Source organism: Periophthalmus magnuspinnatus, chromosome 24 (genome assembly GCF_009829125.3).
Source record: "Periophthalmus magnuspinnatus isolate fPerMag1 chromosome 24, fPerMag1.2.pri, whole genome shotgun sequence".
NCBI lineage: Eukaryota > Metazoa > Chordata > Actinopteri > Gobiiformes > Gobiidae > Periophthalmus > Periophthalmus magnuspinnatus.
Window position 1 is genome coordinate 17,074,522 of NC_047149.1, and position 71,937 is coordinate 17,146,458.

Here is a 71,937-nt window from a genome sequence, read left to right on the forward strand (position 1 = left end):
CTTCACTAATGCAGGTGAATGGTGGAACGGTAAAATGTATGGTGATTCAAAACTACACAACTAACAGGCCTTGTTTCTTCAATGATAGAATTTCACTGAAATAATCAGAATATCTATGTCTATGTGTGTAATTATGTATTTACTTAAAGAGGGGTATTATACAAAATCGACTTTTTTGGAGTTTTCTTGTTATAATGTTGTTCCCTCATCAAAAACATGCCTCAAGTGGTTTTAAATGTCATCCATGCTTGAGTCCGTTCAAACCCTCCTTACAGTTAGCTGAACGATTCTGTCCAATGCTCCATCCACAAATATACAAAAACATGATACCAAACAGTACACAATAACTTGACAAACCTGATGTGATGTGTAGTTTCATAGCGGGGTGCACACTGATTGTGCTGTGATAGTGCTCTGAAGGGGGAATGACTTGACGCAGAGAGCAAAGAGAGGGGAGACTCTGAGCGTCACAAACAAAACTGAAACTTATTTAACATGTTAATACATTGTTTTCTGTGAATATAGCATTTTCAAAACAATAAAAGGTAACATTGTGATCTAAACATGTCATCTGTTAGCAGTTAATACTCTCCAGAAGTAAAATACCCCCTCTTTAACATCTGCACCAGTGACAGAACATTCCCTTGTTGTAGATAGATTGTTTCTAAATGATAAACTAAATGTAATCTTGGTTTGCTTAAAAAAAACAAAAACTGCTAAATCGTTATAGATCATATTTTACAGGCTGTTATAGATGACGCAATAGCACAACTCACTAATGAGCTGCATCTAAAATTTAATTTTATTCTGTTGCTATTTTTTTTAATCACCCTTGCGTTTATATAGATTTCAAAATGACAATATCTTAAACATATGTTCATTGTACGTGAAGTTTAGATAAGTTAAGGTGAACTTTGACCTACTCACTTCAAAGGTCAGTATTGTGCGCGTGAGAAAACCAGTGCTCCGCTCGCGAGCGCTGTGAGGATGCGCTGAATGCAGTTTCTTTGCAGGTACTGGGTACCTCTGTGCATAAAAGCACTGTAACATGTCTTCACTCTGCAAATCTAGTTGACCTAAAACATGACAAATTCACTATATTAGTTCAGGGTAATACATTAGAGTTAGATAAATAATCAAAATACTGTTGATCAAAATCACTGTTGATCTAGTACTGCAGACATGTTAGACACTGAGAGGCCAGAATAACTGGGTTAAGCCAACTACCAATGTATTATTTCAAAACATTCACATGCATTTGGGTTTATTAAAACATAACAAAACAGTATCTTCTAATTTAACATGTATGCAAAGAGCTCAACAATTGCTGTTTTGCCATGTGCGTTCAGCTTTTGGCATAAACTGAAATTTTAGAAACCAACATGAGAAGCGTTTTGGTCTCTACAGTTTTGTCATTTTGGTTCCTTCTGTTGGGTTTGCTGTATTCTTGTATGTGAGCCCTGTTTGTAGCATGTGTCTGACACAAATGTTTCTCTCCACAGATCTGTGTGAGACAAAGCCCAGCTCTGCTCCGGGCGTCCAGACCTCCTGCACACGTCCTCACATCAGGAGCTAAGTCCTCACACACTCTTGCACATACAGACATACACATTTACACAAATACACACACACGCCTCCGCCTTACCTACCCCCGCCGTGTCCCTCCTTGCTACCCTCGCTATGCCCCTACCCGCCACTTCCGCTATGACCCTCCCCGCTACCCCCGCCATGCCCACCTCTGCTGCCCCCGCCATGCCCCTTCCCACCGCTACGGCTACGCCCCTCCGTGCTGCTCGTGCTATGCGCCTCTCTACTCATGCTAAGCTGCGCCGTATACGTCTTGCTGAGGCCCGCGTTGCTCCACATGCTAAGATCCACCCTGCTCCTTCTGCGATGCCCCTCCCTGCTCATCTTGCTAAGCTGCTCCGTATTCGTCTTGCTAAGGCCCCCGTTGCTCCTCCTGCTAAGGTCCTCCTTGCTCATCATGCTAAGATCTTCTCTGCTCATTGTGCTAAGGTCCTCTCTGCTCATCGTGATATGGTCCTCTCTGCTCATTGTGCTATGCCCCTCCCTGCTGCTCAGGTGATCCGTATTCATGTTGCTAAACCCTGTGTTGCTCCCCCTCCTGAGGTCTTCCCTGTTAGTCCTGCTATGCTCCTCCCCGCCGCTCCCGCCATGCCCACCTCTGCTGCGCCCGCCATGCCCCTTCCCACCGCTACGGCTACGCCCCTCCGTGCTGCTCGTGCTATGCGCCTCTCTACTCGTGCTAAGCTGCGCCGTATACGTCTTGCTGAGGCCCGCGTTGCTCCAATGCTAAGATCCACCCTGCTCCTTCTGCGATGCCCCTCCCTGCTCATCTTGCTAAGCTGCTCCGTATTCGTCTTGCTAAGGCCCCCGTTGCTCCTCCTGCTAAGGTCCTCCCTGCTCATCGTGCTAAGATCTTCTCTGCTCATTGTGCTAAGGTCCTCTCTGCTCATCGTGATATGGTCCTCTCTGCTCATTGTGCTATGCCCCTCCCTGCTGCTCAGGTGATCCGTATTCATGTTGCTAAACCCCGTGTTGCTCCCCCTCCTGAGGTCTTCCCTGTTAGTCCTGCTATGCTCCTCCCCGCCGCTCCCGCCACGCCCCTCCCCGCTGCTCCCGCCATGCCTACCCCGTCCGCTCCCGCCATGCCCACCCCGTCCGCTCCCGCCATACCCACCCCGTCTGCTCCCGCCATGCCCACCCCCATTGCCCCTGCCATGCCCTTCCCTGCTGCCCCCTCCATTCCCCTCCCTGCTCCTCCCTCTAAGCCCCTCCGTATTCGTCTTTGTAAGGCCCGCCCTGTTCCTTATGCTAAACCCCATGTTGCTGCTCCTGCTAAAGTCCTCCTTGCACCTCCCGCTATGTCCCTTCCTGGTGCTCGTGCCATGCCCCTCCCCGCTACTCATGCTATGCCCCTCCCCGCCACCACCGCCTTGCCCACCCCCTCTGCCCCCACCATGCCCCTCCCTGCTGCCCCCTCCATGCCCCTCCATCCTCCTCCCGCTAAGCGACTCCGTATTCGTGTTGCTAAGGCCCGCCCTGTTCCTTATGCTAAACCTCGCGTTGCTCCTCCTGCTAAGGCCCTCTCTGCTCCTCCTGCTAAGGCTCTCCTTGCTCCCTTTGCTACGCTTGCGGCTGCTATTGCAGGGGCCCTCAGATCATCCATGTCCCGTTTTCTGTCATTTCTGACTCCACAGATGCCAACTAACTATGACATATGACTGACTAACTATGACACTGTATCATAATATACATAAGTGTTTTGTTGTAAATAGTGTGATTCTTGTGTTTTAGTGTGAAATAAAAAATAAAAAAAAAAAAATTAAGAAATCTGCCAAAATATGCCTGATGTTAAGTATAGTGCTGTGTGTATTAGTGATCATTCTGTGATTTCTGTTGTAAATAGCATGTAAATAGTGTGGTTCTTGTGTTTTAGTGTGAAATAAAAAAAAAACAAAAAAAACAAAAAAAAAAAAAAAATTAAGAAATCTGCCAAAATATGCCTGATGTTAAGTATAGTGCTGTGTGTATTAGTGATCATTCTGTGATTTCTGTTGTAAATAGCATGTAAATAGTGTGGTTTTTGTGTTTTAGTGTGAAGCAATCAAACAAAAAAACATATATAAAATGTTAGGGATCAGATATTGTGTTTTCTGCTCCCCCTCTTCTTGTGTCTTGTTTGTTCCCACAGAGCGGGTGGTGACGAGGGCTCCTCCTGCAGCAGACCAGACCAACCCCTCTTCTCTGTTTTTGTGTTTGGGCAGCACGGTGGCAACACTCATGCCTCACAGCAAGGCCTGTGTGGAGTTTTCATGTTTCTCCCCGTGTCTGGATGGGTTTCCTCCGGGTACTCCGGTTTCCCCCATCAACTAAAACATGATTCAAATCTTTCAAATAATATAATATTTTCTTAAAGCATACATGTTGTTTTTGTGATTCTTGTGAAATGCCAATTGAGTGTTTTTGTCCTTTGTGTTCAATGCACTTTGTTCAGTGGAATAGTTCTTGTGAAATATATATAACAGTTACAAACTAATAACACATTAACTTCCAGTACCTGGTTTTCATGATTAAGAGGTCACTATTGTAGCATTTGTGTACACTGCACTGCTTTTATGTGTGGAGTTTGCATGTTTCTGCCTGTGTCTCAGTGGGTTTCAATGAGCAACACACTAAACTTTGAGGTGAGAGAATTTTCCTTGTGTTCAAATTGATAGGTGACAGCACGGCCTGACAAACTGTAGTGTGTCATGGTGGCTGAGTGGCTCACACTCATGCCTCACAACAAGAAGGTTATGGGTTTGATTCTGGTTTCCACTATAAACACAGAGCACACACATGCACAGCTAAGGCCCTGACGAAAACTAACTCTGCACTCATCGTTGCGGAAGCAATAGGCCCTACGCCCTGTAGGGGCTCAGGCCTAATGAACAAATGGCATGAACAAATGACAATCCAGCAACACAAACTGAACAGAGAGCGAACATATAGGCTACCCCCCAATTAGTAATGAACGGCAGGTGCAGAGAAAACAAGTGGGCAGCAAACAAAGGACTGGAACAGGATGGGACACGAAGTTGGACTGGGGATAAACAAGAAAATGTGCCAAACTGTGACATTTTAGTCTTGAGAAACCATTTGATCTCCTGCATTATTGAGTTATTTGAACAGACTGTGTGGTATTATTCATAATTTTAAAGCTACCTGTATATTTCTTAGCCTTGTTACATGTAAAATGTGTCAAATGCTTGTAAGCTAAATCAGATTTCACTTGGATCTTTATTTATCTTCTGATCTTTGTTTAAGTTTTGGCCTCCTACATCTGACACATATATTCAACAAAATGAACAGCCAATGACAAATGTTTCTTATGGGCTGATATCATGAGATGAGAGCACAGTTTACATCATTATACTTATATATAGTCTATAACTGCACTTTATTCTCATAGATGAGGCAAATCTCTATGTGGAGCCATTGGACTGTGCAGCTGACCAGGCCAGTAGTATCACATTATAGTGACTCACGACACTAGAGCTCCTGTGTGAATGCCGCATGGTTCTACCTGTGACTCAGCTCAGGGGAGAGAAAAACAGAAAAATAAACCCAGTCTGTCAGTGCAGGGCCTAGAAATAAAATATTACATTTGCTACCTGCTTTTTTTTTTTTTTCAAACCAAATAAAAACGTGTTTCTTTCTGTTGTTTCTCTGTTTTGCGGCCACCATTACAAAACACTGTAATCCAAAAACAGTTAGATGAGACATAGAGATTTTTGGGAGGTCTGTCACTCACTTTCCATAGAGATGTTTTTCTTTGGTATGTTCCACAGTATAGCATTAAAAGTATCTATTTTACATTTATCTCAATGCAGATGTTTTAAAGCCTCAAAAATAGACAGTTAAAAATACACATTTTCACTGGGCTTGCTGCTACCTCACCTCTCCGCAGATCTGACCTGTCACTTGACTTGGCTTGGTCACTTCACCTTCTTGTCTCGTGGAAGATAGATAGGTGTAATGCCATACTGCGGGACATTCTAGGCCACCACAAAGTTATGCACACAACTTTAATAAAGCCCTATTTATTTATTCAATCAATATGCAAACTGTAACCTTATTTTGTCCTTTATCATCTTTGACAGTCGGCCATCTGGACGCACAGTAGAAGGTCAATTTAAAACTGCTGACCATTTCGTAGGTGGCACATTTCTTTATTACATATTCCTGAGTAAGCAACAGTACACTTAGACACCGTTAAGGCGCTATCCCATCTTTATCGGATAGAAGTAGGTCAGTGCATTGAAAAACTTGTATTCAGTTTGATAAAATGGGACTTTTGAGAGTGCTGTGGAGCGACAAGTACAATTGCCCGGGCTGACGTTTGCGCTGATTGAATCATTTGGAGACATGCTGCTAGCAATCACAGCACAAAGGGCCCTCAGCTGTATGGGGCTCTTGTATGGAAATGGATGGTGGATATGGCTTCACACCAGTCTGTTTATTTCAAATGCAAACTCTTTAGTATGGTGCTGGGTCTGGTTGAAAAGTGTCTTAATGAAATGTATGAGATTTATTGTCAACAGACACAGCTGCTCTGCGTTGGATGGCAGTAATGAGTACAGTGCAAAATCAATACTGTTTAATGTTTAAATGCAGTTAGTATTGGATTGGTTTTGTCCAGCAAGTCCATTTAAAAAAAAGCTTTTAGGTTTCAGCTTATCAAAAGTATTTATAAAAGCACAAAAACACAAGTCCATTTAAAAAAAGCTCTTACAAGGTTTCAGCTCGTAACCCATTGTTAACCTAATTTATATTCTGCTCATATACAGGGCCACTCTAACCAAATATATTCCTTGCCCAGAATGCCCATGCACCAGATAAAACCTTACTCAAACACACCTGAATGATTCTAATGTTGCGCACCCACAGTCAGCTGTCTGAAATTAAATATTACCAGAATTTTTTAGACAAGAATATGCCCGATGAATGAACTGTGACATGCATTTCCACAGTAACTCAACTGGTCGAGTGTTTGTCCACAGATCTGAAGGTTCACCACATCCACTGACAGATAGGTTGGCAGTGCAATTCCAGCTCCCCCAGATGACCTGCGTACACTGCTCTATGAATGTGTGAATGTGTGAGTTCATGGGTTCCTTGATGTAAAGTGCTCTGAGTTCCTTCAAAGTGGAAAAGCGCTGTATAAAAATGTGACTATTTACCATTTAATGTCAAGGTCTGAATCTAGAGAGCGTGCGAATATGCAATGAGAAATGCATTTAAATTATCCACTTCACATGTCTGTATATTGATGCTTTTCAGATACTAGAAATCCACGTTCTCAGATGAGGGGCAAGATACCGTTTTCCTCCTGATTATTGAGTATTTTCCTGTGAAGAACCTGCTGTATATCAACAAATATTCCAACAGTCATCCACCTTACCTACCCCCCTCTGTGTTAGATATTGATCTATGGAATATTGTGATGTCCTCTGAAACCCAACAATGAAGAAAACACATTTTAGAGAGAATTTTGTCACACAGTTTTTGCCTGTTCATTTCTCCAGACAGAGCAGTTTGTAAATATTGTATAGCAACGACCTGCTGCTCTTTTGTCCCTGTCCTTCTCATTATTGTGCTGTTAATGGCGGTTAATTGCTTCCTCTCTGGCGTCATTATCCAGCACAGGCTTTCTGCTTTTCTACTTTGGATTCATGTAAGAAAAATAAACAAATCATTTCTACCATTTCTTAATTTTTTTCTGCATTTCTTTATACTAATTTCTATGGAGAATTTGGATAATTTTGGGTGTAATAGGGTTAAGAGCTGAACTGAATGAACCGAGGTCGCGCACAAATATCCCCTGGTTCTCAGTTTAATGGTTGCCATGGAAACTCGGGCTGCAGTAAAGCGTGTAGCTCCTGGCTCAGAGTGCTTCCTATTTGGCAGTAATTGAAAGTGATGGACTTTTTGAATGTGCATATGTGTTGCTATCTGTGCGCTGTAGGAACTTTCTCACGGCTGGTTATGCAAGAAAAAGCTTAACAAGTGGTTTCAAAGGCCAAAAAAAGCAGTTTGAGTAGACTGCAATAAAGATCATCCAGGGTGGTAACTTTACTTGTTTTATAGTAGACCTACGGGGGTAAATGTTTCGGCAGTTGATCCATATATTGCAAAAGTCTTTTACATTTCTAAAGAGATGTTTGTAAAGAATCCAGACAAAAATGTTTTCCTACATCTCTTGTGGTTGGTCTTTTCGTAGTACTTAATTAAGGATTTAGGACTTAGTGTTTGGGGCATTAATAAAGTAGCAGTTATTAATCGTTCTTCAAATATTGGAATTAAGTCTTTCTTCATGTTTTATTAACTCTAAATAAGGTACAGTCATTAAGTTACCAAAAAAGGAAAAAAAGGCCTGTTTCTTTTTTTGCCCAGCTACAAAAAATTCCAACAATTACTTACTGGACTCACTTGGACAACACACATATAAACAAATCTTTTCTCATCCTTACAACTGCTCCTTTTTCAGAGACCACCATTCCCTCTATCCCATCCCTCTGCCTCATAACTTCATGTTTCAGTTCACTAGCTCCCTTAATAGTTCTTTCCTGTTTGTCAGTGTTCTCACTCATCCACACTTGCCCCACATACCACCCCTTCCACCCCTTCCACCCCTTTGAGTGACGTTTTCAAGTCAAGTGGACTGAAACTAGGGCTGGCTGAAAAAAACTGGACAATCATGTGCGTGAAACCCTAATTTCATGAACACAAACAAGACAGACTTTTAATCCGTGTCATTTAACATAAAAATAGTCCAATCTATTTGTTTAAAGTCTGAATCCTGCTCCAAAACTACACACTACAGAGCATTGGCTTTAGACCTCTCAATCATCAATCATTAATGGACCTCAGTTTGATTAAAATTGTATTAATTGCTCAGCTTTAACTGTAACTCAGATTGGACAGGCTTGTTTTTTGTTTGTTTTTTTGTTTTTTTTATGTGTGTGTTATTGTCTCACTTCTGATTTCAGGCAGACTGACTCAAATTACTGGCTTTTTGTCTTTCCATGTTTTCACCCTGGCAAATCAAACCAATATCGATAGGAATAATTATCATAGAATAGAAATGACCTTGTAAGGCACGACTGACCACAAAACCAGACGAAATGAAACAGGAAATCCATAACACGCATTCATAAAATACGACTCCAGCCTCAAACACTTTCACATTAGCACATAGAGGCCTTCTTTTTAAGCAGCATTCTAGCACTGTTCCATTTTTGATATATAAATTGCTTCCGTTGCTGTCAGTGCTAAGCCTAAACAATCAGCCTCTGTTTTAACCATTCTGTCAATCAAATAGCATTTTATTTTGTGTTATTTTTTCAGCCCCCTGGAAATCAAATTCAAATCAACCAATTCTCTCAGAACAGAAAAAACACCTACGGCAGCACACCAGGGTATAACACTGTAGAAGACCTTATTGATCGAATGCACGCACCTCCATCCCATCATAAATATACCCCTATAACAGCAGTATATATAGCCCTGCTGTAGTGAGGTGTAGGCCCTGACCCACATCTCTATGAGTCACAGACACATAGAGAAGAATGGGATTACACAGGGCAGCAGTGATGGAGACATGATTAAGCCACAGCTGACCTGCTGTGCATGAAACTTTAATGAGGGCCAATAATTATATCAGAATTTATAAGTAAGCACCAAGTCGTGATTCTCAAGAGGGACTGCAGCAGCTGTCAGTGAAAAATGAAGTGCTCTAAATGCAATGCTGGGTGAAGTACTACTCAAGTAAAAGTACAGATACAGAGGCAAAAATATCACTCAAGTAAAAGTAAAAGTATCACATGGAACAAAAAAAGTAAAAGTATTTATGTGCCTGTTTTAAAATGTACTTCATTTACTTCAAAGTATTTCACAGATTTTGATTAAGTGTTAATTTCTTAAAATGTAAATGTAGTGATATTAATTTAAAAATATACATATTTTGATCAACAGTAGCAATACTGTTTTCCTGTATTTCCTAATTTTTCTTATGAATTTTTTGTCTTAATTTTTGTTTGCTGAGAGCCAAAGCTTGAACTCAAAATCTTTTGTCAGGTGTTACCACAAATATGGTAAAAAATAACCCCTCAATTCATATCAAAAATACTTTTCAGTCCAGTTAAAAATGTACTGGAGTAGAAAGTACAGATACATCCTCTCAAATGTTGTAAAGGAAGGGTAAAACGCATCCACTGTAATATGTACCTAGGCTAAATATTTACTACTTGTCCTATATTACCGTCCACCGCTGTCTAAATGTGACAGAGGAATGTGTGACGTAACACTGATGAAGGACATACGGGTGATAAGAACAAACAATGGAATGACATGTGACTTTATGAAGCAAATATAAAATGTATTGTAAAAACAAATCATGGGTGTAGCAGCACTACACTGATACATTTTCAAGTTTAACAAAGTTAAGTTGGTCCAATTACTTCAACTCAAATAATTAAGCTATAGGACGAGAAGTATAACTAGGGCCCATTTCCTCATAATAACAGGCACCGTGAACAAAGTGTCAACACAGCAAGTCTGCAGTGGTTGGAGCTGGAAAGTTCTAGTGACTGCTCTGCTCAAGGCTAATTTTAAAATTCATAACTGTTATCTAAAATGTGCCAAACTGTTGACACTATGTAATTCTCTGATTAAATTGCATAGAATGGAAATTAAGGTTGGTAAATAGACAACATATTCCTCCTCTATATATTAGAGTACTATATTATTAGACTACATTTGATCTGCTCAGGTGGTTGGACTGTTCAAAATGAATTAGTTATACATTACCCAAGCATTTAGCCTTATAAATTACTTACTGAATACTATCCCCATGGAGACAAGCAGGTGGTAGACCCTCCACCATAAAAGTTACACAGTGCACTTTAAACATTCAATTTATAGGCTACTTCTATGTGCATCAGTTTTTATTACGAGACTTGTCTCTGAAATAAGACTTAATCATCACAACAAATAAGGTCTGCACTGAAGCACTTCTTCTAAATTGTTACGAATAAACTATTTCTGTACACACAGTTTAATATGCTCCATTTATATTAGCCTGCAACTTTTTCTCTGCATGATACTCCCAGAGGCCTCATTTCAATTACAATTTGATTTAGTAACTCAACAAATTCACTGCTCTCAAAGGGATTTACAGTCGTCCAGCACACTGGTTTCTTTGCCAACAATACACTAGTCCCAGATCTGACTCAGCCTGTTAAACCGCTCTGGGCTCAGTACCAATTGTAATGGTCATGAGTTTGGATGTTTAAGTGATAGGCCTCTGACAGTTCACAGGGGGAATTAAGCTTTAAGAGGAAAATTACCCCCCCTAGTGGCCATAATGTATAGATTTAATTTTGTAAAGCGTGATCGCATCCACGCTGAAAAGGTACAGGTACAATCCCTGTTCTTGTGTCAGCTTAACAGGATAAAAACAGTCTTAAGTGGGATAACTCACTAAGATACTCTCTTCATCAATTAAACAACTGAAAACCTCAACTAAGACTATATGCTGACACAAACAGAGCTCAACAGTCCTGCCCACTTCGAAGCCAGCTGTGGTTCAGTAGTACCCATTTACTTCCTAGACTTTTTGGAAATTTCAAAAGGCATAACTGAGGTTAAATGTTACACTAAAATTAGGGGAAATGCTTTAATCACTTAGCAATTTATTTTATACAGCTTCAGAAACGGAATAAAGCGGATTAACCAGAGCAAGCTTTCAATAGCTTTTAATATTATTATTTTTGCTTTATTTTTGGACAAATTCACTTCCTTGTGGTGGGCAATCACTGTTGAACCACTGTTAAGGCATTTTCAAAAGCAACCATGTCCAATGTGGTACTATCCAGACTAAAATTGATAATGACAACATATACGCAGTTAAATAAAAAAGAAGATCCCATAATCTTTTTTAATTAAGTACACAAAGTACACCATAAAACGCTACTATAAACAAAAGGTATAAAAACTTGATAATACAAAGGAAGTTTTGTGTGAGTCTTACAGTCTCAGAAAAATTGAATTCCATGGCATTCAATTATGTTTATTAACCACTACAAAATCCATGGTACTTCAAATCGCCCTGTATTGTCTTTAGTGTCCACATTCTGGACCTACATGGCAGTGTGTGTATGCTGTGAGGCAGGTGAAGGAGACCCGGTTGTGGGGGTAGATGTGAGTCCGGAGGGGGTGGGTTGCGTTGGGGCAGAGGAGGTGGGGGTAGGGGTGGAGGAGGGGGCCGGAGGGGCAGAGCTGGTGGCCACGGGGGCAGCAGGGGCAGGAGCAGAGGCCGAGGGTTCCACTTTACTGCTGTGGGTGATGAAGCGAAGGCGAAGTTTCATGGCTGGCCGGAGAGTCATGATGATCTGATCCACCTGCACAGATAAGAACCTGGAATATTAGAGCTCAGGGAGCAGGTGGGCTATGGCTGTAGGCCAATAATATTTAATACATATGGGGAGGATAGTTCAGGTTCATTGTTAACATGCTGATTTGAGTTGAAATACAGTGTGTTCTTCAGTCTAGTCATGAAAAGAAATGATCAGGTTCAACATTTGTGAATTTATCTTTTGGATATCATAGGAAAATAAACGACATCAATGGGAAAAGTGGCTCTTGTCCTCCATCTGGGACAATGACACTGTCACAGTCTAGAACATGAAAATCATAAATATATTTTCCTTTCCACAGACTCCCACTGCATTGGTATTACATCTCATTTCTGTCTTCAGTTTTCCCATTGTCTGCGTCGGATTATGTGAGCACTCGCGGTAGTATGAAAACTGGCAATGAATGCATAACAATCTCACTCTCTCAATGTTGTAGTTTGAGTGTCTGGAGTAATTACGGATGTTGTAGCTGTCCTAGTTCAGCCAAATAATAATCAATAATGGAATATATGGATTACTCGCTTAAGTATTATTTAGCCTTTTGAATGAAATAAGTGTTAGTATTGTCACCTGCTCCTTCACACTGTCTCCTGTGTACATGTATTTAATGTGATAGAGGAAGTCACAGATCGGGTCCATGTAGCTGAGATGCTGGCAGTGCTGGTCCACAGCCTGAAGCATCTCATAGAAGGCCACACCAATCTAACACAGAAATGTAATAAGACAAACATACAAGTAAACATTATGTACAACAATAATTGCATTGAATATGAGGCAAAGGTTTACCTCCAGCATGCAGCGTGTCCTCTCCTGTTGGAAGCGCTGCAGAAATGGACCCACCAAATGGTACACATAGAGTAGCTGGAACTCAGTTTTAACGATGGGCTTTAGAGTCTCAGACAGGAACCTATAACAGCATTTAAGAGCTTCATCAGATAAATAAAATGACCGTAAATCCAAAAATAAACCCAGACTAGACCAGAACAAAACCACTCTTCATCACAAGACTGAAAATAAACCCAGACTATAACAGAGCAAAACCAGTCTTTATCACAAGACTGAAAATAAACCCAGACTAGAAAAGAGCAAAACCAGTCTTCATCACAAGACTGAATTTGGCTGAACCAACTCAGATAAAGTGTGAACACAACACACCCCAATTTGCAGAAAATTTGATTTTAAGGGCCCACCATAGTCTACTCTCTTAACAGTAAACGCCAAACTACCCCATACAGAGCTGGGAGATAAACAAAACTTTACATATCAACATGTACTTGATAGTAAAAGTGATTTCAAAAGACTGCAAAAAGAGCTGAAAAATAAAATATAATGAACTTGCAGAGTAATTTTTAAAATAAGAATATATACTTTTAAGGATGTTTTATGGTCCATTGAATTTTTAAGTCATGCTTGAACAACATTTAGAAGCACATTTCTGATAAGACTGATATAATACCATCCAAATATTGTTATTGGGTTAACACAACAAAATATTGTTAATTTTGACACTATCGTCTGGCCCTAGCCTCCTCCAAAACTGTAAGTAAACTGTGGTACATACTTGGGAATCAGCGACAACTGTCCAATAGATGAGTGGTGCCATACTGCGTGTGCCAAGGCCAGCACATAACTGCAGTTCATCTCACTGTAGCTCTGGTGGCAGGCTGTGAAGTCTAGCAGCGCGAAGGGATAGCCCGCCCACTCTGTCTCCGAAGTCAGCACGGGCGAGCTAATTACAGACACAATACGGTCGTGAAGAACAATCCAGTAGGGCTCCTAGGGACAGATCAGGACATGACGAAAATTAACTGTGTTCAAGGGCGTCATTTGTCAAAATGTCCAGGGTCCTCTCACAGGCAGCGCAGTGATGACAAGGCCAATGGCGTTCATCCAGGCTGTGATGTTCTCCCTGGGCACAGAGGGTTGACTGCAAAACAAAAATCATAAAAATGTACATATTCTATTTACAATAGAAAATATGGCTACACTTTACACTCTACTATATTACTTATTGCATTAAGAACAATGTAATGCACAACCTATTACTATTACCAGAAGTTAAATGTGCAGTATATAACTTTCTATTGAGGTCTGCCACCTGCTTGTCTCCATGGAGATGTTATTGTTTTGCCAAGAATGTGGCACAGCATGGTTAATTTATTCAATGTAGATGTTTTATTGCTCAAATACCTTGAAAAACTCATGCATCTGTAATGTTATCTCAGTCACGTTTTCACAGATCTGATGTGTAACTTCAGATCTGATGCGCTATCTGCTTGTTTCTTTGCAAATGATGCCATACAGTGGAACATTCTAAAAGCAACATCTTGATGGAGACAAGTATGCTACATAGTACACCTTTATTGCAGGTTGTTGGTAGGTTCAATGTTGGTATTATAAAATAAGTGAGGTTGAAAACGTACAAAAGTAAAAGAATAAAGTATTATCCAGTTTCTAACCTTTTCAGGACGACATTGAGCAGCGCGTTCCCCACATCTTTCCCGGGCACCGCCAAAGCCATCAGCTCCACACAGGTGACGTGCAGCGCGTGGGCCGCGGGGTTCGGGAACTCATTGAACCTCCAGTCACAGTTTGGAAAGGGCCCTGGGGATTTGCCCGCCATCGGTACAAAGGAGTTAGGGATTTTAAAAGCAGAGTAAAAGCTATGCACTAGGCTCAATATTGGAGTTGAAGATGCCCATAAAACCTAAAAATGTGGGAAGTTGTATTTTTGCATTCAAACTCCTCTTATCCAAAGAAAAGTTGTTTTTGTTGTTGATGGTTAGAGTACATAACATTATTCAACTTAAGTGTGTAACTACATTCAAAAGAGGCATTATCAAGACTATAAAACCATTCTGCTATTTTACATAACCTTATATTGGCACAAAGAACTTAAGAATTTCAAAGGCAGAAAAAAAGCTTAATCCATAACAGGCCTTGTCATAAGGGATTTTTTGGCCTTAAAGACTTAATAAAGACTAGACTATTCCATTAGGGTGTAATTAAGTATTTTAAATGCCTAATAAAGGATATTGTCCACCAGGCGCCCTATGAGTTTGCAGTAGTAAGTGTCGTCTGGGATCCACACATTGTCCTCTCTGGGGTTCATACCAAACTTCAGGTAGGTCTCACTTAAGCACCAACCAGGGGTGCGGTTATCCTATTAGAAAAAAGACAAAAATAATGCAATATCAATTTATGAAAGAAAACTTCCTTTGGAGAATTAGGGGAATGCCAACAATTATTTTTGGTTAGGGGTCTGTTTTTCAGTATATCTTTTCCTCATACTTTTAGAGAAGACATAATCGCATGAACCAGCTTTCTCTTCAGGTTTGTCCGGTCTCGCAGATGCCGCTCATAGTAGTGAAGGGTGTTGTACAAGTATGTCACAGGACGATCTGTAAGCAAACACATGACCTAATGGAATTGCTTCCTTGTTTGTATTCAGGTATCATCCAAGGTTAGTTTTTGTTAATGGTGCACTATGTAACTTTTCAGATGGATCAACCATCTGCTCGCCTCCATTGGAATTTTAATGGCTAGCTGGGAATGTTCCACAGTATGGCATTTAACTTATGCATATTGAATTTATTCCAATTATTTCTCAAAAATTATCTGAAAAATATGCATTCTTTTTGTAAGCATATTCGCCTCCCCACAGATCTGACCTTTAAATAACTTGGCTCCTCCCATACAGTAAAACCACCGTAAAACATTCAAGCCAGAGCAAACAACGAAGTTAAATCTGTCAACTGGACAGAGTGAGTGAAGACGTTTCGCTGCTCATCCAAGCCGCTTCTTCAGTTCTCCAGAACTTTGTCCAGTTGACAGATTTAACTTCGTTGTTTGCTATGGATCAGACCTGGATGACTGAGGGTCTACACAGACATTCAAGTCAGAGGAATATCATCTCCATAGACACAAGAAGGTAGCAGAAAAGCCATGTAGTGCAACTTTAGTGTTCGTCTGCCTAATACAGACTTTGATCTCACCATGAAACTTGTACAAGCCTCCCAGATGATCAAGTAGAGTTTCCAGAGACTTTGAAACAGGAAGAAGCTCCAAGAAACGGTGGATGACGATGTCAAAAACAGGCAAGAAGCGCAGGCACACATTTCCAAAGTAGATCGGGAGGTACTGAGGCTGCAGCTGCATGGGAGGGTTCACCTGTTCTGCAAGGCCCTCAAAGTACAACTTCTCAGGGTATTTCTGGAAAAAAAAGAAACATCAAACAACATGCACATAATGCACACAGTTGTACAAATGAATAAACTTTATGAGATGTATAGACCTCAATGTCAACTCTAAAGCAAATTTGGGAATTTTGCGGCCTGTTTAATGCTTGTGAGCATGCCTGGATTTGGATATGGCTTTTGGGAAAAAATAGTTTCCCACAGCTGCTCTGAAGGAAGATGGTTTTATTTGATACTGTATATTGCCTTTGCATTATTAAGGGTGTCTTAGTTTAGAGAATTGTGTTTGAACTAAAATATAGTATACTCAATAAGTCATAAGAGATACATATTTCATAAAGTAACCTACTTTGGAGAGACAGGTTCATGTCTCAACTACATCCTCAGCACATCCAACCCACTCCACACTGCTCCAAAACCTCAAATATTTTTCCAGTAGCCCCATTGTAATCATCTTACCCAGTATCTTAGCAATTTTTTTTTTTTTTTTCTTCCTTTCTAGTCACTTACAGATATGATACATAAAATACATGCTGTTACTTATAGCATATGTCACCCGTATTGTGATGAACCAGTGCAGACCTTGTGGTAGCTCATGTGTTTGGTGTGCCAGTCACTCTGCAGCCAGTGCTCTGGAGCGTTCTCTTTGACAAAGTCGCTCACTCGGTTCCTGAAGTCGTTGGGCTTGAGCAGGAGCAGCTGTATAATGAAGTAACAGACCTGGGCTTCATTTCCTTCATGGCTGCGCATCGCCTGGAGACATAGACAAATTACATGTCAACCAGACCTTGACACGAGGCAGGATTGAAGGAAATGACAAAAGTGCTAGGTGTTGTAGGGCTCTTATAATAGCTACTATATAAACACATTTTGAGCTTTATATTTATTGTTTGCTCCCATTATTTCACAAGCAGAGTGGTAAACCTTTTCTTAATTTTGTGTAGAACATTCATATTTGAGCTGTGGAATATTGAATATGTAAGATATTTCTGACACAGATAAAAACTTCTAATTGTGTTTTTTACTGTGATTGCCATGCCTAAGGGTTAAAGCAAAACCAAGTCTGTTAACATAAAAAGGTCAGTTAAAAATGCTATCTTTTATTATTTTCCATTTTAGTAATAACAACCAAGGGACAGCAAATGGAAATTGCTATAATCTGGCATATTTATTGTGTAACTGTTACAGATGTTATAAATAAAGTGATCTTCAATATTATCATTTATTATATTTTCTGCAGCAATATGTCATGCTTCAAATTGTGTTATTACATCGACTTAAGCAAAAGACTAACTTTATTCAAACTAACACACCTAGTTATTTACAGTATCTGTTGTTAGTTAAGTCTATTGAACTACACCAAGTGTGAACTGTCCCCGAGTCATATTTAGCATGATCATTCAAGCCCTCAGACTGGCTGTCGCCCTCATTTCTGTTCAGAGATGGATTGTCTTTCCTAACAATAGAATCTGTACTTCACAATCTTGAGAGCAGCATCTTGTCGCTTTGAGATGCTGCTTATTGTGTCAAGCCTATATACAGTAAGAGTGTGTATTTACCAAGCAGAGGATGAGTCTATCCAGGGTGACGATGTTGTACTTCCACACCATGTCGTTGAGGATTTCAATGCACTTGTTCAGTTGCTGTCCTCCAGCCGAAGTGGAAAACTCATAAACCAGAAAGTCTGCAAAGGTGCGCACATGAGCCACCAGTGCACGTGCTCCAATTCGCTCCAGAACCCTGAAGATGGATAGATAAACTTTAAAAATCCTGAAGGAAATTCAAGGTAGTGATGCGATCCCATAATCATCATCATACATTCAACAAGACAAGAACAACAAGCAGCATTCAGCCAAAACACACGATAACATCACCACAGCTCCCTCCCCCCGGATCAATTAACTAAACAGATGTTATTTAGAGACCAAAGAGACATCCCCTCCGGGCCAATTACAGTCATTTAGAGATGCCATAACATCAGATGTGAAATTCATCATCACTTCAACGTACTGTAGAATCTGTGCACTTTTTATGACATGGTCCCCAACATAAAGTAATCATACCGTTATTTATGTGCAAATATCAAAATAATTGCCACAACAATTCATTTGAATTTTGTACACATTTGTACAAGTTTAGATTGTAATAATCTTAATTAGAATAATAAATAAATGCTTAAAATATCTGACACTGTGTTTCATAATTTTTTTGTTTGGCTTTTGATTCGGGTCTCTACCCAAATTTACTGTCCTAAAAAATATGTAAAACAGAACTAGTTCATTTGTAACAGTTTGCAGCAGTACAAACTTTCCTAAGGCATTCCTAGCATCCTAAATGTATGTTGTGCTCAGTTAATAAACACGGTTTGCAACTTTCATGAGTCAAAGCCATTACATCATTGTTAACAACAACTAGTCTGCTAACAGTGCATCAGCATTATTTCCTGGTTTGCAGTACAAGACAACTTTTACTTAACATGAAATAAAAATTAGGTACAGTTCCTTTAACTGAAGTACTGAAAATTGTTACATTTGTTGATCTATGCTTGTGTTTACCATTCATTTCAGAACAATTATGTCCTAGCAGAGAGCATTCACAAACCTGAAGCCTATCTGGTTGATGTGGTCCGTCTCGAGCAGCATCTTCCACAGCAGACACAGGAACAGCGGAGGGGACCCCTGCATTGAGAAGTGTGTGATGATGTCATTCTCATTAGCCATGGACTTCCACTTCCTGTACTCCTCCTCCACATTTTTCTTCAAGTTGAAACGGGACTCCTGGGGCACGTTGTTTTGTTTGAAGAAAGCCTGAAAGAATAAAATAAATACCGGAGAATGAAAGAACAGCTTGAGTTGAATTTGCTGAGCTTTTTTGTTTTACCTGTAGTGGAGCAGGGAAGCAGGACAAAGTATGAGAGGCCCAGTTGTGAGGAGTGAAGTCCATTATGGTTTTCAGAATGTCTTTACACCAGGTTCCATGAATAGAATCGGACCCTGTGAAAAAGTCTATGAAATACAAACGGATGAACTTTCTATTGCAGTTTAAACTAAAGCAAAATATAAAAAGTATTAAACATGTATAAAATTATTTTATTTAACATTTTACCAGGAAATCCCTTGAGATAAAATCTCTTTTTCGAGGGAGACCTGGCCAAGAGGCACCTCGGCAGACACAGTAAAAAATATTAGCTACAATTTGAAACATTAAAATGTATTAGAGCATTTCTGTTTTTATTTAGTGCTCCTGTCTGTAACCTCAGCTTTCACAACATGAATACATATCTAACATGCAGATTTCACCACTGGCATTTTTTTTGGATTTAGTTGTGAAGTATGCAGTTAGTTTTGTATGTACGTCTGCCTTGATCCTCCAGCAAATTGTACTTCCATGTTGTTGAATTATAGAGTGCAGTACAAAACAACTCATCAACTACATATATATTTCTATTGGCCTAGATAGTGGATTCAGTTGTTTGGTTGTGGTTATAAATCAATACAATAATACAAGTTTGTAGCAGTTACCAGTGACATGAGTCGCCCGGGCCAGAGTGAGGATAAGGGCTCGGTTCAGCTCCTCGGACTCAGCGGACAAGACAGTTTTTGGGTCATTGAGGAAGCGTGTGAACTGGGGCTGCACCTCTGAACTGCCCAGAGCTGTGATCAACCTCAAAGCTGTGCTCTCAACACTGTAAAAAACATGTAGTTCAGGTATTAATAAGGTTGCTCCCCCAAGATCATTGTAGGATAAGGGCTTGGTTAATAAATTAGTAGGGATGGGACAAGCCCTCCTGCCACAACATCTCACAAGACAAATTTGTCCACATGAGAAACATGATCTTTCTTACATGTGTTTACATAAAAAAATGGTTAAGTGGTGGTTAAGAGGTGGTTATGAGAAACTGTAGTTTCAAAAAGTAGTGATACAATGATAGTAAAAAATGTATTATGATAAATAATGTCAAAAATTACATGTCTTGTCCCATCCCTAAATGTCAGTATTGGCATTACCATAGATGCAGTTGGTTCTGGTTAGTCTGTGGTACTGCAGCCAAACTGTGGAGGTGGCTCAGCAACTGGACTCTATAGTGTGGTTGGATGTGATGCATTCTGTAGCTGAACATCTCCAGTAAAGTGTGAAGGATGCCCCAGGCGTGAGACTTGAATACATTAGGAAGTAACTGGCCTGCACAGATAGAATTCAATTACATGCTTTATACCCCAAATAAACTAAAGTGTGATAAAATGTTACAAATAACAATTTAAATCACTGTTAATTTGCTATTGTAAAGATTTATGATAGCTATGGTTTAGGTGAATGTACCCTCACTGTGTACTATATAATAATTGAACTCACTAATAAATCCTTTGATGCCCAGTGACTCTATCTCCATATAGACCAACAGTCTGCTGTAGGTCTCCACCAGTGCAGGGGCCAGGGCCACACTTGACTTTGCCTGGGCCAGTTTGATCACCCGTGTGGCAATGCTATGAATCAAACTAAAGAAAAGCAAAAATATTTATACCCAAATTTAAAAACAGAACACGAGTTGGGTATATATTTATCTTGTATACCTCATCTTTGCATGAACAGTAAGTGAATCCAGCAGGTGCATGGGCAATGGGGTGACAGATCCAGATGCCATGCACTTGGTTCCGGGCAGGGTGAGAGGCATAGAGGCATTTCCATAGATAGTCTCGACCAGGACTCCCATCGGCAGTGTGAAGCACTCAGAGTTAGTGCTATAGGCGTTACACAGAAGAGCAATCTTATAGTCGGACATACCCAGGGATTTGTTTCGCAGGGACTGCTGGAGGAACCTATAACAAGAGAAGAATTTGTATATATTTTTTCCAATAATAAAATATACATGTGATTATTGTTGCAATTTGAAATGGAAATTTCACATTAAAATGAATCTCTGTTCCAATCAGGCTGTTGCGTATTAATGCTGTTCATGTTATATTTAATGGGTAATATGATATAAAATGTAATCGTTACAATTTGGAGCAGTTTTAGTGTATTTGTTTTGCACCTTTCAAGTAAACAAGCATTACAATGTTTTTTATATGTAGGGTTTTTATGTGTAAATCACTGTCCAATATGAAGCTGAGAGAAAATTCAAACAATTTATAAAAAAAGATTAGCAATTTTATGAAAAAGACAAAAACAAAAACGGTTCCTCTTAGGGACTCATACTCATGGTGTAGTTTCAGAGAGTGTGGGATGGGAATCTGTTGTTTGGAGTTGTCGCTCTGAGCCTTTTTATTCAGATGGATCCAAATGCAGGTCATTGCAAAAGAATGAGTCGACTGAGGCTTGTTGATGTCAGGGACAGGAATGCACTAAAATAAAACGTAGAAAATCACATTTAGATGAATGCATTTACCCTTCATATTAACACCAATGATGTTTAGTGGATATATAGTGAATACCTCTTTTTCAGGATACAATAGATCAAACAGCTTCATGACAGGTAAGAAGTCAGCTAAGGCGTTTTTCTGGATGCTGCCGGATATAAACTGCAGCAGCACCCACATGAGATGATCCCTCCCTTTGATGAGGCCTCTACCTGCAAGCTACAGACACATCACAACTTAAGTCAGAACTGCTAACAAAGGTTTACTCCAAACCCAACTTCATAAAAGTTTGGAAACCATATAGAATGTAAAAACTATGGCTGCATGATTTAAGAAAGAAATTGTGACTTTTATTGCGATTCGATTTGTGATTTATGTTGAAAAAGTAAGATTAATTTCAGAGTGCACATTGTAAACAACTCAGCATCAACCTTTGCTGAGAAGACTGAAATATGTACTGATAAACTAACACAGAACAGAGATCTAAACTACTGTGGTACAACATGAGTTTTCGCTAAAAAGACTGCATATTTTGTTTTTTGCAGAGAACATTCTAATATGTAAATAATTTCAGCCTTTTGCCATTTGATAATTGCAGTAAAAACAGGCCTGCTGTCTTATAGAAATATTTCCAATTAGTATTAAGAACTATACATTTCACCTTTTGCTTGCTCGTACCCATTTTGTACAATGCGTTTTGAACAGAGAATGCTTTTTATGTAAATTTTTCTAAAATTTGTGAAACAGTATTTTAATTTGCTTAGAGAAGCAAATTTCATAACTGACTTTACACATTTGTGAGCTTTACTGCAATTACCCACTTCTCTTACCTTCTGATGCAATGACAGGACCATATGTGGGAAGCTAGCGAACTGAAACAGCACAAAGAAGATGAGTTGGGAGGAGAGATGTTGCCATAGCAGCTGACTGGTCCCTCCAATGTCCGCGTCAAAGTGCTCCTCTGTTTCGGACCGCTCCATGGCGTACACCACAAGGTCGACCAGCTGCTCCTCCAGCACGGGACAGCGCTGCTTATGCTGGAGACAAGGGAAGTGTTATGGGGCAAAGAAATATAAAGGGAGTCCAATTATAAAAGAATGGAGACGTACAAGGACAAAGGGTAAGAAAAACAGAATTAAAAAGATTTCATTTTTAAAATGTTGTCCTTACAATCACAGTATAATTAGACTTTGCAGTTAATAAGTAAAATTAAGCATAAAAAGGTCATTTTTAAAGTAACTATATAATAGAGTACAACTTTGAATTAGTGTCGTGATACTAAAATTTCAAAGTCAATTTCAATACTAAGGAATAAACTCGATGCTCAATACCAATTCCAATTATGTTAAATAATAGTACTTAATTTTGTATTGCCATGTGGTCTTATATCTGTATAATCCCTGTTGTACAGGTATGTTCCATAGTTTTCCCTGGGCGTATATAGCTTAATTTCAAGCCAGTGAAAGAGACTTTTTTTAGTATTAATACCTGTTCAAATGAGTATGTAGTTTCGATACTAGTTTAAGCACCGAGTGTCTGATTCTTAATACTTTTGACAAGCCTACTTTGAATAGTGCCATTCTGGGTTCTATAATCTTTGCTTAACTTTCAATACCTATAAATACAAAACACCACAACAAACCAATGGAATACCACTTTAGTTAGTAAAACTACAGCACAAAAGACACACGAAGCTTACACATGCAGGGTTTAGTGATAGTTGGGGACTTTAGGGACAATCATGCTTTCAAAAAGTGGGTTGTGAGTAGAAAGTAGAGTAGAAACAGACAGAGAGAGAAAACGAAAACAGCAAAGATATGAAATGTTGTAACTAGAAAGCAGGCCGGAAGGATTCCCCTTTGCAGTGACCAAAACATTTTCATTACTTTGTCGCAGCGCATCCACAAGTGAAGGCTATGTATATTGCAGCAAAAAAGCCAATAGGTTATACTTAACAATTTAGTCAATGCAAGTAACTGCCTCAATATTTAAAAAGGCTCCTTGTGGCCTCTTTGTTCAATGCGCAACACCAACTGATCATCACACAATACAGGCCAAAGTTCACTCATCCAGTCACATAACCAGTAAGAAACAAATTCTAACCTGGGCAAAATACACACACCGTTCTTAATCTCACAGAAGCATCAACTAAATATTTCCAAAATTGCAAACCATGTTTCACTGAGCAATAATGTGGTGATAGAAACATGAAACAACTTCAAAGAACACGTCTGATTTCTATGAAGGAAGTCAAAAGAGGAAATAGAATACAAAAACTTCAGTATAAAAGAAGGTAAACAGTTCCATAGTTTTTTGTAGTTTTATCAAGCTTAAACAGAAACATGCAAACTATGGCTGTGGAATCTTTCTTTTTTGTGTAGTTTTGCCCAGGTTTGCTCCACAAACAGCCTCAGGTCAGAGACCAGAGGACCGATCGACAGGCACAGACTACATCCACACATGCAGCGCAGCAAAGCTTAATGTGTTACCAGCAGGATGCGCAAGAAAAGTTTATACAAAATACTGTTGTAACTTAAGTTACCATTAGCTTATGCTCATTTTAAATGAATTTAATTGTTCATACTGCTGTTGTTGGTCTTCTAAATATATGTGGATTTGTGTGTGATCGTGGAGTGTACCATCTCACTCTAGAAAAGCACATTTGTCTTCTTGTTGTGCAAATACTTTTCTTGCTTGAAAAAATGTAGAACTTTTCCTATATCTGCCTTTGATTATTTGCCCACTGTGACCACATTAAGCTCTGCGCCATTTTGTTTTTTGTTTTTTTTTTCCTTTAAGAGCTCTATTTGCTGATTGGTTTCTTATGGAATTAAGTTGCCAGAAAAACAAAAATAAAGCGTCCAATGGGCTGGTTAGTTGGCAGGTCATGTGACCAGAAAGAGGAACAACAACAACATACCTGGGCAATGTTCAGAGTCTATAGAACGCATTGTAGAGAAACAGACAAAACGCAAAACCAGAGGAGAGGAAAGGTAGAAGAAGACAGAGGAAAATGCAAGACAGATCAGAGAGGGAGAAAAGAGACAGAGAGAAAGCAGTGACTAGGGAGCTAAGCAGTACACTGTTTGTTCAGCATCACTTCAGACAACTTTGGTTAAAAACATATGCATTTTTTGTGTTTTGTTAATGGTGATAATAAACTTTTTTCAGTACCAGTCGCTGTGCTGAAGTGAAATGGCATGAACTGAACAGCGTAAACTAACACCAGTGCATCATGGGACAAGCTTACAGCATTAGCTTCATTTATAGATAATCTTTAACACATGTGGAGGGTTTAGAGGAGGGAATAGTGGAAATTGAATTGAATATATATCTATAAAGAAAACATAAAATAAATATCAAAAATAAAGAGGAAACTGAGCAGTAGAAAGTGAAGGTTCATACAAGACATGGTGGGGGCCTGGGAGGATATGAGGAAAGAAACTTTTCAACAATAGTGTAAATTACCTGTTTATTGAGACCTAGCATGTTGCAGACCATCTCCCTTGAATAAGGCTGCTCTAATACGTATCGCAGCAAACCTGTCTGTGGTTCAAACAGGTCCTGGAGATATTGAGACATCAATGATTGCATCATTTGTAGATCATTATTACCATATATAATTTTTTTTTAAAAAGAGTTCATTTGCATCATACCTTGTCATATGGCAGCATGCCTCTCAAAGGAAAGCGCAGAGTTGTTGTGTCTAACTTCCAGGAGTTACAGATGGCACCACTGTTATTTACAACAGGCAGCAAGCTGCAGCGGCCTGGAAAAACAAGCCATCTCTTTGTTTATAATTATGAAAATCAAAACATGAGTATGCTCTATACAAAGCAATCTCAATTACAGTAATGTAAATGTGTTAACATTCTCTTACCACAGATTGAGTTGATTCTTGCTGTAGGCCTAAAACTATCCACAAAGTCTGATATTAGACTGCCAAGAAGCTGAGGAAAATTAAGAAAAGTGGGTAAGTAACATGAAGTGGAGACAGAGTGGTAAAATAGCAAAAAATAAATAAAAAATTAATAAATAGAAAGAAACACTTACCCAATGTGACAACTGGCCTTCTGGATAAAGCTTTCTAATTTCAGTTATTGCAAAATAAGCAGGCAACAGACATGCATTTCTATCCAAAATGTACTCTACCACCTGTGATACAAAAACAAGACATTTTAAAAACACTTTGAATGGTAAATAAAATTGCCCAGTGTGTAAAACAACAATTACCTCTCTTGCAGCCAACAACTGCTGCACTATAGCTGAGCTCACAGTGGTAGGAATTGTTTGGATTTTATCTAACACAGCTTTCAATAGGTCTCGAACACCCTGTGCAAAGGCAAAATCATCAGTCTAGTTATACAAAATTTTAAAAATCTTAAAGTATTCGAAGCATTTATTAAGACTGTAGCGTCTGTTTTATTGCTGTTTAATAAAATCATATAGTCAAATAAAATAATCTAGTACCTTATAATCCACTCCACCAATAATCTTCCGGATCAGTTTGAACGTTAACGCCCACAACTGTGTCCTCTCCCACTCCAGCGTATCAGAGCTTATAAGGGCTACGCAAACCATTCTAGACAATAATTACAGACACAGCAGTTAAAAAAAAAAAAATCAAATAAAAATTGCATACCTTTTTCTAGCAAATTAAATTAAAGTAACATTTTTTTATGGTCTTTTTACCTTGGTGTTAAGAGGCTGGTCTCCACAGCCATGGCAAGGCAGTCATAGAGGAAGGCGATCCTTTTGGGACTGTGCTGGCTGTGTATAAACCTCACAACCCATTGCACACACTGTTCATGTGATTCCTGTTGATGAGTGCAATATTCGCATGTATACATTATACACAATTTAATACATCTGAAGAATAGTTAAATTAGCTGTTAATTTATTTTAGTCTTACCTGTGGTAAAGTTCCCCAGTATTGTCGAAAGGCACCAAGACAACTGATGAGTTTGGTCCTCTCATCCTCTGGTGTGTCCATAAACATACTAAAACAGAATGCACTTAACAAGACCGAACATTATAATATGCGATTCCAACGTTTTGGCTTTTGTCTTACCCAGCAAAAGCTTCTTCTATCATCTCAGTTTTCTGCAAAAGAACAAAAATATATTTAAGTAGCTTACAGCAACATCCTGCTATATTCTTACAGTTTTGTAAGTTACTGCATTAGTAAACCCAACTATACTGAATCGAAACAACATTTACATTGTTATTAATACTAACTGTTACAATGTGCGATCATATCGTTATTGCATCTTGCACGCTAGCTTTAAAATATCAAATAAATGCATTTATACCACAACATCTTCAAAAATGCTCTGGAGCTGTGTTTCCATGGAGAGTGCCATATTTTCCGGTGTAAAAGTATGTTATTTTTAATACAGCGTAAGAAATATTTTTGGCATTTTCTTTATAAGAGCTTCAATGCTAACTGCTAGCTTTGGCCACCGGAAGAGTGTCACAATGAGTGTCCCCGCAAAAACAATCCGTAAGGAAAATACCGCAGCATATAGATCCGCTTTTCTTTGAGCAAAACGTACAATATCCACTGTGCCTGCGCTGTCTGTCGGTGTGATTTTATTTCATTTGTTTAGTTAGTCTGTTTTAAATGTAGGGTGTTTTGAACAGGACTCATGAGTTGGTGATCAGGCCAAAACATTTGAAAATCTATTCATGAAAAGCCTTAATTCTGTGTTAACTTTTTGAAGAATGAGTCGCTTATGTAGTGGATAACTTCATCTCTAAAGAATAAAAATATGTTGTAACTTTGTAACTGCTTTGCAAAGTAACATTGTAAATGATTAATTAAAATAGCCTATAGGCCTAGACCTGCGTAAACTTGGGAACACTTGAGTCGTGTTATGTGCACAAACAAGTGAGGTTGCATTCCTGTCTCAAGGAACCTCCTACATGCGTGTTTCTCTGTATTTAAAGCCGCCTCTCCTGTAGCCGCCTCTCCTGCACCTGTACCTACCCAACTGACTAATGATCTACCCCTGTGCTATTACCACGGAGACCGGGACAGGGGAACACGGACAGAGATGTTTACGATGGACTTTCACTCAAAAACATGAAAACATCTGACAGACATGTGGGCCAGTCTGTTTCTTATGCTTGTTTTTTGTACAGGTAGGTTACAGCCAAAATATCTCTTTTAAAGACACTTTTATTGGGCTACAACTTGCATATTTAGGCTATATTGTATTGAAATAGTCAGATTAAGTTAAGTTTAATGATTATAAGCAGCCCTACTCAGTGGTGACAGCAATAAGGAAATAGTCTATGCTTGAGTTTTTCTACACAATATTTTACACAAGTTGTTTTTACATTTGGCGTATTGTATTTGTTTATCTTAAGTATGAACTGGAAAAACAACCTAATTTGATTAATGCCTTATCAAGTGCTGCCAATTTGAATCAACATTGCCCACATAAATCACTGTTCAAACAGAAAGCTTTGGGGAAGCAGCCATTCCACCATCTGTTATTAATTAACCTTACTTTTATTATTGAAGTGTGTGAAGATCCTGCACTGTGGAAAAAACAGACCTATGATACTGTTTTTACTGTTGATCAACTGGGTTTTTTAAAAGGGGTGCAACTTATAACATCTGTCAACTAGCCTACATTTTATATTCATAATAATTTAATATATTCAATGGAACATTTTTTTATATGTGGCACAAGTGAGCTACTTTAACTTGAACTTTAAAAAAATCTATTTATTTTTCTCCAGCAGCCCTCTCCTCGACCCCAAACCCCACCAATGTCACCTTCGCCTCTGAAAATTTTAGAAATATCCTGAAATGGTCTCCAGGTTATGGCACTCCAGCTGACACCAAGTACAGTGTGCGCTATGCGATGTAAGTACAAGACTTGTGAAAAAATACTTCATAGTTACATGCTTCTTAACAACTGCGGTATAATGTTACGGAATTATTTTGTTTGTGTAGTAGCTAAAGATTATGCAACATCTCCAATAGCTGACAAAGAGTAATTAAGAGTATCAGACCAACAAGTAAAAGAGAAACTTAATCTGGTTTGTTGGCTGAGACTGAACAAAAGGCTATATTGAGGTTTGACCAAGGTGTGGTTTTCTCTCTCTGGGGACAGTTATGGGGACAGTTTGGAGAAGCGGGTTCACTGGAGAACTGCCCTGCACTGTACTGAGATCTCAAGGACCTGGTGTGACCTGAGTGTGGAGACATCTGACTTGGAACATGGATACTTCGCCAAAGTCCGTGCTGTGAGCCAGAAAAGACACTCAAAATGGGTGGAGACACCCAACAGATTTGATCCTAAAATTGAGAGTAAGTTTTGCTTTAAATATATTTGTTTTCATAACATTGAATTCAAAACAATGGTATTATTTATGGTTTTTTTTTGGTAATTCAGTGTTTGATGTGGGTCTTATACGGCTCTTTTCCAGATACTCAAAATTGCTTTACCATTTGGAGCAATATTCAGTCACTATATAGGCTACTGTGTCGGTGTTGCTTCTTCCTGGGATAGATTGACAGAAATTAGGTTGCCAATCTGTACCATGAGCCCCTCTGACCACCACCAATCATTCACTCACACAGCACATTCATAGACAAGGCAAGGCAAGTTTATTTGTATAGCATAATTTCTACACAAAGTAATTCAAAGTGCTGTACAGAATAAGAAATACATTAAAATCACAATAAAAACCAATCAAAACATAAATAATCATCATAAAATTAACATTAAAGAGACGAGCACATAATAAAAATCTTTCAGTCATACGCACAGCTAAGCAGAATGATTTTGAGCCTGGAGTTAAACATTGTCAAAGTAGAGTAATTCATACTAGGCAAGGTGGGTGAAGTGTCTTGTCTAATGACACAACAACAATGTATCCTAGAGAGCCACTGTAGCCCCACTACAGCAGCAATCTTCCAACCTAAGCAGGGTTGGGCTTCTGAGAACAAACATACTCAAAATGGTATGACCTGTTTTAAGTACAGGTTGTATTTTACTTCACATATTACTACACATTATAACTACAATGTTTATTACCACTGCAAAGTAATGAATGTAATCTACTTATTATTGAATCTATTTCATGTGAGGAAAGTTGTCAGCTGTCCAAAACATAATTTCCAAATCACAGCAAACTATGAAATGCAATAAAATAAAAATGCTGCCTGAAATTGTGATTAGTGTCAATTTTTTGTGTGACTGACACACGATATAAACATGAATGTAAATGTCTAATAATTGTTCAAACTTTTCTCCATTTTTTCTGCAGCTGAATTTGGCCCTCCACATGTTTCTTTGGAAGTTGATGACAAATATGTGATTATCTCAATGGAAGGACCGATGAGATACCTCCCTCACAACCATACCTCACAAGTTTCCATGGCGACACTATACCCCCACATGACCTATAACCTCTCTATCCACAACACTCACACTGGAGTTATTGTAAGTATAGCCCTCATATTGTATTTGTGTTAATATTGTCATACTACATTAAAATCATGGTCATTTTTTGTGTTTTTTAATAGCGACACTTCACATTGAGCAGTAAGCAGTTCAAGTATCGCATTGTGGATCAAGGAATCGAATACTGTTTTTCTGCCAAAACTAAAATAGAGGACAGGCATATGCCCTCCAAACATCATTCCTCTGCATGTCACTGCATTGCCACACCTAAAGGTAACACCAAAAGTTTCTCTGCGTGGGACATTGAGTGCATTTTTTACCCAGTGCTAAAATCCTCGAATGAGACTGAACTTGTTACATAAATGAAAGTAGAATTGGACTTCCTTGACGTTTGGTTTGAATATTGCTTATAATAAATTACACGGCTTTAAAGTTAAGGTAAATTTCTGTTTAGTTTGGTATATCAAAATACTAGAAGAAGTAAAAGATATTGCATGAAACTACTACGTGTACCAGTACTAGAATGAGACAGCAACTAAAAATGTTGCTACTACTCCCACTTGCTGTCGTCATTACCTCAACCCTATGATCAGACTAATTATACTAAATTACAGCATTAAGAACAGTTGGTCAAGCAGAAAAGTATGAAGTAACTTACAGTCTTAATCTTTTACTTCAGTTGCCTGTCAAACCATTTGTCAATACTCAGCTTTCAAACCCACGTCTTCGTAAATAAAAAATAATTGTCATGTCTCTTTGCAGTTCCACTCATTGACCGACTTGAGAAAATAATTATCTGCACAACGGTTTCAGTGGTGTTGTTATGTTTGCTGGCAGTAGGCGGCTACGTCCTCCACAAATACTTGTCGGGAACAGATCAGAGGAGTCCTTACATCCTGGTAAGAAAAACGTAAACCTATCTTTCCATCATAACATTGGCTACATTAACATAGTAAAAATCACATTGCTAGAATCAACCAATAATTAGATGTGATTTTGTGTGTGTTTACATGCACAGAAAAAATCTGGTAATCAAAAACATTTGGTGACATGTATTTATAACAGGGTTTTTTGAGTAACTGTTGTTTTTGGATGACATAGGACAATGAGTTTGAATATAACTTTTGCAATCTTCAACATTTTTTTCTTTCATTTTTGTCTTTGCCACATTAGTTTGCCCCCCTTCTTTTTGTAGAATTCCTTGTTAAAACCTACAAAAGGTGTGAACGGTGTGTCTAACTGCTTTCATGACTCCAGAAATCAAATAATGATTTGATTTTTGGTGTACATGTTAACATGGCCACTGTTTACCTATTGAATATAAAGACACATGCACAAACACTTGACTAACAAAATTTTTTTTTCGACAGAACCCGACTTTCTACCCTCCACCGTTGCCAATACCATCTGAGAATTTCAACATAATTGTCATCCCAGTTAACACATTTGCATCTTCTGGGGGAACTTATGCTTCCCAAAACTCCTTCCTGCAAACATCGCCATCATCAGTCCATCTTCCGTTACTGAGTAAACCAGTAGAAAATCACCATGGTTTAAGCCTGCAAAAAAATTCAGAAACAGGGACCTTGCAATTACAATTCAGTCAAAATGAGAGTTCAGATGTTATTGAAGGGGGAAGTGTAATCAGCTCTACGGGTTATGCTGCTCAAAGTCTCCGCCCAGAACAGCCAACTAATCAATTAGATGACTTGCCAGATGACTATGGTGTTTTAGGATTGTCTAGAGCAGAGGACACAGAAGAGGTTGGTTCTGAAGAACAGGAGGACGGATTTCTTCATCTTGACTGGAGTCCCAAAAGCAGGACATTAATAATACCAGGTCTTGATTTGGGGCTTGGACAGAGGGATAGAGGAGGTCCACCTAATTTGGAAACTGTATTCGTGAGGCAGCCATCAGAAGATGAGGCACTGTTAGGAGCAGAGAGGATCGGGAGTGGTCAAAGGGAGACAGGGGATTTTTTGGCAAAGTGGAACCTCATTGTGTCAGATGACTAGCGTTAAAGACCCACAATGAAAAAAATTTTGCTGGGGGATCTGCCATATGCTTGTCTTATGGAGATTATGTTTTGCCTGGAATGTTTCACAGTATTGCATTAATCTTATCTCTCTAGCATGTATTGGGCATGTTTGTCTAGTGGTTGGTAGTTTAATACCTTACTGTGGAACATTACAGGCAAAGTGATAACTTCTCATGGACAACAAAAGTTACACTGTGTACCTAAAATTATGAATTGCTATGCAGTAAGACATACTGTCTATTCTCTTGTCTTTAGTTATGCAAACATCAAAGTGCCTTTAAATGTATCTTATATTTATCGGTCTATTCATCAGTCTGGGTAAAATTTATTACATTTGAACACATCTTACCTCATCTTAATGTTATCTAAAACTCAAGCACTCTATAGGGCTGAATGTAGATTATATTTTTGTATTTTAATGCAGGATATTTTACCAAGTCAATGACATATTCCCAAATGAAGGACCATCATCTTTTTTGTTTATTCTATATTTCAAATACTGCATTACAGTTTATTTAATTTTTGGTGTTTATGTTGTATGTTATTTTTATACATTATTTTTGGCTACAGTTATGTGGTGTAATCTGTGAATTTTCTAAATGAAGATCAGGAGCACTTTATTATAATTTAATCCAATATTTACTTGCTAGCCATTTGAAAAAATGTATTATTATCTACTTGTAATTACTAGCTTTTTTTTGTTAATTTTTTTGTGTAGAATGTGCATTTTGCCTTGTTACACATCCATTTACTCTGAATTTAATATCCCATGTTTCTTGTTTACTATAAATGAATCATCACAATATTTGCTGTTGTTGTTGCCTGTCTATTCACCTACGACTTAAACCAGAGATGTTTCAGTAGACCAGCCTGCACACAAACAATTCAAATGTTTAAGGTATACATTAGTTATTAATTTTATTTGTATTTAAAGTTCTATATACATAATCTAGCACATTTTAAAGAGTGTTTGCTGTTTTGAGTGATAATACAAGACATAAGCCTACTCAAAAATGTATATTTATATTTCATTTATATTTTTCTTTTACTATGGATCATACCAGGAAAACTGAGGCATTTCACAAACTACTCAAATAAACTTCATCCAATTTGATTCATGTGAAAGTACAGGTCTAGATACAAAGCAGTATGCAGTGGGATTATAGCGACATCTATTGGTGTGAGATCAGCCCACACTTTTACATTGGTTTTCTTATACTGTAACCAATCTCAGTGTCATTAAAATAAAATGATTTAGGTTCTTATAATTTTGTATAGCAAGATTCCACATTTATCACATTGGAAATTTATTTAGATCAATCATTTTAGACCTACCTCTGCAAAGTGTTCCCAGTGTGTCTCTGAGGATGCTTTTACCCTTGTAACCACCAGAGGGCGCTGTGCTCTGTCAGCCGCGGGTCCTCTCTCCTCTCTGTGTCCGTCATGGCGGCCTCCTGATCGGCTTCATCTCCCATCACTGGGCGGGACCACGGCGGGGCGGACAGCCAGGCTTTGGGCACTTCCGCCGGGTTTCGGGTTTCCATCGAGTCGGCATTTAAATTGAGCTGGTGCGCATCAGCTGCTGCTACATAGGTCACACAATAATAGCTGAAATATTTGACTTTACAGCGATTAGTGCGTCTAGAGAAGAAAGCTACTATCATAAGCACAGAAGAGGCGTGCAGGTTTGTTTCATTAGAGGAGCTTTTCAACAAAAACGGTGCCAGCTTTCTCACTGACAGCAGCCTTGTGCATCATTTTTGGGATTCCTGTGCGCTTTTGGAGGATATTGAGGCGGTAACGTGATGCTGGACGTGCACAATTTTACATTTATTATTCTTTTGCTTTATGCTTTCTGCTAGACTTTGCTGCACCTTGAATGATAGCCTGTGTTTTGTGGCCTGGACAATGGAGGACTGATGGACTGCATGTGTTGCATTTAAATGAAGTAGCCTACAACATCCTGTTTTATTAGTATCAGCATAATATAATATACTATTGGCTCTTATTGCCACAACTACAACATCCACTCATTCATTCACGTTTAATAGTTGCATTAGACTGCCTATAGTTGTGTTATAGTGCAGACCGGCTTACTCAGCACCTGCCAATACAAAGCAAGTAGTATTTCTAAGAGGAAATTAAGAAAATTCAACTGTAGCCATGTTCAGCTGGCTTGGCACAGATGACAGGAGGAAGAAGGAGCCAGAGGTTTTCCAGACTGTCAGCGATGGACTGAAGAAACTCTACAAAACCAAGCTTCTACCACTGGAGGAGAGCTACAAGTTTCACGAATTCCACTCTCCTGCGCTGGAGGATGCTGACTTTGACAACAAGCCCATGGTCCTCCTGGTGGGACAGTACTCCACAGGCAAAACTAGCTTCATACGGTGAGCATACATTTGCATTCAACCCAAATGAGATACCAGAAAGATAGAAGACAGAAGGAGAGGCAGGGAGACACACCCAAAGTCTGTTTCAAAGTTGAAGTACTTAGGAAATTGCATGTGTGAGAGATGACTTCACCATGATACAAAATTGGCCAAAAACCTGCAAATAAAAGCAGTATGTGTAAACACAGCACGCCCCAAGCCACAGCTGTTAAATCAAATCCATGAAAAGAGTTTATTACCACACACTGGCAATTTAACTTATGTGATTCGCATGGATGTTTTGAAGATTTGGCAGCACAAATATTTTTTTATGAATGATTTTATCTCATTAGTATAATCACTTTATACTTGCATCTAGTTTTAGAATCTTACTTACTTTCAACATTGTTTTAAAATACTGGTCCTACTTTTGTAAATGTTTGCAAGAATACAGTAGAAAAAACCTTGCGGGATTACTTATTATGGGTCACTAAAATGTTCTCAAAGCCCTAGTTCATGCCAATTATCCCCTTTTCTTTCCTTCTGTTGATTTCACACTAACTGATCATCATCACTGACAGACACATTAGCAACTGGATGCTTGGCCTCTTTGAAACTGCAGGCCAGCTACTAACAGCCATCCTCTCCCATATCTCTGTTGGCAATTAGAGGGTTCGGCCCGTAAAGGCTAAAGAGGATGGCTGACTTCCTGCTAATATCTGACAGCACCAACATCAGTTATCTTCTCCATTTTTCAAGTTGTTTTGTAAATTTCAATCCTTACTGTTATTTTTGAATGTCTGGCACAGTTCTAGTCAGCAGCCCGACCTTGCATTGTAGCAGGAGGGTGCAGAATGTTCAAAGTGCTGAGTAACTGTGTCAGAGGAGAGCAGGAGTGGCCATGTATGCCTAACAGAATTCAACTACCTGGTCTATGATTTAATCTGAGCTAATCAACAATGAATGGTGATTGAATTGTCATGGTTCTGTCTGATGTGTTGACGATAAAGTCTCTCATTGTATTCTAACTGATCATGTTTCCTTTGAGTTACTTACCATATATTGATTTGTCCTGTAAAATGCCCTTCAGTGAAAACAACATGCATTACCACGTTACGACAAGTTAATGTCAACATTTAAAAAACATATCTGCCCGTGCATACAGTTTTACATAGAGCATATTATTATTACGATTTATTATCTCTAACCAACTCTAGATGATCAGGGCTTAAGTTTACAAAATATTATGGTATGCTGGTCCACTTTTTACAGAACGAAAATACAGTAGCTGATTTAAGTTTATAACAGTAGGACAGTCTCCTAAGTGTTTCCCAACGTAATTGCTATTGCGTTTTGTTGTGGTCTGTGGTTTTGAAAAGACTTAGCAGTTTAGCTGTCTAGGGGGAACTTCTTACGTCTTATTAACATAACATTTATTTGGTCTTAAAGCTACTTCCCTTTGTCTATACCAAATAATCTGTCTGTTCCATACATTGTACACTAAATCTTCTTTGTACATAGCTCTTGTTTGACCAGACTAACTGCAAACTGTGGTTGTTCCTGGGGCCATATGATGTAATAAATGTATAGAATTTGCTGCATGGCTCTACCCTATAGGAGCTGTCATGTCTTGGACTATTATGCCTATGATATAAAACATGCATTTGATATATTGCTTACATAGGCAGTGGACCAACTCCCTCCTAGCCTGTGTGTATGTATGTAGTGATGGCTCTACCAGGCACTGCACTCTCTCATGAAGGTGTGTGCTCAAGGGTTGGGGTAGGAGATATTGTCAGGGAATCGTGCTTACATCTGTTTGCTGTTAAAATGTATACACACATTCTTCTGTGACGCTAACAAGATTTACAGCTCGTTTAGTCTCTGCCTAAGCCTTTTTTATGGTGCGTGTCACAATGTTAGGATGGTGAAAGCGTACACAAAAACACCAATCTTCATTTGATAATAGTACAAATGCTGGTGAATTGCAACTGTGGGTTCAACCTCTCACACCCAACATGAGGTCAGCAGTCAGCTGCTGTCCAGTCACAGTTACAAATGGGGTCAAAGTTTCACAAGGAGTTTTATCTTAATGGCTTTTATTATTTTAACCAAAGTTACTGGACTTGTGTAATTAATCGTGATAATTAGAAAGGGATAGTCTCCAATCAGTCACAGTTATGTTATGATCATTGTGAAATTCTTACCAAAGCAGCAGATGGTTTGTGGTGATTAGCTGATAACTCATACCATCTGATATGTTGGCTGCATGAGATAGGAAAAAGGTTTGTTGGAGCAGGTTTTTGGCAAAGTACTCTGTAATTTAATTCTTCATTTTCAGGTCATTTTAAGAAAAGCAAAATCCGTTTCATTAGCTTGCATGGTAAAATTGAACTATTACAAATAAAGGCGCACTTATAACTTTTCTTGTGGGACGTCTCCACGGAGGTGTCATTGTTTTGTCTGGAAAGTTTCACAGTATAAATTACATTTATCTATATTGTATTTTATTGCTCAAAAATACCTTGAAAATGCATTCTCACTGTGAGAGGAAGTACCTGTCCACAGACCTGACCTGTAAGTCCACTTGGTGGCATAAACTGCTTCTCTCCAGGGAAGACTGACATCTCCATGGAGAGACAAGAATGTGGCAAACACTCTACCAGAAAAGTTATTCATTGTGCACCTTTAATACAAAATATAAATCTTGTGGCATGTTGTATTTTCAAAGCAATCAAGTTGATATAGGAACCACCTATAATAAGCTTATAAAGTGAAAGTGCAAGTAGTTGTACCAAACTGTCAACAAAACCATAAACATGTTGTTGCATACCTAAAAATCATTATTGCATGTCCTGTTTGCTGGGTAATCTCTTGTTTTGCTTAATGCTACATATCCCTATCGCTCGTACAGATACTTGTTGGAGCAGGATTTTCCGGGAATGCGGATCGGCCCTGAACCCACCACAGACTCTTTTATCGCGGTGATGCACGGCGACACTGAGGGCGTCATCCCTGGCAACGCTTTAGTGGTCGACCCCAAGAAGCCCTTCAGGAAACTCAATGCATTTGGCAACGCATTCCTCAACAGGTGCATACAGTACTACACACATATATACAATTTACAAAAACAGATTGAGTCTACAAAAATATTTTATATTAATAGTCAAGAAAATCCACTTTTTGAGGAAATTGAAGGTCTGTGACATCATCTATCCAATCCACATTCTCTATTATTATAGTTGTTTAATATAGTGGCACATTTGGTGGCTGAACATGATAGCACCACTAAATTCATAAATCCCCTTCTGTAAATAGTCTTAATTCCTAATCTTTAGTAAAAAGAAAAGTAGGCTTGAATGCTCACATATTCATGCTGTTGTCCACTAATAATCTAACAGATGGTATCACTTCATATGAGACAAATGAGCCAATATTTTTTTTTTTTTTTTTAAATCAGCAATGAGACAAATAGAATATAATATAGTCAAATTGTACTTTATACCAGATATTCTTATAGACCATTTGACCAACTCACTGAGAGCCATGGGACAAGGAAACCTTGTATGGTAGAATTACATGCAGCCAAGTCATATTTTATAAGGCATATTTTTCAGTCAAACTAGACACACAATGATAAAAAGTCTAAAAGAGTAGTTCAAGCGAGAATCGGCACCACAGCTCTACATTCCTGTCTGATTGAATTTCTCTCTACTTCCTGCTCTGGTCAAACTTAATGGTCCCATTTGTATTGAAAGAATAAAGAAAAAAAAAAGAACTAGGTGCATAGTCATCCTTTAGGGACATGTATTTCTTTGTTTTACAGCCTTGTCATGTTTGCTGACTTTACATGTGAGGACAACCACTAAACTGTCAGTATTTTGACAGCTGGAAAGGGCAAAGCACATGGGGGCTAGTACAGAGAGGGGATAGAAAGTGAAGAGATAGCTTGTTATTGGAGCATTTTACACTTCTGCAGGGTGTCTCTCTGAAGTACGACTGCACGATACTGTAAAACATTGCAATATGGCTGTTAAGTGCGGCAATATCGATATTATAGCGATATTTTGATATATATATTTTAACATAAAAATTTCAGTTACATTAAAACAAAATATTCAGTGATCTATTCTAGTCAAACAGTAAAAAGACAAATTTAAGGCCAATTTGGGACAATATATTATGTATGTATTGTAATGTTTGGTAAATTCTTAAGTAAAAATCCCTTTCCTGATTCGGCTGTGCTCTGGGAGTGCTCAAAACTCAGAACTACCCACAATGAAGATAGGGGACAATATATTTAATTGATTGTGATTATTGCATCAGCCAACACTGCTACATTAATGACATACTGTGCAGCCCTACTCTAAACTCTCTTCTTTCTTTTCTTGCAGGTTTGTTTGTGCACAGCTGCCCAATCCCGTTCTGGAAAGTATCAGCGTGATTGACACACCAGGAATTCTGTCGGGAGAGAAACAGAGAATCAGTCGAGGTAACACATGCACCATATAATACACTCATTCAGTCACAGGACGGTCCCACTGCAGTCTGAACCACTCTGTCAGCGTTTCCTTTGCATTTGCCCCATGTGTTTGTTTTAGGTTGGAACTTTCAAGAGGATTATGCTTCATTCTTTTCAAAGAGCAGGAAACAGAGGCAGATACTAGGCCCACATCCCTATGGGCTACTATATAGATGTCAACAAATAATGCAGTGTTTTTGGAATCAATGTGTTTAAAGTAGATGCAATGCAAAAATGTAGCCTCTAGCATTTTCACTACCAATGTGCCAGTGTACAATTTTTTAGAGACTTTTGCACATAAACTGGCATAACATCCATTTACTCAAAACTTCAATGACTTGGGAAAATTTTTGGACAAACAGTTGCATTTCTGTTGCTAATTGCCAAGGAACCCTAAAAATGTATAATATTTAATTGATATTTAGGCACTGACAGTATGTACTAATAACTAAAAACCACTACAAACATGTTCTCAGATGTATGTGATTCTATTAGATTGGTTTAGCAGTTCATATTACTGTGCGCTGGTTATTTCAATTTAGTAAACATACTAATCTTAATCTAATCACAATTCAAATACAATCATAACAATCACAATTGGATTACTTCTCAAAATTCTTCCGCCCTCTACAAAGTTCTCAAAGGTCCTTCTTGCTTTACTCCTACAGTTTGTCTCATAGCCAGCATTCCCCAATGAAATCTTTGTATTGCCATAACAACTACTTACAGTCTGCACAACTCTGGGATGTTTAAATAACTGCTATTACTTACTTTCCTTTGTTTTTCCTTTTGTACCACTGCCCTTTTCACACACCATCTTTCACTGGGTTGTTTTCATGTCTGCAACTTAGTGTCTGGAAAAGTCATTTACCACTTTATTTGTAGCGTTAAAGCAGTCAGTGGTTTGGGGTTCGTCATTTTTTTAGGGAACTGTACAGGGATTTTGTAAACTTAACATCTCCCAAGTACCACACAGTGTTTCCCAAAGATTCAGCTGAGACTACTGTGGCACAAGCAATCCTTATTCGAATAATATGAATTACAAGTAAAATTATTCAGTGCTGTTTCTTTTGTATCTTTAAGCAGACTTTTTAATATTCTTTTTAGACTATGACAAAGAAAAGTAGACACCAATAAGGGCCATAAGTGCAAGTTATAAGTCTAATGCTATATAGTGTAACATTCCAGGAAAAGCAATAACATTTCTATGGAGACCTTTAAATCTGAGAAGCAGAAGCTGTACTTCTATCAGGTTTCTCAAATATTTACCTTTACTGCCTTTGTTGTAATTATAAGTCATGTTGTCAAATCAAACATGTTTTGTTTATAAGAAAATACAAGCTTTTATTTGAATTGTAGAAACAGAATGACATTCCCATAGATTTTTAGGCAAACGTGTTAATTTCCTTGTCCACTGTTAAGTTTATGTACCACAAACTAACATACCTAGATATTAACTATCATTCTTTTTTCATTTGACATGTTGTTTCATAATTTGTGTTCACATTTTCAGATGAAGAATTTTCATGCTATAGCTTTCTACGTAGATGTCCATATGGAGGTATTCAATGATTCTGCAAAAAAAAAAAAAAAAAAGGCCTAGCAAAAAGACTTGGATATCTTGAAGAATTTATGGAAAACTTGGCCTCTTCTTCACCAGATCACATGTCACATGTTTTGGGAATACACAATGCTGCTTACGTAAATATTGCATAGTTTAGTCGTATTTTCTGCATTAAAATAGTACTGACAGATGGACTGGGTTGCACAGGCTCTTGGGAAGGGATAATGTTTTAGCTGTCTTAGCAGTGACCCAGCCCAGACATGTGAACAAGAGTGGCCTATGTGAAGAAAGATCCACTTAAATTCATGTTGTCAAGGTATCTCCCAGTTGTAGTAGTGTGTGCTTTGTCCTCTATGTAACCTTGTATTTCTGTACATTATACTACATGTGTAATCCTTCTATGCAGTGAAGCAGTGTGGTGGTAATTGTGTTATGGTCAAATGGAACAGCAATCCATTTGCACTACAATAACTTAACACTAACAACATAAAGCTACTCTTATGACCTAATGCTCAGAGCAGTAATCTATCATTTAGATGCAAACATCCATCCATTTTTTTCCGGGCCGGGTTGCGGAGGCAGCTGTTTGAGCAGGGAGGTCCAGACTTCCCTTTCCACACACACTTCCTCCAGCTCTTCCGGGGGGATCACTAGGTGTACCCAGGCCAGCCGAGTGATAGTCCCTCCAGCACGTCCTGGGGTTCCCCAGGGCCTCCTCCTGGTGGAATGTGCCCGGAACATCTCTCCAAGGAGGCATCCAGCAGGCATCCAGAACAGATGCCCGAGCCACTGAGCTCCTCATCCTATCTCTAAAGGAGTGTCCAGCTACTCTGCATAGGAAACACATTCCAATCACATGTATCTGTGATCTTGTCCTATCAGTGATTACTCAAAGCTCATGACCATAGGTGAGGGTAGGAATGTAGATTGGTAAATTGAGAGCTTTGCCTTTGGAGTCAGCTCCCTCTTCACCACAACAGTCTGTTGACACTGCACCGAATTGCCTGTCAATCTCATTGTCTTATGGTCATACAAAGATCGGACAGCCCTTAGAAAGGGCCCCAGACCCCATACCCCCAGCACACCCCTGCTTCATTTAAGTGTTTGTATCAAGAAGTTGATGGATGTTACGTTGATGTATTTATTCAGAAATCAACCTGACAAACTACAATAATAAATTTCAGATTTTTAGACATACATAACTTGCCTGGCATATCCAAAATGATGGCAAGAAAATAGCTACATAACGAAATAACACAATGTTCTTTTTACATTTTGATTCAGGATTGTGAAAAATCCAGAAATCCACCACAATATTTGTTGTCCATCATACTTTGATGACCTGTTCTCAGAAGCCATCATTGGTTTTGTATTGTATTGAAAATATTACAATAAGACGATAAGATAGCATAATATAATCTATTGGTTTTAACTTGTACACTTGTACACATAATTGTCCATTGTTTCTGTCTCATATCTTGTGGAATGTCTTCAGGTAGGAGCAAGTGCTGTCCTTGAACTGCGGGGACAATCTGTGCAATGAGATCAAATTACAGTTTACCACATTATCCCTTCATGCACCCAATAACCCATGTTCTAATATCTGGTCCATTCATTTGAGCCTGGACATCTTTATCAGCTAAGCCAAAGTATTTATTCGCTGCGTAATATTTTCTTAACTAAATGGTGTCTACTAAATCTGCTAATATGCTTTTCTTTGCTAAATATTTCATTACGTTTTTTTGTACAATAACAGTGTGGAATCAGATATACTTTTCTCTCAACATGTTCTAATATGGGCGTTGTCATGGTGACCTGGAGTCATTGCTCTAGGGAAAATTGCAACAGAGTAGAAAGTACAAAGCTTTTGTTTGTTTATTGCAAAAAGAAACAACTGACCTATGAGTTTTGTGCTTTTCTTAACCCAAAAATCTTGTTATATTTCACATTGTAGGACTAATTATATGTATTTCTTCCTGTTTGCAGGCTATGACTTTGCTGCAGTGCTGGAGTGGTTTGCAGAGAGAGTGGACAGGATCATTTTGCTGTTTGATGCTCACAAGCTCGATATTTCTGATGAGTTTTCTGAGGTGATAAGGGCCCTGAAGAACCACGAAGATAAAATAAGGTAAAGTATAGAAAAACTTAACTTAATTTTATATTTAATGTATTACCAAAATGTAACTTTGTGCATTTGTTTTGTCAGAGTTGTGCTGAACAAGGCTGACCAGATTGAGACTCAACAGCTTATGAGAGTGTATGGAGCTCTAATGTGGTCTCTGGGGAAAATAGTCAACACTCCTGAAGTAAGATCACCACTTTCACATGACATAAAATGGCTACAATTAAGAAAAAACTAATATTGTTTGCACCTTTACATTGTTAACTAAAGCAAAAGAAAATGTGTACACCATGGATACATAATTTAGACTGAAACATTAAAGATACATGTTGAAAATTACTAAATTTTACATAGTTCTGCATTAAACAGATTTTTATTTGTGTAGATATTCTGCATATTTAGCAGTGTAACTATGTTTTATTTGATTAACTTTTTATTGGCTTTTCTCTTTGCCTGATTAGTCTGATTGTGCTTTGTGTCCGACAGGTGGTCCGTGTCTACATTGGTTCCTTCTGGTCCCACCCCCTCCTCATACCTGATAACAGAAAGCTGTTTGAGGCCGAGGAGCAGGACCTTTTCAAGGACATACAGTCTTTACCGAGAAACGCAGCCCTCAGAAAACTCAATGATCTGATCAAGAGGGCAAGACTAGCCAAGGCAAGTGCAATCTCATAGTGCAGTTAAGTCATGTTAGGAAAATATTAAGTTTGAGGGACAACTGTGAAACAATTGTGGGAGGTTTATGAACAATCCCTCAGGCCTCTATTAAAAACTGATGTTAAGTACTAGAAAAAATGTTATGTCAGCTACAATTTGACAGATCCATCCCTTATCCCAGTTGCATGTGTTATCGCTTAAAATGAGTAATATGAATACAATGGCAATATGTATGCATACATTTTTTTTGCCATGGGAATTGTTAATGGTGAAAAAGCACTCAAAATGGCACTTATAAACAAAAAGCTAAATATATGTACCCAACATAAAATAGCTATCTACCTCATGTATATGTTGCACGAGCACATACCGGTACTTTATCTGTATTATTGGTAACCATAGTTTATGTCTGACCAGTTGGTAACAGCAACATTTTGATGTCACGGTCTGGAAATTTCACTCCTACATGTTGACAACTTTTCAGCATTCACTTCCCTGGAGACACAGGTGCACGATATTATTTGATTCTTGGTAATATTTCGACCTCCAAAGGTGTTGATTTCCTATTTATTCCCACTCATCTCTTATCCCACCCACACCCAGTCCAGCTGCTAACCTTGACAGAAAGCACGTCACTGTCAAATCACTAATAGATTCTGACATATGTGCTTGTTCTTCCTGGATGGAGGACTTCCTGGTTTGTATTTGTTGAGGAAATCAGCCTGGTTCAAGGAGACGTGAGAAGCAAATGAGGGCCACTCAGATAAACTTAACAAACAAGTGTGATGTGAATAGACTTTTCCTGTGTGACAACTGAGGGAACGTGTGCTTCAAAACAGAGATAACACCTGGGACAATCCAAAACTATAAAAGAAAAACATTCCTATGATAACAGGGGGAAGTTACTTTTATTTTAATATTATTTTTAATTTAGTACATGTGTGAGCAATCTATGAAAAAATAATAATAATTCAATAAATAATCATAAAATGGCCGTTCAATTTTATTATTACATATATATATATATATATATTATATGTACATTGCATAATCCTCTAAGCACTGATGTTTTGGGTGGAACAGAGCACAAATCCCAGAAGACACAACCCAAGATTAGGTCCAGATGAGACAAGACTCTGACCTAATTCATTATAAATGACTTGATACTTACTTTTTTCATAACTATTTTTCTTATTTATTTTAGTTTAAGCCACACATATTGGTTGCAATGATCAGTCTAAAGTAATTCAATTTATATTGGTAACAGCTGGATTGCATAATTTCTGAGCCAAATGCCTTAAATGGTTTATCATGAATTCATTCTTTAATTACAGGTCCATGCCTACATCATCAGCTCATTGAAGAAAGAAATGCCTTCTGTATTTGGAAAAGAAAACAAAAAGAAAGAGCTGATTGCCAGTCTGGGAGACATCTACAAACGCATAGAAAGGGAGCACCAGATCTCACCTGGAGACTTTCCCAGTCTCAAGAAGATGCAGGTAGTTATGTATAAGGGACTTTGTACTGTGTTATTGTTAATAGTATGATATTGTAAAATCGACTTATATGACTTTTAACCATGTTATAATGATTTTGGCTCATCATTAATTTAAAAAAGTAGTACTTAAAAGTATTTTTATTCATTCGTGCATGTTTGAACAATGCATGCGCATTCAATGCTCGAGTACTCTGTAAATGTCACATTTTCATCTATCCCCCATACACACGGTACTTATAAACAGAAAGCTGCATATATGTACCCAGCATAAAATACCAGGCTATACAGTATCTCTGTAGTTATTTGCTATTATGTGATATGCAACTTGAAACAAAATATGCTATTCTTCTTAGATCACAACTATTGTAAGTACACAACTCAAATCTTAGAAAGTAGCCCTAAAAATGCGTAATAGAAAATGAGTGCAAAATTTAGTTTTAGTAAGTATTGTGCATGGTCACTGCTGCATATTTCAAAAATATATAGTGACCATATGATAATTTGTTCTGATCATAATTTGACTTTCTCTGAATTTCTCTCTTTGTTCAGGACCAACTTCAAGCTCAGGACCTCACCAAGTTCCAGCCTTTGAAGCCCAAGCTCCTGGAGGCAGTGGATGACATGCTAGCTAGCGATATCGCCAGCCTCATGGTGCTGGTCCGCCAAGAGGAAAACCAGAAACCCAACCCCGTGGTCAAGGGAGGGGCTTTCGACGGTACTTTGGATGGTCCGTTTGGCCATGGGTACGGAGAGGGGGCAGGAGAGGGCATCGATGAAGCTGAGTGGGTAGTGGCCCGTGACAAACCAGCTTATGATGAGATTTTCTACACCCTGTCTCCTGTGAATGGGAAGGTCACCGGAGCCAATGCCAAGAAGGAAATGGTAAAGTCCAAACTACCCAATACAGTACTAGGAAAAATCTGGAAGCTTGCAGATATTGATAAAGACGGGATGTTGGATGATGAGGAGTTTGCTCTGGCTAACCATCTTATTAAAGTGAAATTAGAGGGACATGAACTGCCCCTGGAGCTGCCTGCACATTTGGTTCCCCCATCCAAGAGGAAAATCCAGGAGTAGATTCTATACTACATTATAGAGGATTAGCTTCAAAGGACTGTCAGTGCCCAACTGTACTCACAACAGTTTCAGAAGTAATCTTGTCGAACTAATCACAAAAAACTGTAAAACTGTAAGATGAAGTGACTTGGACATTTTGGAATTTTCTTTTTAGTTTAACTGTATTCATTCTGTATTAAAACACAGCTTAGTTAAAATCTATCTGAAATCTCCTTAGGCTAGGCAAGGTGTTTCCAACAGCAGAAATACTTTAAATTTTCTAATTTCTTTTCTGAAATACAGATAGTTACCTGTAAAAAACTTGGCCACAGTCTGTTCCATTAGATTAAAATCATATAAGTCTATGTAGCACAACAGTTTAGATACTCAACAATTATTAACACATTTTACTTTGAAAACGTATAATTCTTTTAGATGAAAATTGCATTCAAACTTTTTTTTCCAGGTTTACCCTGTGAGACACTTATTATGTAGAAGCCTGTAATTACTGTTAAATAATATAAACTGTAGTGTAGCCGCGACAACAACTTCACAGGGTGCCTTTTAGATCTAGTTTATTTTACCATTTGACCTTATGTTCGACTTAAAGAAAGAGAGTTAAAGATGTACTAGATTTTACTTGGAAATACATATACGTAAATCAACACTGGACTGAAATGAACTACTGGAAAGACAATGTGAACAATACAAACAGCATTATGGCTCACAACATTTGTAAAATGATCAAGACATAAAATGAACAATAGTGTACAATAATGTATGTATTGTATTTTAACTTTACTGACAACTATTTGAAAGATATGGTCATGGGAATCAATATGAGAGAGACTATTGTTTCTGTAGCCAGTGAAGGAAAACACATCTCATTAAAATGCTTTAAGAATGACTGTGATTATTGTCTTAATTGTGATAATATTTTAATGAGTAGTGTACTGTATCAGCAAATCTTAAAGTTTGGATGTTGTCACGTCATATTGTGCTCTGTGGTTCTCAACTGGTCTAAGGGGTTTTCAATATATTACTTACTTACAGTGCATTATTTCTATATATTTTTTCCAACATCTCACTTCAAGTAAAACAAAGAAATTATATTAAAACTCCCTTATCTTTCTGGGATGCTTTCACTAACTGACCCTTTGAGAATCATTACTCCATTATATGTATGGTATTTATGTCACAATGTTAATGTGTTTGATTGAGTCACACTACATAATGTATCTTGCCTTTGAGTTGAATGTATAAATATGTAAACATGTAATAAATGTTGTATCCGTAAGCCAGTATGTGTCTATATGTATATTTCACATTTAGGACTAATCTGAACTGGATATCCATACAGTGCATTAAAAACTGCAATCTGTAACTTTTATAATTGGATGCACCACTTGCTGGTTTCCTTATTGCTTTACCTGGGTTGTCTCACAGTATGGCATTAAACTTGTCTTGCTATCTTTCATTTATGCGATTACAAGTTTTTTAACTGCTTAAAATACTTGCATTCTTACTATCATCTCCACTCCACTTACTCTCCACAGATCTGACCTGTAACTAGGCCTTATGGCATCACTTTCTTTATACAAACATGTTGTGAAATGTCCCTGTGTGTCAGATGCCCTCCCTGTGTCTCCATGGGGTCTTATTCTGTGTAAAAAGCTGCTAACCCTGTAGTTTAGATGTGTAAAAACATGTTCTGAAATGTGATTCTTGTATTAGTTTGTCAGTTCAGATTTCAGTCTTTTTGTCAATTCTTCTCTAAACTGTGTAACTCTAAATCAAACCACCAGTACAACAAGTATCTGCAGCTCAAACGTTTATTTATTAGATGTTTCTTGTGGATGTGTGAGCAAGCTCCACAGTCCTGGCTCCTCCTGTCTCTCTTCTTCTCATCGTGTCATTGGTTTGCTTCTGCACCAACATCTGCACATCCACCTGAAGGGATCCTCAGGCCTCTTCAGACTCAGAAACCTCAAGATCTATGAGCAATGTTGGTTAAATGCCATTTTGTTGCTAAATTTTATTAGTCACTCATTTTTAATTGGTGATTAATAACATGTTTGATTTTTAAATGCGTTAGCTGTTGTTTAAGTCAAGTCACGTCATTGTGCTAGTCCTGCTTTAGTCCATCTTAGACCTTGTTTAGTCCTGCTTTAGTCCAGTTAAGGTTTAAAGTATAGGATTAATCAAGATCCAAACTCAGACTAAACCAAGTTTAAACCAGGACTGAAACATGGCTCAGTCTCAGTGTGAGGGGTTTCAGTATTTAAACAAAAAAGCTAGTGAGCCCGATCGTGGCTACTTCTTTTTCATCTTCTTCTCTGGCTTTTTGTGTTGGTTCATGACTCTTTCCATATAAGATTCCAGATCCCCATCGCTCTTCTTCAGGTGACATGGAAGCTCGCTAAAGCCCGTAAAAATATGATTCTTTGGGATTATCTCCTCGTTGTCAGATTCCTTGATGTTCCTCAGTTCTTTGGGTAATTTGAAGTTGTCCTGCCTTTTGCATCTATTTCTTTCCTCCTCATCTTCTCCTTCTCTCTCTGTCTCTCTCTTTCTGTCTCTCTGTCCTGTCTCCTTCTTTCTCTGTCTTCTTCTCCTTCTCTCAAGAATCAGAGGTTTTGTTATAAAGTAACTCACAGATTTGGCTCATAACTTCTCAGACACCGATGGATGCACACGCAGAAAACGATCGCTCCACCACTTTCACCATGAATCCTTGGTACCTGTACACGTCTGAGGACGACACTCACCTCTATGACTTCAGCCTAGGAGGCTCTGCTCTGTCCCAAAACAATAGGGGACAATCAAGAGCCAGAGGAGACCCAACTGGAGTCTCCTACCATCCAGGACTCCTCACACCGAGAGGATAGAAGTCTGGCCCAGGCACCCCTGGACGAGGTACCAGTGGACGAGGTACCAGTGGACGAGGTACCCCTGGATGAGGTACCCCTGGACGAGGTACCCCTGGACAAGAGCGCTCTGGTCAGGGCGCTCCGCCAAGAGTTGGAGCAAACGAGGGCTGAGCTCGCAAATCAGGTCCAAATGAACCGATCACTGGATCTCAGGCTCAAGACTCAGGAGGGGATTGACCAAGAGAAAGGCTTGGAGATCCAAAACCTCACTGATGCCCTCTAAAAGAAGGACGAAGAACTGCAACAAGAGACTGAGGCCCATCGGCAGAGAAGGATCAAGCATCTCAAGTCATTGCAGGAGATGATGGGGGTGAAAAAGGTCCCAGCAAAACCAAACACGGCAGACTTGGAGTTGGAAAAAGTCACTGCGTTGCTCCAAGAGAAAGAGAAGGAGATGGTTTCCCACATCAGTGCTCATAAACAGCTGAGAAACCTGTACATCAGCGCAGGACATGAGAACATGCGTCTGAAACAGGAGCTTCACAACACCAACAGTGTTACAGCACAAATGGAGTTGTATAAAGTCAAGGGCAAGCTCCAGAAGAAAGAGAAAGAGCTGGATAGAGTCACCAGTTTACACAACAATATCAGACAGCATTTTCACAGTGCACTGAGGGACAACACACAGCTCACACAAGAACTGACCTTTGCAAAGAGGAACATGGAGGCGATGAGCAGGACACTTAAAGAACAGGACACTGAGATTGCTGCCCTGAAACAACGGGACTGGACTGATCTAGAGGCCTGCAGCCGTGAAGGGACAGTCCAGAGCACGAGCGGCAAAACCAGGGCCAAAGAGCAGAGGGACGACAAAACCCCACCAACAATGGACAACAAAACAAGCATCAACGCTACTGGAGATGCTACTGACAAACGAGTTGTCCAGAAAGGTGAACGCACGACCTCACAGCTGCAGTCGTCCAAGGAGGAGGTGAGCTCCCTAAAAAAGGAGTAGATGAAACTCGAATCTGCTCTGAAGCAAAGGGCACAGCGACCTGCTCGACTAATGACGAGTGGAGGAGCAGAGGAGGGGCCCTGGCATTACCAGCGTTAAGGCAGCTCCAAAGATGACCTTTGACCCCTGTATTAAGACAAAATAAAACTCAAAATATTTTAAATATCTGTTATTTGTGTTTTATTGTTTTACAGTCCAAACCTGACTTACATGTTGCCGTATAACTGGTCACTATTATGAAGGACAATGGTGAATTCTGAAGTAAAAGTAAAATTCCAAAAGATGCACTTTTAAACAGGTACTTTAATACTTTTACTTGAGTAAAAGTATTAAAGTACCTGTTTAAAAGTGCATTTAAAGAGTAAAAAGTAAAAGTGTTTAGCTGTTAAGATTTTGTGATCTTATAAAGCAGGGCACAAACTCTTCACTGAGGGCCATATCTTGAAAAATATTCTACACAAATGGCGACAGACCAGTGGTGAATACAGTCAATAATGCAGATGGTGCTTTTAACAGTTTTGACTTCAAACTTTAAATAAGGCTTGAAATATAATATTAGGTTTGTATGACAATGCAAATGCAATGTGATGTTATTTAGGTTATATTGGTAGGATTACTCAAATTTGCCATAAAAAGTACTGATTATGATCAATTGGGCCAGTTCAACTGAAGGCCAATAAAAATTGGTCTGAGGGCCGCATTTGGCCCCCGGGCCATAGTTTGGACACCCCTGACATAAGCTAATGACTGGATAGCGGTCAAAATGCAAAATATGTCCATGAAAATGTATAGTTTACATCATTCTTGTTTGAATGATATGAATCTTATTTATCTCAATAGATGTAGACATATTTATAAAATGCATAGCAAATAGTTTATCAGTGATTGATTCCATTTCACCAAACATCATGAAATCTATTGCTTAACCCATCTGCATGTACATACTCCACATTACTACATTATCAGGAGGTTTCCACATGGATTATGGGTTATTGTAAGTGTGCATGTGCGTGTGAGTGTGACAGGATGCTAGTGTGGCCTCATCCCCTCAGACTGTAACTAAAGCACATTTACAAACACTGGAAGAAGCTCTCACAGGAAGTGGGGTTCATGTCTGCTGCTTCCTCTGTGTCCCACCTTGACCTCTGCTCACTCATTCACACGCAGATTATTGGGGGCTATTTGAGGATCATAATATTTTGGATATATTATACAAACATGTCAGTATTATGGCTATATTATAGAGGTGCATTTAATTTACTTTAGTGTATGGAGAATGTACATGTTTAGAATCTAGGATTAGGGTAAGATTAACCCTTAGCCAAGTTTAGGCCTTAAGTGCACAATAGTGTAAAAGTTCACAGTGTAACTTTTTTCTGAGGAAGAGTCAGCCACCTGCTTGTCTCCATAGAGATGTTATTAATTTGCTTGGAATATTGTACACAGTATGATGTTAGACTTGGAGATATGCAAGTGATGCCAGATTACAGGTCACATCTGCGGAGAGGTGACCCTGGTACAAAGTATTTTTTAAGAAATAAAACATTGGTAATTGAATACATAAAAGATAAATACATTTAGTGCCGTACTAGGGAATAAAACATCTCCATGCAGGAAAAAAGAAAAGTTACAAGTTACAAGTTACAGTGCACCTTTAAACAGAGCAACCCAAACCAGTAATATCTTAACCAGAAATCGAGGAGAACCTAAACCAAACATCATGCACAAATCCTCTAGTCCTAAACAGTCTACCTTTCTAACTTATCATTATTAGTCTTTTATGATTAGATAAGTGATATGACATTTTTTTGTTCACCCTTGCCTGACCCATAGTCACCCAAAGGTCAGTAAAATGACAAACTGTGGGACAAACAGGATTATTGTTTTCAGTGCAGTATTTTGGTTTTTCCTGTAAGTTGACATTTTAGGCATAAACTCAAAGCAGTGGAACAAAACAAATCAGTAAAGACAAAACCTACCCAAAATACTATATATTTGAATACACTTTTTTGGTTCCATGTTACGTACTGGGCTGTACTTGCTGTCGTTTGTTGTCAGCTGTCCTTGCCATTTTAAATAGATGCGATAGATGGGTGTGTAGAGACGCACAAGGAAGCTATACATCACAATATGATATGCATACACCCAAAGCACCATGGGAAATGTAATTTTAGAAGACTGGGTGGACATTATGTAAGCACACTCACATTTTTCACGTCACAAAATGTCAAAACAATTTAATGTATGTTGCAGAATACTGCCACATCTCCTAATTTGTGAATATTGCTCGCTGACATTGGCAATAAAATGTTTTTGATTCTGATGTATGGGTTTTTCTATGAAGGCAAACTTACAATGTATTCTAATCTAGTAGTAGTAGTAATAGTAATCTAGCAGTAATAGTAGTAGTAGTAATTCTAGCAGTAGCAGTACTAATAGTAGCAGTAGTTAATGCCATAATGCTGATTTACTTCTGGTAGACTTGATAGCACAGCCTAAAGTTGAGGGCCTATATCTGACTAACAACTCAAACCTTCAGTGTGTGGAGGGAGGAACAGTCACAAGGTCGCACTTTACACTAAAATGTTAATTGCCCTTTGTCGCCGTGGTGACATGTGTGAGAGCGGGTCATGATGATCAGACTTGGACAGTGACTCATGTTATCAGCATTATCATAGATCTGTAAACACATCTAGATACTTTGATGGCAACTTTATTATCTATCAGGTGTGGTTTTAGTACAGCTCAAATGTCTGAAGAATCAAAATGGTGGGATAAGAGGTTATAGTTGTTGTTTTTTTCATTGATAATCATGTGGTCTAAGTTCTAAAGATTGCACTAAGGCTATTCAGGAAAGGTATTTTTTAAATTTTATTTTATTTTTCAGAATAGGTACTATTCAAATGAGTATTTAGGTTACTAGTTTTGGTATCTCTGATACCAGCTAGGTATTTTGACCTCAAGACTATGAGCTGTCTTCTAAACAAAACAGTTACAACTCTAAATCATTGATCAACACATAAGCTTGAGGCTGACAATAAGGGATTACAATTGTAAAGAGAGAACCCACCATTGTATAACAAAGTCCATAAATCATACATTTTCTTTACATTTTTTTGCATTTTTGGTTTTACATTTACTGTTACATATTCACTCTTAAAAACTTTTGTCCAGTTGATAGAAGTCAATTTTTTTTTTGCAGAAGCTACTTGGATTGCACAGAAAAGCAGTATTCTTGTGTTCTAGAGTTGTGTTTTTTGTTTTCACAGAACTGGTATTTTTATCAAATCTTTCCAAGAATTCTACTCATATCTGACATCAAATTTATCTTCCCGTCTGCCATAAAATATTATACGGGCAGAGCTGCAGAGGTAGTACAGTATGTGGGAGTGTGTTTTGTGATATGTTTAAATGGGAAGAAAACAAAACAGCAATCCATCACACTGCTATGATAAGACAACTTTATCATGCTATTGTGTACTGAAATTTCCACATATGATTTATTGCCTGGTGAGTGGTCTGACGGCACGTCACAACACCTAAATTTAACTAAATATTACTTTGGTTCATTGAGTCCAAGTAAAAAACTAAAAGGCTAAAGTTAAGTTGTTAAAATGACGTAAGTACCATTCATACTTTTTATTCGTGGGAGTAGCAAGTGATGAGCGCAGCATCTAGGAAAAATTTTTTCCCTCATTGTTATGTAACCGGTGTCAGGCTGAGGGATTCCCTGATACAGAAGGTTATCTGGGAACATTATGTTTTAGGAAGAGCAGAGAGGGGCTGGTAGGTTGCTGTCTAATGTTAGTATTGTCAGAATCCGTTAGAATCCACTAATGTGTTTTAGACAGCACCAGCCGGACCACTTGGAACCACATTTCTACGAAGGTGTCTATCATGCAAACAAAGCAGGTCTGGATAGTGTTTAAAAAGAAGTATCAACTGTTAACAGGACATTTACATCTTGATATTTTACTATTTACACATTTTGGAAAGATTTTGAAAAGATAAGATTATCACCTGCTGTTGGTGAGATTCAATAAACTAATGTCTTATAGAATTATTCTTTCCCAAACTTGCATGTGAGCAGATGCATTTCAGCACAGGGCAGGACTGTTTTCAATACTCTGGACACTGAGCAATGGAAATGCACTAAAACAGTGTGCTGTCCATGAAACAGCTTAGCAAGCTTAGAAAAAGCTAAAGGAATGCAATAATATAGATTCATTCAAAATGCACTTTTATACAGCCTGTACCATTAGATCCCAGCCTTATACCTATATGTACTCTGAATCATCTTATGAGAACCTAAATTGTATCCCATACTGCTTTACCAAACAAACATTCCATTAATATACATGTATATTTACATGTATATTAAGTTTAGTTTGGCCATAAACACATACAACATTGTTCACTGAAAATGTTTTGGGTTTTTGGCCTACTGTGTGGTTCAAAAAATTATTCTGTACACCCACCTAGTGGTTACAAGTAGCAATGAACATCTCCAACATGTTAGTGCCATATGAACCATCTTGCACACTGAGGACTTCAGGGACCGGCCTCCTGCTGGTGCCCAGAGTCAGGAATAGTGGAACAGTCTTCCTGAAGATGTGAGACAGGCCTCTACTTTGACAATGTTTAAATTCAGGCTCAAAATGGTTCTGTTTAGGCAAGACAAGGCACAAAGTAATTCAAAGTGCTTTACAGAATAAGAAAGACATTACAATCACACTAATCATAAACATAAATAAATAATAAACATAAATAATCAAAAATAATCATCATAAAATTAACATTGAAACAGAAGAGTGCAGCATTTTGAGCCTGATTTAAACATTGTCAAAGTAGAGGCCTGTCTCACATCTTCAGGAAGACTGTTCCAGGTTTTAGTTGAATAAAACTGAAACACTGACTCCCCATGTTTAGTCCTGACTCTGGGCACCAGCAGGAGGCCGGTCCCTGAAGTCCTCAGAGTGTGAGATGCTTCATATGGCACTAACATGTCAGAGATGTAGTTTGGTGCTAGGCCATGGAGAGAGTTGTTCACAAGCAGAGCTGCTTTAAAGTCTATTTTCTGAGCTACAAGAAGCCAGTGCAGAGACCTGAGCACAGGACTTATGCGCTCATACTTCCTGTTTCTAGTCAGGACCCGATCAGCAGCGTTCTGGATGTACTGCATCTGTCTTAAGGCTCATTTGGAGAGGCCAGTGAGCAGGCTGTTACAGTAGTCTAACCTACTGGAGACAAATTTAGCGATGCATATGACTGAAAGGTTTCTATTCTGCACTCTTCTCTATTTTATGTTTTGATTTGTTGTATTGTCTTTCTTATTCTGTAAAGCACTTTTAATTACTTTGTGTATGAATTGTCCTATACAATAAACTTGTCTTGCCTTGCCTAGCAGTTCTGCATTTGATAAAATGCCATGCAGGATTACGGATAAGGCGAAACAAAAACTTTACTAAAGATTTACCACTGTTTAAAATTATCTGTTTATGTTTATATATTTTTATGAAAGTTTTATTCTTACACACTAAAAATATCAAAGAAGACATCATCCTGACATGTGGGGTCAATGGGAGGAGACCACATTTAAGCTAGATACTGAAAAAGAACAGACAAACATGAAATACGTATTCAGTGTTGTATTTATACCACTATACGACAACACCGGCATTAATCACTGACTTTTGTCTTTTCTGTTGTAATGTTGATTCCCAGAATACTTGATGTGTTATTGTAGTGTTTGCTTCAACTCTTAAACCTGCATCTGTTTGAATACTGAATATATTATCATAATGGGTCTCTTGGCAGAGCTCAAATGCTTGGAGAGGGTGGAGGTGCTGAATAAATCATATGCTTCCATTTCAGGGCCCAGTTTCCATATCAAACTTTTCATATCATCAGCAAAATAACCCAGGTATCAATAGTGTATGCTATTAAATTAGTTCCTAATATATGTTTGTAATTTAAATAAGAACTGTTACTGTAATATGCTTGTCTAAATTATAAATAAGAGGTGGAATAATTTCATTTTAACCATTACGTTAACCTCTTACTTCCTGTTACTAACCACAGTGTTAACTTTGAAATGGAACATGAAATGCTATGCACTCAGCTATTTTTGACGATTTCCTCCTACACTTTTTACAGACCACATAAGCACGCGTTTGTAATAAAGGTTATACTAAAAGTAAAAATTAGCAAATTCATGGTAATATTGTGTACATTTTATAGTACTATTTACAGTAGTGTTCACTGTAAAAGTTTCATTAACATAAAACACACACAGCAATGTAAAAGTGATTAGGGCTGCACTATATAAAAAAGGTGTGATATTTGAGGTTTTCTATAACTATATTTTCACAATATTTGAATATACAAAAAATTAAACAAACATATTTACCACATTTAAATGACTAAACAAATTACTAGCTTATTACTACATTAATTAGCCTAATCGTCAAACATACATATATTTAATGAATGTATGTATGTTTCAATGCACACTGCCTTTTAAATGAAGTTTTGTATAATTATGTAATTATTATTATTTTTAAATGATGTTCAGGGGAATCAGTGTTTCAGTTTTATGCAGCTAAAACCTCAAACAGTCTTCCTGAAGATGTGAGACAGGCCTCTACTTTGACAATGTTTAAATCAGGCTCAAAATGGTTCTGTTTAGCTGTGCATATGACTGAAAGGTTTTTATTCTGCACTCTTCTCTTTTAATGTTAATTTTATGATTATTTGTGATTACGTTGTTATTTATTGTATTCTGATTTTAATGTCTTTCTTATCCTGTGAAGCACTTTGAATTACTTTGTGTACGAATTGTGCTATACAAATAAACTCGCTTTGTCTTGTTGTTTTTTAGTGTGACTATTTTACTATGTCAGCAGGAACCTGAAGGAACCTGACATGAAAATAGCCTCTCTGGCTCATTCTGGTACATTTAGGGAAATCTTGATTACTGCACACTTTCATACATGTACACATTTACAGCTAAACTCAGACAAGACTGAAGTCAGAGTCTTTGGCCGACAGAAGAACGTGTCAGAAGTCACCTCCAGTCTGTCTAAAACATTCAAATCAGACTTGAAAACTAGAGGTAATAATGGACTCATTGAACTTTAACAGCCACATCAAATCAATTCCATCTACAGCTTTTCACCTTCTAAAAACACTGAAAAAATCAAAGGTATACTGAGACTTATCCATGCATTTGTCTCCAGTAGGTTAGGCTACTGTAACGGTCTCCTCACTGGCCTCTCCAAACAAGCATTAATACGGCTACAGTACATTCAGAACAATGCTGCTCAGGTCTTAACTAGAAGCAGGAAGCACAAGCGCAAAAGTTCTGTGCCCAGGTCTCTGCACTAGCTTCCTGTTGCTCAGAGAATCAACCTTAAAGCAGCTCTGCTTGTGTATAAGTCTCTCCATGGCCTAGCACCAAAGTACATCTCCCACATGTTAGTGCCATATGAACCAGTGTTAATGTCTTTCTTATCCTGTAAAGCACTTTTCATTACTTTGTGTACAAACTGTGATATACAAATAAACTTGCCTTGCTACTGCCCCTGTTCAATTAGCCAAGTAAATTCATCAATAAACCAAGTCTAAATTAAGACTTAAAATCAAATCTCATCTCTTAAATATCAAGGCAGCTAGACATGTCTGAAATATGTGAATGTGTGTGAACTAAATCACGATAAAGTAAAATTAAATTGCTAATAATATTCTTGAAAAAAATACATAAATAATATAAATTAAAAAATAAAATAAAAATAAAAATATATAGTTAGCTGCCCCAAATTTTTCAGGCCTTGTTTTAAGTCAATTTAACGATGATAAATGTCCATGTAAATTGAATACAACAACACTTCAATCTAATAAACAAAATGTACTCTGATGAGGTTACATATTATGGCTTTAACACCCAATTTGTTTTGTATGAACAAAGTGAAAATATAACCACATTGCATTTGCACCTGCACAAACATTTCTGCTGAGACCACAATGTCCCCCTCCTCTCATCTAATTTATTTCCCTTTTACTCAGAAACACTGACCACACAACCGCAATCGCCGGATTGTTCAAGCCTCTTGCATTTGTCATGGAACCTGTTTGTCGACCCCTTCACACCACCTCACTCTGAAGAAGGATAAAAGGCAGGGCTGAGAATCAGAACACACATAGATAATTCATACACCAGAGAAAGTTCAACAATGGCAAAGCTAATGATTATTGTGTTGGGCATGGTACTTTTGTCCTGCCTCACTGTTTATGCATCCCCTGGTAAGATATTTACTTTGACTTAAATTTTTATGTGCATTGTTACATTATATAATTTTGTTCCCTTTTTCTTTTGATAGGTGCCTTCACACCAGATGAATGTTGCTTTCATTTTGTCAATGGTCGTTTGCGTAAAATAAATGTGGCTAATTATAGACGGACCAGCTCACACTGTAGCAAGCCAGGAATCATGTAAGTGTTGCAGCTTTTAAAAATTATGACGGCAACATGTTTAAAATACAAATATGTGTAATTAGTATATACTGTGTGTTTTTCAGTTTGACAATGATGAATGACGACGAATTCTGTGTCCATCCCAACTTACAGTGGGTTCAAAATGTGACCGCATTTGTTGATCAGAGAAAATAAATCCAAGGCATAAACCACAAAGGCCTAATCTGTAACTCTGCTTTTCAAAGCTTTATGTTTTTTTGCTCAACCTGCAAAAATACCACGTCCAAGCTTCTCATATTCAGTTATTACTCTGTTTGGCTCTGCTATATTCAATGACACAATGAATGTTAAACATAATTTTGTTATTAAATAAATAAATGATAAATGATATACTAAATAAAATACAGGTTTCTGTCTTTCTTGTCTTGTACAAACATTAGTGTGTCAGAGCTGTAATGCAATGTCTGTTCACATAGTGTAAAATATGTAGGCTTAGTGACAAAATATACCTCTGTCTTTGGGTATCTATTTGTAATAAACAATCTATCCAGGTTTAAGTATATCCACCAAATTAAAACTAAGTTGCACGGTTGCTATAGCAATTAAAACAATTTTGAATGGTTAAAAGTCCTCAAAATGTTGCCAATGTATAGGTTGAAATCCATGAATATTGTTAATTTAACATGTAATGTGTACTCTACAATTTGTTAACATGTTTACCTGAATATTTTAAGTTTAGAGTCAATTTCAGTTCACTGGAAATAGACAGACCACAAACCATTAGATTGCATTATAGTTTCGCATAGCCTATTTTTTACTCTTTTCTTTTACCTTTCTGGATCATCAGGCGTAACTTACATGCAGTGTGACTTTTTGGCCACCAGATGACACTCATCTCCTCAGCCTCAAGCAAGAGTATTATTGAAATATAGTTTAATCATGAGTTTAATGGCACTTATGAGCAATAAAAGTAAGTGCAATAAAATGATATGAGCTAGTGTTTTCCATCATCATGACTGCTCTGTTACTAGTCATAAAAGAGTAAAGGTATTGAGCTACCTTGGAAGTATGTAAACATGATTGTAAAATCAAGTTGTATTTTCGAGATAGACACGCATGCAAATATTTGTGTAATGATGGTGAGGTTGGAATAGCCAGGAAGACTTCAACTTTTATCTTGTTGAATTATATGCATTTTGTAGTCTACACAGTCATTTCACTGAAGATTTTGAGAGACTAGACATGCTCTGTGGCTGACCCATTAGGTTAAGATGGTCTGATTAGGTTTCCTGCAAGAATCCACTGCATACATTTGCATATTAATTAGCCTGGAGATTTAGCGGGTGTTCCACTTTTCAAATTCAATATATTTGAGATTAAAAAAAGGCTTATTGGAAACTAATTACATTCCCGACTGCTATAATACAGATTTGTCATTGTTATGAGGTGGGGTGCACATTTTGCCTTGTTGTTATGGTGAAATAGTCCATGCACAGGGCTACAGTGGCTGTGGGGAGATGTCCTATTAAATTTGCATATGTGCCGCTGTCTGCTACCTGTAGCCTTGGAGAAATGAGGACGCAGACAGAGGCGAAGGATGAGAGTCTAGTCTAGGCCACACTGAGCCGGTAGTTTATCACCTCCAAAGATTTAAAGGAGAAGTGTGTGATAACGTGATATTATGTTACAGTGAATATATTATTAAAGGTACCATAACAGTATAACAGTCTATTGCAGTTTAAATAATTGTACTGGTAAGATTTTGGGCCAGTAGAGTAATTTTGTGTTAGAAACAGGCCAGCACCAAAAGATAAGTTTCAGTTTCTTGTGATATAAGCTATATATTTTGTTTTTGAAATATTAACAGCTATGGCAATGGTCCTAATTTTTCATCATTCTGGACCCATGGATAGGGAGATGCACTACACACAAAAGATCACCTATTAACGATCATTATTCTGTATCTAAATGGGTTGATTGGCACACAGTTGGCAGTGCTCTAACCTGAGTCAGCGGCTGTGGTTACATGCATGGAGGAAAAAATAAATTAAAATGACATAAAAAAATCAAACAACAAAATCCTATCATTTCTTTCTGATCATGGTCTGTCTGATTACCCACATCAGATCTTGTGGTTTTTGTGTTATTTAAGTTTAGCAATAAGATAACAATCAGATTTAACAGCAGCCACTTTCTGTTTCATTAAAATAAGAAAACAATGACACACTTCCCCGTAGCAACTTCAGAGTTCATTTCAGGAAACCAAAGACACCGCAAAATGGGACATCTGTGTAGTTCTTCCAGTATGAGGCTTGTGTATTTAAACATGTACTAGTAACTTTTCTGAAGGGGGGTCTGCCAGCTGCTTGTCTACATGAAATGTTCCACAGTATGACATTATATAGTATGGTATTGTACTTCTGTCTTCATCTATTCAATTACAGCATTGTCACTTGTGACCTCAGATGTGACCTGTAAAACCAAAAATCATTCTGCTCTTATGACGCCCTAACAGTTTCATTTCTGTTTGCTAACACGATGCACACCACAACTATCTGTAACTTCAACCAACCAAGTTCATATTCTGTTGCCTCATCGCTTCTGCACAAACATATCTACATTTGCAAAAAAAGAAAAAAACAAAACAAAAACTGAAGCAAGTGAGCGACCTTGGCTACAGCGTTGCTAGGCAAAAAGCAGCCTGCTGATTTTAACATTAAAAGAGCGTTGGTTCAGAAACACTGCTGCGTTACACTTGTACAGGGGGAATTCACAAAGCTTTCTGGGGGATTGGGAGGAATAAAAAGCATGAACAAAGAGCAACATTAAAGCTTGCTGGAGTCAGGCACATGAAAGGCGAAAGGCTAAGAAAAAAAAAAAAAAAACTGTTGCTGTGGTGATCTGGTCTGGGCCAAGCTACACAATGGGATGCCATCATGTGCACACGCGTCCAAACGGCACCAACAGCAGCGTATAAATAACCTCCATGTGATGTCGGCTTTTCCTGACACGAGATCAACATAAATTAGACCCTGGGAGAACCAAGAAAAAAGACAGATACAAGAGTAAATCAGAAGGGGAAACAATAATATGTTTAAAAGCTCTAAAAGATCTTTGAATAAGTCACCTTGAAAGGAAAAATAAAATAAAGCCCGGAACAACTCCAAAAGCATTATCAATTAAGTAAAAACTTATCGAAACATAATGTAGTCTAGCGTAATATTTATTAAAGCAACATTGTCATAGTATTACGCCTGGAGCTGGACAACGTGACGATAACTACGGAGAGATTTACCAGATGTGCACACCTCCATACACACACTTACATCTGCTTTACATGAAAAACAAATTTCACCTCACAGCCACTATATTGGAGGCTTCAAATGAGATTAGCAGGAAATTAAACCCGGCAAACGGTTTTAAATTACAGGACAGAGATGATGGACAGAGGGAAAGAAGGACCATAAATCTGAAGATCAATATCAATGGCTTAATTACTTACAGCATCCTCGGTTGCTAGGAGATGAGCTAGAGCTAAGAAAGCAGGAAGAGGAGAAAACGAGACACAAAAGAATGATTTCAGTGAAGCGCTGATTTCTATTATGTTATGATCTCTTGTGTTTAAATAGGGCTTGTGTTGACAGCCACCGGAGGTGAGAGATGGGATGAGATGAGAGAGACACAGGAAGAATAGGTCTAAGAAGTGGAAAATGAAAAAATATAGGCTATATAAAAATTGAAATAGGCAAAATAAATGAAAAAACAAAACAAAACACAGGCTAGGCATTATTTTTAAAATAGTCATACAAAACTCATCTTTTTTGTTATAGGGGATCAAAAACTTGCTATATTCTTGTTGTTCAACTCTGTATGTAATAAAAAAAATATATGGACACTTCAATGAAAAGTTTTCCTGCATTTTAATGCTATTGTGAGGGTTAAAACATCTTAATTTCAAGTTGTTGTTTTTTTAAGTTTTTTTTAGTTTTTTTTTTTTAGCATTTTTCACACCAAAAAAGAAAAAACTTGGCATAGGTCAAAGCAATAAAATTAGTAGTAGTTAAAAGCCATATTCAGTGTGCACTATGTAACTTTATTGGTTATATAGTGCACGATGTCTGCCACCTGCTTGTCTCCATGGAAAGGTTATTGCCTTGCCTGGAATGTTGCACAGTATGGTAAGAAACGTTAATGCAGTGTCAATTACAGGTGTTTTTAATGCTAAGAAATACTTGGCCTGATGTCACCTGCTTGTCTCCATGGAGATAGATATCATGCCATATTGTGGCTGTTGCAAAAAAATAAATAATAATGTCTCCATGAAGTCAAGGCGATTTCAGACCTTCCACCAGAAAACCTATATAGAGTAAGGCACACTATATAGGTTTTCTGGTTTTGTTGTTGTATTTGTAGAGATATTCAAAATATACATAAACCAAGACATTTATGACATAACACTACATCTATACTCTATTTTCTATACTTGTTGTCCTCCATTTTGGTGTTAGGAGACTATGACAGCACTGAAACACCATGTATAAAAACATAGGGCCAAAATGTCTAGTCTTTCGGGGATTGGGCCAGTCACATGAATAATTACTAAGATATTGACATAGACACCACTTTCATCTTGTCGCCTGGTGCTTTTCCCTCACTGCCCATATTAATCCTTACTCTATATTTCATTCATTGACATTCACGGTCTACATATTGTACCTTATCTTTGGCTCAATTCCCAGGCCTGTCTATTCATACTGATAAACCTCGTTATGAATGCTCCGAGGATTCATCCGGAACATGTGTGAACGGCATTACAATATTACATAATCATCGAGAAAGAGCTGAGATATGACAGGGGCACGTCCAAATGTCTCCTCACATGTGCTTAAGCTCTTATATCTCTCAATGAAGATGGAAATAGTGTAAACTGCAAATTAGACTTTAAACAAGCCTCACTATGCATGCAAATACGGTAAGACTGCACAACTTAAATGAATCACAGTGCAATCAATATGGCTATATAGACTGCAATTATTAAAAATTTCATATATTATATAATACAAAATTATATTTAGCAAACAGCTAAATATAATTTTATTTATGAGGTCAAGGGACAAATGCTATAAAGGTCTAACATATAATTACACAACCTGTTATGGATAATTATGTCTTCAAAATGAACAGGTCAGTAACTCAAGTATTAAATCATTTTGAATTCTAAAGAGAGGACTCTCAGCTGCAAGTGAGCAAAATCTTCCAGGTCAATAAGATTTCCCTAAGGATTCACTACAAGTATGGGAAGAAAGTGTTGGAATGCATGCAACAGCTAGACCAGTTCACATGGCCTTGACCATAACGACTAAATGTTACTGTGCTACATCTTGGGTAAATGCCAGTTAATTGCAGGGTTACATTCAGCAAACAGTGGCCCATTCACAAACAATAGGACATTCAGATGGACTAATGCGTTCCCTCCTGCATCCCTGGACATTGGATTCAGACACATATGAACGTCGAACTGCACGTACAGAAATCTTGCGTTATAATTGACCCATGACCTGCGCATTGAAGTAAGATTGCTACATACGTTTGCACACTTTACAACTACTCATAAATTTGACTCACAACAATAGGGATATTTGAAAAAATGTATTTCATATGTCTATAATAGACCTACTAAGATACAAAATTTCCAATCCATCAAAAATGTGTTAAAACATACTTGTAAATGTATTGCGTCAGGTTCAAGCATAAAAACTGAAGAAATATACCATCTATGACCACCTGTACTCATAGAGAATATAATGCAGGCACTCAAAATGCTTTGCGTTACTCCATTATTCATTCGATCAATCACACTAGATGGTCAGCTACTTCTATATTCACAGACGCCTCATGTGTGCATATATTTAAATGATATTCACCCTCTGTAGTACTTTCTGTTGAATGAATATATGGTGCTCTGTGTCTTTAAATGGTGGGAGCTGAGGAGAGAGTGGAGGGGCCAGGAGACAGTGGAGAAAAGGAGAGAGAGGGAGTAGTAGTAGAAAAAGGGGGGCGGCACCACCATACATCTCTTCTGTGTCTTGTACAGGGGTGTGTTCAGCGTGGATTGACTAAAAGACAGAGAAAAAGAGAGAGAAAAAGAAAGTTTCGCCTTTGTGAATCGATTTCAGATTGTTTTTCAAGGAACTATGATATTTTTGGAGCTGGAAATAAGGTAGCAAACACTGGACTTCAGTAACCCCAACTGTGTGGTCACTTTAAGGATACAAAACAAGAGGACTTTTGTTATGGAACAGTAGCTTGTAAAGTGCACCCTGGGAATTTCAAATCAGGAAAACCTCACGGAAAAAGCTGAATTTTCAAGTTCATTTCTAAATTCCATTGATTATACTGCAAATGCAAATTATGTTTACAATTTGAAACTTGCACGTGCTTTGTGCTCCATTAGTGTACATCGATTCTACAAACTCTAGCAGCTGATCATTCGGAGGCACTTCCAATCAGTCATCAATACAGCACAAGTGTGATTAAAAAGGAGGAAAATCAATTACCGCTGACCGGCTGAGCTCCAATCTCTTGACACAATAAGGAACGCGATGGCACAGAAGGAAGCAGGAGTGGAGCAGAGCCGTGTGAAGAGTGGGGACAGCCTAGGGGCCAAAACAGCGGTGGGGGCCCATACAGCGGGTGGGGGTGTGGTGGTGGAGGTGAGGGAGAAGAAAGGACCACTGAGGGCTGCCATTCCCACAATGCCTTTCCCCCTTGCGGTCATCTGCTTGTTCCTGAACACCTTCATCCCTGGACTAGGTGAGCGCTATATCCAATATTGGATTTGTAAAATGTTATTAAAGGTCCACTCAAGTAGACGGTCCGCCACCTTCCTTTCTCCATGAGGATGTTATTGCTTTGCCTGGAGTGTTCCTTAGTATGGCATTAAATGTATTTTGGCATTTATTAAACTATAAATGCATGATTGCTAAAATATTGTGCTTGTCTCTACAAATCTGTGTAACTTGGCCTGGTGTGGTCAGTTGCTTGTCTCCTTGGGTTAATGCCATACTGTGGAATATTGTGATTCTGGGCAGAGCAATAGCACAGCTCAGTGGAGATGAGCAGATGGTGGCCCCTCAACCAGAAAAATTACAGTATCAATAATAAAGATTTGACATGATTTAAGTGCAGAGAGGGTATGCACAAATCCACAGTCCAACAGGCCGTCAGCTGGAAACAACATATATTTAGCATACAGTAAAAATGGCACTACATTGTTCACACTGGCTTTCTTTTTCTGTGTATGTGTGTTAGTGCGAATAGGGATGTCAAAATATAATATTTTAGTGTTACGACTATTGTATTGTAAAAAGAAACTATTTATTCATTATTCACAATTATCACTGACACTGTGTAATACGCTCCCCTAGTGTGTGAGATTAGATAACAGATTACACACTCTTTTTTAGTTTAATTACTGTCAACTGAATAATCATGGTTATTGATTAACAGAATAATCTTGTCATGCCTAAATTACATAAACAGGCAATAAAGTATAGTATTGATTTAGTATAGAGTATTATTTAAAAGCCGCTGGAATCTAATTTTGATCTGTTTAACCTTTACCTTTACACAGTGTATCACATGACCAATATATGACAATAAATGAATGTTAAAATTTGTGAAAGCTGCCAAAGTGGAATCAACCTGTAAACTGAATAGAGTTGGTAAACAAGGAGCACATGTCAAAGAGGTAAACAAGTCCAAAATAGCATGAGCATTTTGGATGGTCTTGAAACTAGACCTAGACAGATACAGTACCAACATACTGGAAGTAAATACACGTGAACACACAACTAGGTCTGCACAATTTTGGAAAACAATATAAGTTTCTAATGCAATAATAATTTTAGTTTCAGAGTGCATATTTCAAACATGTCCCAGAGTAGAAGACAAAGAAGAAGAAATGCAAACTGCTAAACAAATACAAGAATCCCATGCATGTGTGTAATAGTCTAAAGTAATCTCTAAAGTCTTAACTACAAGGTCACCAGTTTTGTTTTGGTTTCATAGTTTTCTCAATAAAAAGACAGATTTTTTTTTTGTTTGTTGTTTACAGTGGATATTCTATTACACTGAATTGTGGTAGCGATCTGATAACTGCACCTACTGACCTACAAATTGCGATTTCAATCTAGATATATTGTGCAGCTCTACACACAAACACTACATAGCCACAAAACTGAAAAAATAGGAAACTCTTTGCTTGATATCAACTCTGTTCACTGACTCATTACAGTAAAAATAGAGTGCAATTCCACACTGAACCAGATGTTAACAGCTTGTCCAGATGTCAGCACTGCAGGTGGAGATGTCTAGGTTTAAAATAAGCCACAATCACATCATTTGGAGGCTAAATCACAGGGAGAGTGGCAGAGACATCGCACTGCAGGTGAAACATCAACACTATGGGAAGGCTTCACATTTGTGTCATTAACTACCAGAGACCCAGACACTGCAGAGTTCAGCTGGGCTATAATGTTCAGTGTGATGGGTAAATTGGTCGACCTGAGTAACCGGCAGTTATGGGTCATTTTGACTCCTTTGTCGAGTCCTATAACACCTACAATGTGGTGAGGGGGACAATTACTGTTAGATTTTGATATTGGTTGACCAATCAGGCAAAATTACTCTGTTTTTCCGGCTTTTCTGGTCAGTGATCTGGACAGCAATCATCAGTAATTAACATATTTAGTACAGATTTTATCACAGATGCCCTTCCTTGACCAAGTTCTTCTTTAAATGGGCAGGGTAGATACTGGCTAGATACTGGATATGTTCTCTGAATTATTAACAGAAATAATCACAATGTATTTTGTAAATCTTTGTACAATCTGTAATTTAGCAGCTCCTGGTGCAGAACACATTTTTCACAGGCATCCCACATTTTGGCTGTGTTACTGTCCTGTTAATTAGATTTATATAGTGGCACATAATTGATCTCTGAAAAGTGTTAAAGGTGTACTAAGAAACTTTTCTGCTGGTAGGAAGATGCAAATGCTTTGTCTAGACTGGCTATGAAATCCATGGAGAACGAGCAGTTGATACCACCAGGCTAAGATAAAGGTCAGATCTGTGGAGAGGTGACCCCACTCACTCCCTCGCCCCTTTTATATTTGTTTAGCAGCTGTTACACCCAAGCAATAACATTTTCATGGCGACAAATAGGTGGCACATTTCACAACAGAGAAATTACACAGTGTACCGTAGGTTTAAAACACATAAACTTCATTGTTACAGCATTAGAAACCAGAAAACTTCACTTTTTGTTCATAGAAGACAAGTGACTCACTGCCAGTTTAACATTTGCAATCACTTATAGTAAATCCACCAGTGCTGTTGTATGAGCTAACACACTGAAGCTTTGCCAACAGTGACTTGTGTAGTTCGATATTTTAGCGTTTACACAGAACTGCACACTACTAGCTGCACAAACTATATCTTCTTCTCCACTTGGACAAACAAAAGGGTACAATATTGATGTAAATGGTCAATATGGAGAAGGCCATAGCTTCCGTAAATGCCACATCGTCGATTCAACATACAGTGTGTAAACAATATATAAGTTCGAAGGACATAAATGTTTGAAATCCAATAGTTTCCATTCTAGTGTTGACACAATAATTACATTTCAAACTTGATTTTGATAGTAAGGAGACTGGATACTCAATACCGATTTCGATACCACAATGATAATAATAAACACTCTTTATTTATATGTAGAAATTAAATATTAGTACTTTCTTTCCATTTACCTTGTGGCCTTAAATCTGTGTAATTCCTCAGTCATCCAGGTAGGTTCCATAGTGGTCCATGGGCGTATATTAGTCTAAGTGGTCTTATATTTGTTCTGATACAGCTCAAGATCATTCTAAAACTATTCAGGAAAGGTTCATTTCTGTCCTGTGACTAGTATTGATCACTGCTCAAATGAGTATCTAGTGTTGTATTGATTCGTATCAGATTTTCGATACTTTTGACAACCCTATTCCATTCTCTAAACAACTTCTCCTCACTCTACAGTGCCTGTTCCGATTACATAATAACATCTGCCGCTAATGACACAGGAAGCAGACACAGTTTTATTGATGTTGATTAATCCAGTGGAGCCAAAGGCGTGTTCCTATATACAAACGGCATATCCAGTGTTACTCTGTGTACAACGGCATCAAACAGCACGCACTGTGGTGTCTGTGAAAACCAATATAAAGCCCGGAGAGGCGAGATAGGCAACTCACAATACAACATAGTGTCCTCTTGAACTCTTGTTTGTGAGTGGTAATATCGTCCCTGAAGAGGTTGGTGCAGTCTGCCCAGCTTTTGATTTTTGTGCCATTCTTCTACCTCAATAAGGCTTTAGCTCCATGTGTTTTTGTTGCCTTTTACCTCACAGCACAGGAATAACAAAGGCCATAGAATGGGAACGGTAACAGGAATATCAGATGTTGTCGAGATTTGAAAAAAGCTTGATACTGACCTACCAATGCGATTGAAAAATATGATGTAATGTAACTTTTCAACAAAAAAAAAGTTGTTTGTCTAATAATACTATGTGTTTTTTTACTAAAACTATTCAGGAAAGATTCATTGTCCTGTTTGTAATCATGTAATCATAAACATAAACTCTCAAATGAGTATCTACTTTGGATATTGATCATGATCTCGCTATTAATTAATTGACAACAGGATAAAATAATATTGCAGCCTTTTCCTTGTCCACAATATTTTATAAACTAGAATGACTCCTGTTTATCCATGAATAATTATCATGCAATTAAATTTAAATTGCTACCCTAAATTTGTAAGTTTAAAATGCATAAGCTTCATTGTTATAGCATTGGAAACCAGAAACTTAATTTTTTGTTCCTAGAAGACATGTGACTCACTGTCAGTTTAATATTTGCAATCACTCATAGTAAATCTGCCAATATTGTTGAATGAGCTAACACATGCAGTGACTTGTGTAGTTATATATTCCAATTACCAGTTACCATTCTGTTTCTATGTTTTGTCTTTCTATCTTTATTTTGAATCCTCTATGCTTTGTAACTCTTAAAGTGGGGCGTATTAAAGGCTTAAAAATGGTTTAAAAAAAAGGGCACAGTGACCCAGGTAAAAACATTCACCTACTATAATTGTATTTTGAAGGCATTTGTCTTAGACATGTTTGGATACCTGGACATTTTGCTATCTAGGGCGTGTGCACCACAGGTTTCACTGAATGCCTTGACATTTCATTGAATAGCTGCGGCTTGTTGCCATGACGACGTGGAGCGAAATGAACACAATGCCCCGTGTGTGTGTGTGGCAGCTCCCGTTGGTCTAATTGACTTTCAATGCAAACAGTATCTTCCTTTATTCAGGCTAAAGAGTGGTAGATTTTGGAGAGGCGCAGCTGAATTTTGACTTTGCTGTGGGAAAAAAGGGAGAGAGAGAAAAAAAGCTATACAGTGCAAATAAAACGTAGCCTACTATTACAATGAGTATTTTTAGAACAGTCTACAAAGTCAGCTAAGGACACTCTTATGTAACCTTTTGAATTAATTGCATTTGCGGTTATTACAATTGACAGTTTGAACTTTGAAATCAGGATTACTACCATTAGATTTCATTCACACATAAATGCATTTTTAAATTAAGCTTTTTATTATCGACAAATATATTTATAGCTAGAATATTAAAAGTGGAAAATCATTTTATTAGTTTTCAGACAGCCTATGCAGAGATTTACAAAAAGCTATTAAGTCAGTCTGTAGCTACGGTGAACCTAATAAAAGCCAAACCAATACTGGCACAAGGACAAGCATGCAACACCTGTCAATCACAGTCTCTATACACAACATTACCCATTACAGGGAGTATACAGACCTATATGGATGCCTGGATGGTCATAAATATTCTCTAAAGGGTTATGTTTGCACAGCAATGGAGACATAGACTATTTATAGAACGAGACTTTATGTATGTTCAATATTGTGTAAAAAACAAAACAAAAAAATAACTACTATAAATCTCCCAAAACGTCACAACGCTTATGTTTTTTTTAAATTATTATTCATAGGAAACACAATACAACGTTTGTAATATTATACCATATGATCACAATATTGAACAATACAGTGGCACTCCGCAATAGATATTAAGCTATATTAGCCGATTTAACAACTTACAGTTTTTTAAGTAGTAGTAGGCAAATGTCATGGATGAAGATGAAATGACACAAAACAGACGAAGGAGTGGTTTTCATTATGTTTTACCCTCCAAAAAACACAACAGTGATTCTACAGAAAGAGGGACATAACCACTCATCCAAAATTTACTGCTCAGGGCTATGGCTATGATCTCACAGTGCACACATTTGCTTTGTACACTCAGGTTTTCATAATTTGATGGGAGCAACAAGACGTCAATGTGACATCAAGTTTAAAAATAGGACAATCTTTAGAAAAAGTAATAATGACAAGTCTACAATGAAAACATATTTGACACAGGACTGTAACTATTTAGCTTTAACATAGCTTCCTTTGCAACAACAAGTCATCCTTAATATATAAAACCTGCTAACCCTGTAATTTAGACTTGTTCTGAAATGCACTGTATTCTTGGATTAGTTTAGCAGTTCATATTTCAGTATTCTCTCAAATGTTAATGATTCTGGATGGGTTTAAAATGTGTACTTTGAGCAGTTTCATACAATCAAGACATAAATCGCTAAATGAATCGTAATTACAATGTCAGAAAATTAGATATTAAAATGTTTTATCACCTAACTTACCTAAATAGACCCCAAACTATGTCAGTACTTTCCATACTGATTTGACCTGACAACACGTCTCTCCCAGCCCCACTTTCCTCTGGCCTAACATGAGCTGACACACAGGCGACCAGACCACAGCGGCGGTAATGAAGGCTGAGTGGAAATCTATTTGCGAGCTGCTGAACCTCATTAAAGACCTGCCAGTGAGTAAATCCTTATTGTAAACACACATGCATCGGTTTACCCTATATGCAGTGCTGCTACTGAAAGGCTAATGCACTATTGTGATTCAATGGAGCATGTGTGTGTGTATAAGTGGGAGGCAGAGGTGAGGGTAGATTTATAGGTTGCTATAAGACTGGAGATACATCGGTTTATTGGTGGCATGCACATCGTCTCCAGGCAGAGGCTTGTGTGTGGCAGGTGCAGGTGGATTTTTATCTTAATGGCTTGAAGATCTTGAACGAGAAATAACCTATAATCGAATCCCAAAGACCCTTTTTTTTTTTTTATTCAAAGGGGAACCACTGTATCCACTGTTTTTAATAAGCATTGATTATGTTTTCTGACAAAATATTCAAAAGAAGAATCCACAAATGTTGAACCTAAACTAAGGAGCAGAAGGATTGACAGTCACACGTCCATCAAGTCTATCTCACTTAGAATAATAACTTGCCATTACCAAGAGTAGAGTGAATGCATAATGCACAACAAAACAAGGCTGCCAATCTGCCATCGACCCCTCCATCCATCAATCACCCACACACTGCATTAACACTAATCAATGTGGGTGAAGTGTCTTGCCTAAGGACACAATGACAGGATTTGGCCATCACTGAGCCACTACTAAACCGATTTATCGTTCAATATATAAAAGCTGAACAATATTATTTTATTTATCGTGTGTACAATTTATTTGCACTACTGTGAAATTGTGGGTAATTTTTTGGCAATATGATAAGACCTTATGACTTAAGCCA

The 71,937-nt window shown here is 38.0% G+C and overlaps 5 protein-coding genes across 9 annotated transcripts in view; 4 read left to right on the plus strand and 1 right to left on the minus strand.

Annotated features, from left to right (window-relative positions):
• Positions 1–11,474: 11,474 nt before the first annotated feature.
• Positions 11,475–27,032, minus strand: med23 (mediator complex subunit 23). 4 transcript variants are annotated; one of them, XM_055232148.1, is made up of 30 exons: positions 26,847–27,032; positions 26,606–26,637; positions 26,447–26,534; positions 26,227–26,351; positions 26,005–26,116; positions 25,768–25,866; positions 25,588–25,689; positions 25,415–25,484; positions 25,191–25,303; positions 25,003–25,098; positions 22,365–22,571; positions 21,610–21,753; positions 21,374–21,519; positions 20,749–20,994; positions 20,531–20,673; positions 20,185–20,359; positions 19,699–19,862; positions 19,058–19,170; positions 18,779–18,984; positions 17,737–17,917; positions 16,760–16,930; positions 15,977–16,193; positions 15,273–15,382; positions 15,018–15,144; positions 14,441–14,606; positions 13,836–13,908; positions 13,543–13,757; positions 12,768–12,888; positions 12,552–12,683; positions 11,475–11,966 (listed from the first exon to the last, which is right to left on the minus strand). In XM_055232148.1, exons 1-30 carry the CDS (start codon positions 26,895–26,897, stop codon positions 11,706–11,708), a joined length of 4,206 nt encoding a protein of 1,401 aa, XP_055088123.1. In that variant the 5' UTR covers positions 26,898–27,032; the 3' UTR covers positions 11,475–11,705. The 4 variants fall into 4 exon arrangements, with proteins under 4 accessions (XP_055088123.1, XP_033846428.1, XP_055088122.1 ...); XM_033990537.2 differs by having other exon boundaries at positions 19,058–19,182; XM_055232147.1 differs by having other exon boundaries at positions 11,598–11,966; positions 14,441–14,616; positions 15,028–15,144; positions 26,847–27,011.
• A 475-nt stretch (positions 27,033–27,507) lies between these two features.
• On the plus strand, positions 27,508–32,802 carry il20ra (interleukin 20 receptor, alpha). Of its 2 annotated transcripts, none has more exons than XM_033990607.2 (7): positions 27,508–27,678; positions 28,285–28,411; positions 28,662–28,858; positions 29,821–29,996; positions 30,080–30,230; positions 30,720–30,856; positions 31,328–32,802. In XM_033990607.2, the coding sequence occupies exons 1-7, from the start codon at positions 27,639–27,641 to the stop codon at positions 31,970–31,972; spliced, it is 1,473 nt and encodes a 490-aa protein (XP_033846498.1). In that variant the 5' UTR covers positions 27,508–27,638; the 3' UTR covers positions 31,973–32,802. The 2 variants fall into 2 exon arrangements, with proteins under 2 accessions (XP_033846498.1, XP_055088125.1); XM_055232150.1 differs by having other exon boundaries at positions 28,288–28,411.
• A 632-nt stretch (positions 32,803–33,434) lies between these two features.
• Positions 33,435–47,083, plus strand: ehd3 (EH-domain containing 3). Its single transcript, XM_033990757.2, has 8 exons — positions 33,435–34,385; positions 37,282–37,458; positions 38,762–38,859; positions 42,440–42,581; positions 42,660–42,759; positions 43,062–43,232; positions 44,567–44,731; positions 45,280–47,083. The coding sequence occupies exons 1-8, from the start codon at positions 34,159–34,161 to the stop codon at positions 45,805–45,807; spliced, it is 1,608 nt and encodes a 535-aa protein (XP_033846648.1). The 5' UTR covers positions 33,435–34,158; the 3' UTR covers positions 45,808–47,083.
• A 10,761-nt stretch (positions 47,084–57,844) lies between these two features.
• ccl38.6 (chemokine (C-C motif) ligand 38, duplicate 6) lies at positions 57,845–58,519 on the plus strand. The gene is made up of 3 exons (XM_033991152.2): positions 57,845–57,972; positions 58,050–58,161; positions 58,248–58,519. Exons 1-3 carry the CDS (start codon positions 57,903–57,905, stop codon positions 58,336–58,338), a joined length of 273 nt encoding a protein of 90 aa, XP_033847043.1. The 5' UTR covers positions 57,845–57,902; the 3' UTR covers positions 58,339–58,519.
• A 5,682-nt stretch (positions 58,520–64,201) lies between these two features.
• Positions 64,202–71,937, plus strand: part of stum (stum, mechanosensory transduction mediator homolog) — a 14,323-nt gene continuing 6,587 nt past the window's right edge. Inside the window, exon 1 of the mRNA XM_055232410.1 lies at positions 64,202–64,956. Coding sequence (XP_055088385.1) covers positions 64,746–64,956 — 211 coding nt within the window. The 5' untranslated portion in view covers positions 64,202–64,745. The remainder of the gene's footprint in view (positions 64,957–71,937) is intronic.

Bases quoted from the DNA above. Each gene is read 5' to 3' on its own strand.
- med23 (XM_033990537.2), bottom strand. From the start codon at position 26,897: ATGGCACTCTCCATGGAAACACAGCTCCAGAGCATTTTTGAAGATGTT. The intron at 25,304-25,414 runs GTAAGAGAATGT...TTGTTTTTCCAG, and splicing joins AAGAATCAACTCAATCTGTG to GCCGCTGCAGCTTGCTGCCT. The intron at 16,194-16,759 runs GTCTGCACTGGT...TTTTTTTTCCAG, and splicing joins AACACATGAGCTACCACAAG to AAATACCCTGAGAAGTTGTA.
- il20ra (XM_033990607.2), top strand. From the start codon at position 27,639: ATGTGGGCCAGTCTGTTTCTTATGCTTGTTTTTTGTACAG. The intron at 28,859-29,820 runs GTAAGTTTTGCT...TTTTTTCTGCAG, and splicing joins ATTTGATCCTAAAATTGAGA to CTGAATTTGGCCCTCCACAT. The intron at 29,997-30,079 runs GTAAGTATAGCC...GTTTTTTAATAG, and splicing joins ACACTCACACTGGAGTTATT to CGACACTTCACATTGAGCAG.
- ehd3 (XM_033990757.2), top strand. From the start codon at position 34,159: ATGTTCAGCTGGCTTGGCACAGATGACAGGAGGAAGAAGGAGCCAGAG. The intron at 38,860-42,439 runs GTAACACATGCA...TCCTGTTTGCAG, and splicing joins GAAACAGAGAATCAGTCGAG to GCTATGACTTTGCTGCAGTG. The intron at 43,233-44,566 runs GCAAGTGCAATC...CTTTAATTACAG, and splicing joins AGAGGGCAAGACTAGCCAAG to GTCCATGCCTACATCATCAG.
- ccl38.6 (XM_033991152.2), top strand. From the start codon at position 57,903: ATGGCAAAGCTAATGATTATTGTGTTGGGCATGGTACTTTTGTCCTGC. The intron at 57,973-58,049 runs GTAAGATATTTA...TTCTTTTGATAG, and splicing joins CACTGTTTATGCATCCCCTG to GTGCCTTCACACCAGATGAA. The intron at 58,162-58,247 runs GTAAGTGTTGCA...TGTGTTTTTCAG, and splicing joins TGTAGCAAGCCAGGAATCAT to TTTGACAATGATGAATGACG.